Genomic DNA, 72089 nt, shown 5'->3' on the forward strand with positions numbered 1-72089 from the left:
TGCAGCATAGGCCCCAGATTTAGGGTATTGCCAAAAATGGGTGTTTTTTTAAACACAATATTATGGCAGTATTTCAAGCTTGCATTTCACACTGACAGATACAGCAAAGGCCGCAAATTTAGTATTTTGCCCAAAATGGGTGTTTTTTTTAATAACATAATATAACTGCAGTATCTGACGCTTGTATTTCACACTGACAAATGCAGTAAAGGCTGCAAATTTTTGTATTTTGCCCAAAATGGGTGTTTTTTTAATAACAGAAAATTATTGCAGTATTTCAAGCTTGTATTTCACAATGACAGATGCAGCAAAGACCGCCAATTTGGTATTATGCCAAAAATAGCAGTTTTTTTAATAACAGAATATTATTGCAGTATTTCACTGCTTGCATATTTGCAACCCTACTCTTCAACAATCTCTGCTGGATGAAGGTCACACAGGTCCTATAACAATTGAAAGAGCTCTACGCCCCAAGCCCAGACCTGGCGACCCTCCAAGAGATATAATTTGCAAGCTCTTACATTTTGCACAAAAGGAACAAGTAATGAAGAAAGCCATAGAAACTGCCTGTCACGGCGGGCGTGCACTCAGTCTAACAGATAACGAACCAACCAGGCTCTGGGCGAGAGACAGGGGAAGGGTCACCTCCTAACTAATCCCTGGCCTCTTTCCCTGCACTGCTCAGCCCACCTACAGACCTTTAAGGTAGGTATGAGGTGTCCCGTGCCTGGGCTGACAAAAACCCTGAATTTCCTGAGATGGTGAAGTGGGGAAATAGGAGCAGCCTGCTCGCACAGAACCTGGATGGGATAGAAGACACAAAACAACCAAACTTGAAATAACACTTATCTTCCTGAGCTGGAACAGACAGCCAACCTTCCTTCCTAGCTTCCAAGACCACAATGATTAGTATAATCCTCCCAGAGCACTGGGCTGGTGTACTATTTAAACTAATGACCCCACCCAGTGCACTTGATGAGAGGCGGATCCAGCACGACTCCAAAACAAACACTAAACTCGTGCTGCTATCCTGGCCGACCTCCGCACATCGTCAGAGTGGGGCATGACAGTACCCCCCCTTCTACGGGTGACCTCCGGACACCCCGGACCAACCTTATCCGGATGGGACCTATGAAAGGCCCTCACCAGTCGGCTGGCGTTGACATCCGACGCCGGAACCCACATCCTCTCATCATAACCGTATCCCCTCCAGTGCACCAGGTACTGAAGTGAACCCTGAAGAACTCTCGAGTCGAGAATCCTGCAGATATCAAACTCCAAGTTTCCCTCGACTAGAACAGGAGGAGGAGGCAATGGCGATGGTTCCACCGGTCTCACAGATTTTTTTAATAAAGACCTGTGGAACACATCATGGATCCTCCAAGTCTGCGGAAGATCCAGCCGAAACGCCACAGGATTGATCACCGCAGAAATTTTAAAACGGACCAATAAATCTTGGACTAGTTTCCAAGATGGCACTCTCAATTTGATATTCTTAGTGGACAACCACACCAGATCACCCACACACAGGTCCGGACCAGTCATGCGTCTCTTGTCAGCCATTCGTTTATACCTCTCACCCATCCTCTCCAAATTCCCTTGAATCCTCCGCCAGATAGAGGATAAGGTAGAAGAGAATCTCTCCTCCTCTGGCATCCCAGAGGAACCAGACCCAGAAAAGGTACCAAACTGAGGATGGGAACCGTATGCGCCAAAAAATGGCGACTTACCCGTGGACTCCTGCCTACGGTTATTCAACGCAAATTCTTCTAAGGACAAGAATGAGGACCAGTCCTCCTGATTCTCAGCCACAAAGCACCTCAAGTAGGTCTCCAGGTTTTGATTAGTACGCGCCGTCTGACCATTCGACTGTGGATGAAAAGCCGAAGAGAATGAAAGTTGAATGCCAAGATGAGAACAGAACGCCCTCCAAAACCTGGAGACAAAAGGAATACCATGCAATTTCACAATATTATCCACAAAAATCTGCGCAAGAGTCTTAGCGTTAGACTCGTTAGTGGTATAAAGTGAGCCATTTTACTGAAACGGTCAACTACCACCAAAATCACTGTTCTCCTGGAGGAACTCGGGGGATCCGTAATAAATTCCATAGACAAATGCGTCCAAGGACAAGATGGAATAGACAATGGAAGAAGTGAACCAGGCGGTCGAGTATGAGCAACCTTTGACCGAGTGCAGGTTTCACAAGCTGTCACGTAATTCTCAATGCTCTTACGTAACCCTGGCCACCAGAACCTCCGGGATACCAGATCACAGGTGGACTTACCACCAGGATGTCCAGTGAGAACAGTATTGTGATGTTCCTTTAACACCTTGTATCGTAGGCCCTCAGGAACAAACAACCTCCCTGGGGGACAAGAACCAGGAGCCCCCTCCTGGGCTCCAAACACCTCCATCTCCAATTCAGGGTACAGAGCGGAGACCACCACCCCATCCGCCAAAATCGGCGCCGGATCTTCTGAATCACCTCCCCCAGGAAAGCTGCGAGACAAGGCATCTGCCTTGACGTTCTTGACCCCTGGGCGAAAGGTAACCACGAAATTGAACCTGGTAAAAAACAGTGACCATCTGGCCTGCCTAGGGTTCAGACGCTTGGCAGATTGCAGGTAAGCCAAATTCTTATGGTCAGTATACACAGTAACAGGGTGAGACGCCCCCTCTAACCAGTGACGCCATTCCTCAAAGGCCAACTTGATAGCCAACAACTCTCTATCTCCAACATCATAATTCCTCTCGGCGACCGAGAGCTTCTTGGAGAAGAAGGCACACGGGAGCCACTTGCCAGGAGATGAACCCTGTGACAGTACCGCCCCAACCCCCACCTCTGATGCATCAGCCTCCACTACGAGACACATCCGGCTGCACCAGAATGGGAGCAGACGCAAAACGCTCCTTAACAGCCGAAATGGCCTGCAATGCCTCATCCGACCAGACAGAGACATCGGTGCCCTTCTTGGTCATATCAGTAAGAGGTTTTACTAGGGTAGAATAATTCGAAATAAATTTTCTAGAATAATTCGTAAACCCCAAGAACAGCATCAAAGCTTTCTGATTCTCTGGTCGATCCCACTCCAGAACCGCCCGGACCTTTTTCGGGGTCCATACGAAAACCGGAATCAGAAAGCATGTATCCCAAGAATGGAAGCTCTTGCACCGCAAACAAACATTTCTCCAATTTGGCATATAACTTATTCTCCCGAAGGATCGTCAAAACCTGTCTCACATGATCCTGATGGGTCTTCAGATCAGGAGAATAAATTAAAATGTCATCAAGGTAAACTACTACGAACCTCCCCACCAAGTGATGAAAAATGTCATTGACAAATCGCTGAAATACTGCTGGTGCGTTCGTCAACCCAAAAGGCATCACCAGGTTCTCAAAATGACCCTCTTGAGTATTGAAGGCCGTTTTCCACTCATCCCCCTCCTTGATCCGGATCAGATTGTAGGCTCCTCTCAAATCCAACTTGGAGAACACCTTGGCTCCAACAATCTGATCAAAAAGATCAGAGATCAAAGGCAGGGGATATGGATCCCGGACTGTAATACAGTTCAATTCCCGGAAATCCAAACACGTCTCAGTGATCCATCTTTTTTCTTCACAAAGAACAAACCTACTGCCACTGGAGACTTAGATGGTCTAATACGACCCTTTGCCCACCTCTCGGCGACATACTTTCGCATGACCTCTCTTTCGGGTTGAGAGAGGTTGTAAAGCCGAGACTTCGGCAACTTAGCCTCAGGAATGAGATTAACTGGACATCATAGTCTCTATGAGGGGGCAATTCCTGAGCCCCACCCTCCGAAAAGACATCCGCAAAATCCAAGAGATACTGAGGTAAAGTCGTAATGGACACACCAGAGATAGATGTGCCAAGACAATTATCCGAACAAAACTCGCTCCAACCAATGATTTGTTTCGCTTGCCAGTCTATGATTGGGTTATGTCTAGTCAACCATGGCAACCCCAAAACTATAGGAGCTGGCAAATACTTCATGACAAAACAAGAAATAATTTCAGCATGTGAATCACCCACCCTTAAGTGAATGCCATGAACAATGTGCGTATGGCTCCTTTGAGAAAGAGGGGAAGAATCAATTGCAAAAACACGAATCTCCATCTCTAACGTGCAAGTACTTAGTCCCAGGCCTTGAAGAAAAAGAAAGTCAATTAGGTTTACCCCAGCACCACAATCAAGGAATACATCAACAAACACATTTTTTGACTCTAGCGCCACCATAGCTGGAAGGAGAAAACGGGAACTGCAGGGAGCTTGCATACCTGTCTGCTCCACCACTCCATTCATACTACCAAGTGTGAGGGAAGTTTTATTTTCTTTTTTCTTTTTCTCTTCCACCTGTGATTTAACATAAGGACAAGAAAAAACAAAATGACCCCTCTTTCCACAATAGTAACATAGATTGTGCACTTTCTTAAAGTCTCTACTATCAGAAGGGCAAGATACCTGACCTAACTGCAGGGGTTCCTCCCCTACCCCAGAGTTATAAGTAATATCACCCTGGGCAGAAGGAGAAACAATACCACACGCAGGAGGGATCCCCTGCACGGAGGGACCCTTACACCTCTCTCTGATACGTCTATCCAACCGTATAGCCAAAGAAATTGCATTCTCTAAAGTATCCGGGTACTCATGAAAAGCCAGGGCATCCTTCAACCTTTCAGATAACCCCTGACAAAACTGACTACGTAACGCGGGGTCGTTCCACCCCGACTCAGTAGCCCACCTCCTAAACTCTGTGCAGTAATCCTCTGCGGTATGTTTACCCTGTAGTAAGTTACGCAATTTCGATTCTGCCATCGAGACCCGATCTGGGTCATCGTAAATCAATCCCAGGGCTTTGAAAAATTCCTCCACCGACCGGAGAGCCAGAGAACTGGGTGGCAGAGAAAAAGCCCAGGATTGCGCGTCCCCTTTAAGCAAAGACATAATGATACCAACCCTCTGATCTTCATTACCTGACGAAAATGGACGCAGACGAAGGTACAATTTGCATGACTCTTTAAAGCGGAAAAAATCCGTACCCCCTGTAAATTTCTCGGGAAGAGCGACTTTAGGCTCCCCACCAATTTGACTTGTACCTGATGCCAGAACCCTCTGACACTGTGTGACCGAACTACGCAGATCCGCAACCTCTAGGGATAAACCCTGCATGCGGTCAACCAGTGCATCAATTGATGCCATCACAAAAGCGCTGAGTGATGGCAGTCACAGTATGGTGGATTATAATGTCACGGCGGGCGTGCACTCAGTCTAACAGATAACGAACCAACCAGGCTCTGGGCGAGAGACAGGGGAAGGGTCACCTCCTAACTAATCCCTGACCTCTTTCCCTGCACTGCTCAGCCCACCTACAGACCTTTAAGGTAGGTATGAGGTGTCCCCGTGCCTGGGCTGACAAAAACCCTGAATTCCCTGAGATGGTGAATTGGGAAATAGGAGCAGCCTGCTCGCACAGAACCTGGATGGGATAGATGACACAAAACAACCAAACTTGAAATAACACTTATCTTCCTGAGCTGGAACAGACAGCCAACCTTCCTTCCTAGCTTCCAAGACCACAATGATTAGTATAATCCACCCAGAGCACTGGGCTGGTGTACTATTTAAACTAATGGCCCCACCCAGTGCACTTGATGAGAGGCGGATCCAGCACGACTCCAAAACAAACACTAAACTCGTGCTATCCTGGCCGACCTCCGCACATCGTCAGAGTGGGGCATGACACTGCCCACATAGAATACGAAGGTTCCTCTGTACTACTTTTTCAAAATCTGGCCCCTGCCACCCTGAACAAGAGACGCATGCTCAAACCCTTGATGGACTATCTAAAACACAAACAAATCGCCTTCAGATGGCTATACCCTTTTGGAATGATGATCACTTGGAAAGAGAATAAATACATCATCAGATCCCCAAAAGACCTTCCTGATGTATTCGCTGTACTAGAGATTGAAGATATTGACATTCCGGATTGATCAGCTACTAATGATGTCTGCAATCCCTCGTAAATACCTAACTCCAATTAGTGGGAGACCGTTGCCTCCAGTAAAGCACAAAGAGCAAGAAACAGTGAAGAATTACACCAAGACGCATCATTACTGAAGAGGACTGAAGGCCCTGTAGGGTACATGCTTTATACCTATAGAGGTCCAGGTAATAGTGACTTATCACTGTTTCAGAGCCACGTTTGCCAACAGGACCGGAGGGTGAACCCCCATGCTCCTACCAACCAAATGCTAACATAATGGCGGCTTGTTCGATATAGCCGACCGCGTGTGGGGGTTACCTCTCTCACTGAGATTATGAAACCGTCCTAGAAAGCTACTCTCTGATGTTTTATTTGTTAAGTTAACTTCTTTTTGAGTTAGTCTTAATTTGTTAGCAGTTATATAAACCACCTATTTAACTCTCTCTATGTACCGACAGTACCATATCTATACTGCGGTCTACCAACTTCTGGCAAGATAAAAAAAATTACTTAATCAGGTTAAATTTAGAGTTTGGAACCGACCCTACGGTGTTAAATTTTGGAGGAATGTTGTTACTAATGTTTGTTTTCGTTCTTTATCATACCTGGCTTAGCCCTTCCCTCCCCATACCCTCCCGATCTATCTACCATGTCTTGGGTACCAAGCCTCCTCTCACTTCTGAATCTCTTCTACTTTACATTTTTTGGGACTGTAAGTATAATAAAGCATGCCATGCAATCCCAAACATATCATGACCAACCTTAGAATTGCAACATACAATGTACGGGGCTTCTAATCCCCAGCTAAAATGAGCCAAATCCTACATTAATTGCATAAAGAGAGAACCAACCTCATCTTTATACAAGAAACACACTTTAAGCATAATAATATACCGGTCCTCTCACGCTCCAGTTAAAATCTCTGGTTCCATAGTTTCTCCTCCATCTCTAATAGACTAGGTTGCTACATAATGTTAAAGGGGAAGATAGACAATCATCTCTACACTTTGGTTAACATATATGCACCTAATGTATCACATAGACAAGGGTTTGAAGAATTCTTGCAGGAAATGGAACAGTTCAGAGAGAGTACAGTCATCATAACAGGAGACTTTAATATCGCCCTTAATCCTCGTATAGACACTTCAACCAGGAAGTCAGTTATCTCTAAAGGAACTCTGAATATCATTAAAAAGCTAATCTATAAAAGTGCCCTTGCAGATATATGGGGAATACTTAACCCCAACACAAAAGATTATACTCACTACTCCCCACCACACAATACATATCAGAGACTAGATTATATTCTATTCCCAGAGACCCAGTTACATTTATGTACTGAAGTAAAAATTGACCCAATGATCCACTCAGATCATGCCTAGAGATGTCGCGAACATAAAATTTTCCGTTCGCGAACGCGAATTTCCGCGAATGTTCGCGTACCGGGCGAACCGCCATAGACTTCAATAGGCAGGCGAATTTTAAAACCCACAGGGACTCTTTCTGGCCACAAAAGTGATGGAAAAGTTGTTTCAAGGGGACTAACACCTGGACTGTGGCATGCCGGAGGGGGATCCATGGCAAAACTCCCATGGAAAATGATGTAGTTAACGCAGAGTCGGGTTTTAACCCATAAAGGGTATAAATCACCTAACATTCCTAAATTGTTTGGAATAACGTGCTTTACAACATAAGGTATGATGTTGTATCGATCAGGTAGTGTAAGGGTTACGCCCGCTTCACAGTGACAGACCAAACTCCCCGTTTAACGCACCGCAAACAACCGCAAACAGTCCATTTGCACAACCGCAAACTCCCCATTTGCACAAGGTTGAATACCAAGCTAGCCATGTCCCGTTCCTTGCCCTCACTGACATCATTGAAGGTCTCTTCCTCCACCCAGCCACGTACAACACCAAGGGTCCACGAAAGGTGACAACAAGCCCCCTGGGACGCCTGCTGTGGTTGGTCTTTCACCTCCTCAAAGCCACCTTCCTCCTCTGACTCCTCTTCTTCAGACTCCTCTCTCTGTGTTGCCGCAGGTCCAGCAATCGACGACGACAAGGCTGCTTCTGGTGGTGATGGTGACCACAACTCTTCCTCTTCATGCTCATCTATGGCCTGATCGAGCACTCTTCGTAGGGCACGCTCCAGAAAAAACACATATAGGATGAGGTCGATGATGTTGCCTTGGGTTTGACTGACCAGGTTTGTCACCTCCGCAAAAGGACGCATGAGCCTACAGCCATTGTGCATGAGCGTTCAGTAACGCGGCCAAAAAATACCCAGCTGTAGCAGCGGCCGGAAAAATTGATGTTTTCTGGGCAGAAAGTGCACTAAAACATTGCGGGTTGAACCCTAGTTGGTGGTGGAGAAGTCACGCAAGTCATCCAGCATGCAGAGATTAAATACAGCAGCGTGTGGACCATTTTATAGCCCAAGGCATCTCATCAGGCCTTTTTTTAGTCAAATGCATCCCCCACTGTCAGTCCCTTCGGGATCCATGCCTCATTCATCTTAATGAGGCCTCATGCACACGACCGTTGTGTGCATTCGTGGCCGTTGTGCCGTTTTCCGTTTTTTTTTCGCGGACCCATTGACTTTCAATGGGTCAGTGGAAAAATTGGAAAATGCACCGTTTTGCAGCCGAGACCGTGATCCGTGTATCCTGTCTGTCAAAAAAATAGGACCTGTACTATTTTTTTGACGGACAACGGTTCACGGACCCATTCAAGTCAATGGGTCCGTGAAAGATCACGGATGCACACAAGATTGGCATCCGTGTCCGTGATCCGTGGCCGTAGGTTACTTTAATACAGACAGATCCGAAGATCCGTCTGCATAAAAGCTTTTTCAGAGCTGAGTTTTCACTTCGTAAAAACTGAGATCCGACAGTATATTCTAACACAGAGGCGTTCCCATGGTGATGGGGATGCTTCAGGTTAGAATATACTAAAAGAACTGTGTACATGACTGCCCCCTGCTGCCTGGCAGGTGCTGCCAGGCAGCAGGGGGCAGCCCCCCCCCCCCTGTAGTTAACACATTGGTGGCCAGTGCGGCCGCCCCCCCCTTCCCTCCGCTGTAGTTAACTCATTGGTGGCCAGTGGGACCCCCTCCCTCCCCTGTAGTTAACTCTTTGTTGTCCAGTGCGGCCGCACAGACCTGTCACTTACCAGTAGGAGGAGCTCCAGGCCGGACACAGACATCGCAGCTCGCAGGTAAGTATAATGCTTCTACAAATTGCTAAGTAACCATGGCAACCGGGACTGCAGTAGCGTCCTGGTTGCCATGGTTACCGATCGGAGCCCCAGCGATTAAACTGGGACTCCGATCGGTACTCTACGCTGCCACCAATGATAGGGGGGGAGATTTTAATTAGGAGGGGGAGGGAGGGGGGAGGGCCCACTGGCCACCAACGAGTTAACTACAGGGGAGGGAGGGGGGGCCGGCCGCACTGGACAACAAAGAGTTAACTACAGGGGAGGGAGGGGGGCCGGCTGCACTGGACAACAAAGAGTTAACTACAGGGGAGGGAGGGGGGGCCCACTGGCCACCTCTGACTCCTCTTCCTCAGACTCCTCTTCCAGCGTTGCCGCAGGTCCAGCAAGCAATGCTGATAAGGCTGTTTCTGGTGGTGATGGTGACTACAACTCTTCCTTTTCACGCTCATCTACTGCCTGATCCAGCACTCTTCGCAGGGCACGCTCCAGGAAGAAAACAAATGGGATGATGTTGCTGATGGTGCCTTCGGTGCGACTGACTAGGTTTGTCACCTCCTCAAAACGACGCATGATCCTACAGGCATTGCGCATGAGCGTCCAGTAACGTCGCAAAAAAATTCCCAGCTCCGCAGAGGCTGTCCTAGCACCCCGGTCATACAAATACTCGTTGACAGCTTTTTCTTGTTGGAGCAGGCGGTCGAACATTAGGAATGCTGAATTCCAACATGTCGGGCTGTTCCAAATCAAGCGCCTCACTGGCCTGTTTCGCCGCTGAATATCTGAAAAGTGTGCCATGGCCATGTAGGAATGCCTGAAATGGCCACACACCTTCCTAGCCTGCTTGAGGACGTCCTGTATCCCTGGGTACTTATGCACAAAGCGTTGTACGATCAGATTCAACACATGTGCCATGCAACTTGCCCAAATTCAATGCCGCAAACAAATTGCTTCCGTTGTCACACACCACTTTGCGGATCTCCAGTTGGTGCGGACAGGAGTGCGGTTGATCCACTTGTGCGTTCAGGGTGGACAGGAGTGCTGATCCGGTGTGACTCTCTGCTTTCAGGCAAGTAGAGGAGGTGGCAGCAGGACTGCCTGCAAGTCATGGCAGTGTCACCAACTCCTCTGCAGAGCCACGCATTCCATGCTTGGCAGCTGTCAGCAGGTTTACCCAATGCGCAGTGTACGTGATATACCTGCCCTGACCGTGCTTTGCAGACCAGGTATCAGTGGTCAGACCAGGTATCAGTGGTCATATGGACCCTTGCCCCAACACTGTGTGCCAGACATGCGATGACTTCCTTTTCCACAATAGAGTACAGGTTGGGGATTGCCTTTTGTGGAAAAAAAAATTAGGCCGGGTACCTTCCACTGAAGTGTCCCAATAGCTACAAATTTTTTGAAGGCCTCAGACTCCACCAGCTTGTATGGTAAAAGCTGGCGGGCTAAGAGTTCCGACAAGCCAGCTGTCAGACGTCGGGCAAGGGGGTGACTGTGACATTGGCTTCTTACGCTCAAACATTTCCTTGACAGACACCTGACTGTGGGCAGATGAGCAGGAACTGCTGAAGGTGAGAGGCGGAGTGGCAGATGGTTGAGAGGGGGCAAGGAGTACAGCAGTGTTTGACGTGGCTGAAGATGCTGGACCAGGAGGAGGATGGTGGCTTTGAGTTTGTGTGCTGCTTGTACTCATCATGTGTTGATCCCATAGGCGTTCGTGATGTGAGATCATGTGCCTTCGCAAAGCATTTGTACCTAGGTGAGTGTTGGACTTCCCACGACTCAGTTTCTTTTGGCACAGGTTGCAAATGGCATCGCTGTTATCAGAGGCAGACACACACAAAAAAATGCCACACTGCTAAGCTTTGCAATGACGGGATTCTGGTGGTGGCAACAGCATGCGTTGATTGGCGTGCTGTCTTGCTGACCCCGGGTGCCGATACATGCTGTCTGATTGTGCCACTAGCTCCTTGCGACGACCTCCCCCTGCTTCCAACTCGTCTCCTCCTCCTCTCTGTCTCCCCATCTGAACTTTTCCCCTGTTCTTTTTCTCTTCGAGCGGGCACCCACGTGACAACCACGGACACATCGTCATCATCAACCGCTTCACTTGTATCTGACAACTCAGCAAAGGAAGCAGCAGCGGGTACAACATCATCATCATCACACCGTACGTCCATGTATGTAATGCTGCCTGACTGAGACATATCCCTGTTATCTACACCCTCTGGCAATAATGATTGCGCATCACTCATTTCTTCCAACTGATGTGTAAATAACTCCTCTGAAAGATCAAGTGAAGGGGCTGTGGTGCTAGTGTTGGTGGTGGCGGCAGGTGGGCGAGTGGTAACTTGAGAGGTGCCCGAAGCTGAGCTGGAGGAGGATGGTGTGTCAAGGTTCCGAGCGGAAGCTGTAGAAGATTGGGTGTCCTGTGTTAGCCAGTCAAACTATGTCCTCAGAACTTTTCGAGTTCAGGGCACGTGGCCTCTGAACACTGGGCATTATTCTAGGGCCAAAGGAAATCACAGCACCACGACCACGATGGCCCCTGCGGGGTGGCCTGCCTCTGCCTGTCATTTTTTTTTAAATTAGTTGTACTATGCGTGCAAGCTACTGTGACACCAGATATGAGTGGTGGCACTGGGCACTGGCAGTAGTGGGCACAGTACATGCTGTGGGCCTGACACATGCTTGCAGGCAACTTCAATTAGATTACAGTGAAATTTTTTTCTTCTTTTTTTTAAATGCAAGCTACTGTGACACCAGATATGAGTAGTGGCACTGGGCACTGGCAATAGTGGGCACAGTACACGTTGTGGGCCTGACACACACGCTGGCAGGCAACTGCAATTAGATTACAGAGGGAAAAAAAAGCAGACTGATGTACTAGCCCTAAAAAGAGCTTTTTGGGGTGCTGTCAGGACGCTGTCCTTACAGCAGATCAGATGAGTCTTTGATGACTGGAGTGGACACAGAACACTGGCCTAGCTAACGATTTCCCTATTAAATCAGCAGCAGCAGCACTCTCCCTGCTCTCACTAACAATGCAGCTTCAGAATGAATCTAAGATGGATGCTGTCCTTGCTTTTTGATTGGAGGTGGGAGGGTCTGGGAGGGAGAGTATGATGCTGATTGGCTGGAATGTGTCTGCTGACTGTGAGGTACAGGGTCAAAGTTTGCTCAATGATGACGTATAGGGGGCAGACCAAACATCGCATATGTTCGCCCGCCGCGGCTAATGCGAACAAGCGATGTTCGCCGGGAACTGTTTGCCGGCGAATAGTTCGGGACATCTCTAATCATGCCCCAGTATTTCCCTCCTTTGATTTTCAGGATCCCCACACTAGGATGCCTAACTGGAGATTAAATGAGACTCTCATAGATAACCCAACCGTCAAAGAAAGACTAGACAAAAAACTAAAGGTATTTTTCTCTATCAATGCAGCAGAAGATATATCCCCTCATATGGTTTGGGAAGCACATAAGTCCGTTATAAATGGGGAATTCATCTCCATTGCTTCTCACTTAAATAAAGAAAGACGCAAGAACATAAAAGATTTGTATGACAAAATTTCTAAACTACAACGCACACACAAACGCTCCCAAAAATGCAGATGTCTAGATCAGCTATCGGAGGCAAGAGATGAACTTAAATAATTATGAAATGCACAGTCCGCTAAACTATATTTATCCCTAAAGCAGAAGTTTTTTTGCCCATGGGAATAAACCTACGAAGTTCATGCTTGCACTTCTGAGACAGCATAAACGGAAATCAAGAATCCCCGCTATTAAATTAGAAGGGAACATATTAAAAAGAGATGACATCAGCATAGCTAAAGCCTTTCATAGCTTTTATTCAGATCTATATAACATTAAAACTGAAGATTCAGAGGCCTCTAGAAACTCAATAGCGGAACTCACAAAAGATTTTCTGCAAAAGTTACACTTACCATCTATCTCTGAAGATCAAGCATTAAATTTATGTACTTCAAAATCTTCAAGGGAAATAACGGAGACCCTGAAACACATTGCAAAAGGAAAATCCCCAGGCCCTGATGGCCCCCCGGTCGTATATTACACAACCTTTATTGATACTCTCTTACCCATTTTGCGCCAACCTTTTAACACAGTGTTATATGGTACCCCATTTCCACCCCAGACCCTAAATGCTCACATTACTTTAATTCACAAGCCGCAAAAAGATCCAATTCTATGTTCAAGCTATTGGCCTATCTCCCTACGTAACCTAGATCTCAAAATATACACAATAATAATATCAACAAGGATCAAATCCCTACTCAAGGATTTGATTCATCCTGATCAAACAGGGTTTATACCTGGTAGAGAAGGGAAAGACAATACATACAAAATTGTGCATGCTTTGGTGAAGAAAAGGAATAACTATTTAGTTCTATTAGGAACCGACACAGAGAAAGCCTTTGATAGCGCGGCCTGGCCATTTATTAAATGCATACTGACTAAGTTCGTATTCCCTGACTACTTCATCAGGGCAATATTTGTGATGTATGAGTCCCCAAGTGCCCACATTAAAGTAAATTACATCCTATCCCAAGCAGTTAATATCAATAATGGTACCAGACAGGGTTGCCCCCTCTCTCTTATTTATTTTAACAGTGGAACCTTTACTACAACATATTATACAATCCAAAGAGATTAAATGCCTAGTTTGCGGAGATCTGGAACTCAAACAAGCAGCTTATGCTGACGACTTACTCCTGCTAGTCTCTAACCCCACACAGGCCTTCCCAGCAATTATTGAGATCTTCAACTCATTTGGTATAATCTCTCATTTCAAAATCAACATTGCTAAATCCCAAGTTATGGGAGTAAACATACCGACTAGAGATCTCAGAAAACTTTGTACAGATTCACCATTTGGGTGGACTGAGAAATCTTTAAAATTCTTAGGAATTAACATACCACCGGACCTCAAACTATACGACATAAATTACCTCCCCCTACTAAAATTTATACATGAGCTTCTAAGCCCCTGGTCACCAACCTTTATTTCCTGGATAGTGCGAAAAAACAAGTTCAACACTCTAATTTTCCCTAAAATCACATATCTCTTACAAGTTCTTCCTATAGCTGTCCCAAACCATTTCTTTGCTAACTTCCGCAAAGTATGTACAGATGTAGCAGGGTAGGCACTCCAGCTCTTAACTCAAATTTCTTAACTCATCGCGTTATCTTGAGACAAAAGCCATTGAAAAGCAATTGAAGGTGTTTGCTTAGATTAGATACCACAACTCAGAAATCTCAGAAAACAGGAGTGTTAACTCTACTCCATCCGTACTAAATACATATGGGGTAAAGTGAAGCCGAGAACAAGGGAGGGATTGGTCTTCCATCCCTTTTAAGATATTATAGGGCAACCCACCTTAGCCGTGTAGTTGACTAGATAAGAAAGTCGTCTTATAAACACTTGATTTAGATAGAAGAAAAATGAACTAACTATCTACTTAAAGGGCTGATTTTCTCTGACCCACAAAATACTCCCCATAACTCTAAAGACAATTCTGTGCTTAAAGATACCTTATCAGTCTGGAAAATCCCCGAAATTAGAGAATTATGCTTTAAATACCCCGCGAACAGGATGTCTGTGGGAGAATGTCTATTATCAGCCAGTGATGGCTATTTTTCCTTATTGACTCAATTATGAAACTCAACTGTCCACCCCCACAGGAAATACTCGATCAAGATGGTGCTTTCCTAGACATAGAGACTAGAGTTGAGCGGACACCTGGATGTTCAGGTTCGACAGGTCCGGCCGAACTTCAGAAAAATGTTCGTGTTCTGGACCCGAACTTGACCCGAACTTGACCCCAAACCCTATTGAAGTAAATGGGGACCCGAACTTTTGAGCACTAAAATGGCTGTAAAAATTTCATGGAAAGGGCTAGATGGCTGCAAATGGCATCAAAATGTGGTTAAGAGCATGGGAAGTGCTCTGCAAACAAATGTGGATAGGGAAATGACTTTAAATAACATAAAATAGGTAAAAATAAAAAATAATAATCTTGATCTAGGAGGACGAGGTCCATATGGAGTAGGAGGTTGAGGAAGCGGTGGATGTGGCGGTAGAGGTGGAAGTGGCGGTGGAGGAGGTAGCCTACACTGCTTTTTGGTTTAAAATGTATTTTTATTTTTTTAACTCCTTAAGGACACAGCCTTATTTCACCTTAAGGACCAGGCCATTTTTTGCAAATCTGACCAGTGTCACTTTAAGTGGTGATAACTTTAAAATGCTTTGACTTATCCAGGCCATTATGAGATAGTTTTTTCATCACATATTGAACTTCACGACACGGTAAAATGGAGTCAAAAAAATTAATTTGGATTTATAAAAAAATACCAAATTTGCCCAAAATTTGGAAAGATTAGCAAATTTCCAAGTTTCAATTTCTCTACTTCTATAATACATATTAATACCTACAAAAATAGTTATTTCTTTACATTTCCCATATATCTAATTCATGTTAGGATCATTTTGGAAATAACATTTTATTTTTGGGGGACGTTACAATGCTTAGAAGTTGAGTACACTGCCGTAAATAATGCAGGTTATCAAGTAGGTTCATTCCTCATGCAGCAATAGCGGTGTTCACTGTAATCAAGTTTCACCTTTTCATAGAAGGATATTGTACCTCCTATATGTCTCCCCCAGACATATAGGAGGTACAATATCCCTCTATGAAAAGGTGAAACTTGATTACAGTGAACACCGCTATTGCTGCATGAGGAATGAACCTACTTGATAACCTGCATTATTTACGGCAGTGTACTCGTGCACAACAGCATACAGCGATTGAGCTGTTACCCCTCCACTAAGGATTAACTTTGTCGGCAACTACAAACAGTAGAGTACCTGTTTGCAACAGTGTAAAGTTACTGCGGACATAGACACATTGTTTTATTGAAAGCACTGACTATTTAGCTACCTTTGAACTTCGTGGATATGGGACATTTCTCGTGTATAGAAGATCTATGGGGCTCAATTAGTTGCTGCTGGAGTAGCACATGGAAATTGATGTCTAAGAGGAATATCATTTAGGGTTGCAGAAACCGACGGCACCATTGTTTTTTTAACTAATATCTAGGACCATATAGGTCCATCTAAATCAAGTACCATCGGCTCCTGCACCATTTGATATTTTTTGATATTAGAATTTTATTATATTGATATTGTCTATGATTGATTATTGTATTTTATTGAAATTGCAGATGTGACAGGTGATTTTTATTTTTATTTTTATTCCAATAAACCATGTTCCTATTCCATATATGAGTGCCAGTCCAATATATAATACAATTTTGTTTATTTTTATTTTACTTGAAACTTTTAATTTTTTGGTGGGAAAACTTTATTTTTTCAACTTTTTTTTTTTTACTTTATTTTTTGTCCCACTTTGGGACTTCAACTTTTGGGGGTCTGATCCCTTTAACAATGCATTCCAATACTTCTGTATTGGAATGCATTGGCTATATGAGTAATACTGTGTGTATTACTCATACAGCTTCCTGCTTGTGAGATCCAGGGATCTGTATCTCACAGGCACGTCACAGGAAGGCAGCGGCGATGCCTAAAGAAGGCATCACGCTGCCTTCCATGCCATCGGGTCCCCCCTACAGCCTCATGGGGACCCGATGGCACCTGCGCACGCCATCGCAGCACCATTGAAAAGCCGCAAACCGCAGGTCTGAATTGACCTGCGGTTTGCGACGATCGCCAACACGGCAATCATCGCAAACCGCAAAGCCAATGTGCCTGCTCAATGATTTTAGCAGGCACTGGGTTCCGATCACAGCCGCGTGGCGTTCAGGTACGCCCCGTGTCCTTAAGTACCAGGACATCAGGGCGTACCTGTACGCCCTGTGTCCGTAACAGGTTAAATTAGGGTATACACCAAATCATTGGGAAATATAACCCTCCAGTCGTGCTAAACACATGTTCAGAAAATACAAAGGCTGCAGGGCAGGCCAGCACCTCCAAGGGGTCAAGGGCAAGCTCAGGCCATGTGCCCAATTTGGAGACCCAGAAGTTGCAGGGGCTGACCCCTGTCAGTCAGTTTGTGTAGGCGCGTGCATACTTACTGCCCCACCATGTCGCACGTCCCCATGATGTTCATGATCCAATATGATATCTGCCCTATCAACTTTCGATGTTCTTTTATCCGCCTACCATGGTGATCACGGGTGGTGGGGAATCAGGGTTCCAGGCCGGAGAGGGAGCGTGAGAAAAAGAGACCAAATTTAACCACCTCCCATCACACTAACGCCAATAGGCGTCAGGACGGTGGTGCTCTCAGGTCTCCAATAGACCCGAGATTTCCTGTGAACGCGCGTTCACAGGATCGCGAAGTAAACAAGTTGATCTACAGCCTGCCAGCAGCGATCATTCGCTGGCAGGTTGTAGATGCGATTTTTTTAACATCAGAAAGGTATATTAGACGCTGTTTTGTTAACAGCGTCTGATATACCTGCTACCTGGTCCTCTGGTGGTCCCTTTTGCTTGGATCGAGCACCAGAGGACACAGGCAGCTCTGTAAGTAGCACCAAGCACCACACCTACACTACACCCCCCTGTCACTTATTAACCCCTGATCACCTCATATAGACTCCCTGATCACCCCCCTGTCATTGATCACCCCCCTGTAAGGCTCCATTCAAACGTCCGTATGTGTTTTTCGGATCCGCAAAACACGGACACCGGCAATGTGCTTTCCGAATTTTGCGGATCCGCACATTGCCAGAACTATATAGAAAATGCCTTTTCTTGTCCGCAATTGCAATTCCGGATCCGAGCGGGACAAAGTCTGTCCCCATAGAAATGAATGGGTCCGCAATTCCGTTCCGCAAAATGCGGAACAGAATTGCGGACATGTGAATGGGGCCTAAGGGTCCCTTATCACCGCCAGTTAGTTAGCTACTTGTTAGGTAGTTAGCGCCCAGCCCACCACAACACAGTCACTGATTAGTCGCTGATTAGCGTCATCACTGTCGCTAATTAGCACTAGTACTATATAGTATCTTTAAGTGATCAAGACTGATCGCATTCAGATCTATATCATTACATTAGTGTCACCTTAGGCTCTACAAAAAACGCAGTGTTCGCCCGATCAGGCCTGATCTTGTGCGCACACTTGCGTTCAGTCCGCCCCACCGCAGTGACAGAAATGTTTTTTTCTGATCACTGCAAAAACACCGTAAAATCGCTGCGGCGCTATAAAGATCACTTTTGAGCTATTTGGATCTTTATTAGCGATCGCAGCTTTTTTTTTTGCACATTTTTTGGCAGAGATTTTTTCATCCACATCGATCGATGCGAATGAAGAAATCTGTGGCGTTAGTTTTTTCTTTCAGACCAGAGGCTGAACAAAAAAAAAAAAAATCTCATTACCCGTATGCTCAATATAAGGCCTCATGCACACAACCGTGCCGTTTTTTGCGGTCCGCAAACCGCGGATCCGCAAAAAACAGAAGGCGCCCGTGTTGACTTCCGCAATTTGCGGAATAGAACGGGCACCGGCAATATAAATGCCTATTCTTGTCCGCAAAGCGCGGACAAAAATAGGACATGTTATATTTTTTTTGCGGGGCCGCGGAACGGAGCCACGGATGCGGACAGCACACGGAGTGCTGTCCGCATCTTTTGCAGCCCCATTGAAATGAATGGGTCCGCATCTGAGCCGCCAAAACGGCGGCTCGGATGCGGACCCAAACAACGGTCGTGTGCATGAGGCCTAAGGAGAATAGCAGAAAATCCTAATGCTGGCCATACATGTAATGATTGCAGAGACCCTCAAATGCCAGGGCAGTACAAACACCCCACAAATGACCCCATTTTGGAAAGAAAACACCCCAAGGTATTCGCTGAGGGGCATATTGAGTCCATGAAAGATTGAATTTTTTGTCACAAGTTAGCGGAAAGGGAGAATTTAAGAGAAAAAAATAAAAAATATCTATTTCTGCTAACTTGTGCGAAAAAAAAAACTTCTATGAACTCGCCATGCCCCTCACGGAATACCTTGGGGTGTCTCCTTTCCAAAATGGGGTCACATGTGGGGTATTTATACTGCCCTGGCATTTTAGGGGCCCTAAAGCGTGAGAAGAAGTCTGGAATCCAAATGCCTAAAAATGCCCTCCTAAAAGGTAGTCGTTGGACTTTCGGCCCCTTTGCGCATCTTGGCTGAAAAAAAGTGTCACACATGTGGTATCGCCGTACTCAGAAGAAGTAGGGCAATGTGTTTTGCGGTGTATTTTTACATATACCAATACTTTGGGGTGTCTTCTTTCTAAAATGGGGTCATTTGGGGGGTATTTATACTATCCTGGCATTCTAGCACCTCAAGAAACATGACATGGTGCTTAGAAAGTCAGAGCTGCTTCAAAATGCGGAAATTCACATTTTTGTACAATAGTTTGTAAATGCTATAACTTTTGTGCAAACCAATAAATATACACTTATTGGATTTTTTTTTTATCAAAGACATGTAGCACAATAAATTCTGACACAAACTTGTATAGAAATGTAATTATATTTGAACAATTTTACCAGAAAAAGTTAAAAATACACTTTTTGTGAGGAAATTGAGGTCTATTTTGATTAATATCAGAAAAACTAAAAATCTCAGCAGCAATAAAATACCACCAAAAGAAAGCTGTATTTGTGAGAAGAAAAGGAGGTACAATTTATTTGGGTGCCAAGTTGCATGACCGAGCAATAAACCGCTAAAGTTGTGAAGTGCCGATTTGTAAAAAAGGGCCTGGTTACTAGGGGGGGTATAAACCTGTGGTCCTAAAGTGGTTAAGGGAGATAAATGTATTTTAAAAAATTGGGATCAAGCAGAAATGTGGGAAAAGCTATTGAGGCACAAATGTGGGACAAATTACAGAAGTCCAAATGTGGACCAAAAGAGTCAAGCGGAAATGTGGGAAAAGCTATTGAGGCGCAAATGTTGTCCAAATTACAGAAGCCCAAATGTGGGACAAAAGAGTCAAGCGGAAATGTGGGAAAAACTATTGATGCGCAAATGTTGGCCAAAAGAGTATAGCGGAAATGTGGGACAAATTATTGAAGTGCAAATGTGGTACAACTTGTTTAAGTTTAAGCATTGAATCAAAGGAGGTGGCGCACATAAATTAAAGAAGCATTTCAGAAATTTTATTCCCTGTCACCTATGCAGAGCAGGGGTTTATTCACGTCTATAATTGTATAATGTCAACCCAATAATGTAACAGAAAAATTACAGAAATTTATTAACCTGGCTACTTGGTAGAGCAGGGGTCTATGACAGACAATTGTTTATTGTCACTCGAAAATGTAAAATAAAAATTATTGAAATTTATTAAGCTGTCAACTAGGTAGAGGAGGGGTATATTACACCCAAAAATTGGTGAATTTGACCCTAAAATGTAACTAACAAATGTTTGTTTTTTTACCGGTCTAATAGGTATAGCAGTGGTACATCACACCAAAAAATAGCTGAATTTCACCCGAAAATGTAAATGCCAAATTCGTTTTTTTTTTTTTTTTTTTAACTTGTATACTAGGTATGGCAGTGGTACTATACACCCAAAAATTGGTGAATTTCACAAGAAAATGTAACTGACAAAGTAGTGAAATGACATAAAATAAAATACGTACAAATTTAAAAAAAAAATTGATTTATGAGGTGGAGTTCCATATGGAGTAGGAGTTTGAGGAGGCGGTGGACGTAGCGGTGTAGGTGGAAGCGGCGGTGGAGGAGGAAGAGGTAGCCAACACAGGTTTTTGGTTTTAATTTTATTTTTTAAAATTAGGGTACACTCTAAAAGAGTGTGAAATATCCAAAATACAAGAATGAGCAATTGTGCTGCAGTATAACAATGGCTGGTTAGTGCCGGTATACATGTCTATTCTGCACAAGGTACGGACAAGTCCTGAGGGATCCATGCCTGGTTTAGTGATGTCGCAAACATAAAATTTTCCGTTCGTGAACGCAAATTTTTGCAAATGTTTGCGAACGGGCGAACCGCCATTGACTTCTATAGGCAGGCGAATTTTAAAACCCACAGGGACTCTTTCTGGCCACAATAGTGATGGAAAAGTTGTTTCAAGGGGACTAACACCTGGACTGTGGCATGCCGGAGGGGGATCCATGGCAAAACTCCCATGGAAAATTACGTAGTTGACGCAGAGTCGGGTTTTAATCCATAAAGGGCATAAATCACCTAACATTCCTAAATTGTTTGGAATAACGTGCTTTAAAACATCAGGTATGATGTTGTATCGATCAGGTAGTGTAAGGGTTACGCCCGCTTCACAGTGACAGACCAAACTCCCCGTTTAACGCACCGCAAATAGTCCATTTGCACAACCGCAAACTCCCCATTTGCACAAGGTTGGTTACCAAGCTAGCCATGTCCCGTTCCTTGTCCTCACTGATGTCATTGAAGGTCTCTTCCTCCACCCAGCCACGTACAACACCAAGGGTCTCTGAAAGGTGACAACAAGCCCCCTGGGACGCCTGCTGTGGTTGGTCTTCCACCTCCTCAAAGCCACCTTTCTCCTCTAACTCCTCTTCTTCAGACTCCTATCTCTGCGTTATTATAAGGTGTGTTAAGTAGTACTATTCCTATCAGTTTAATCCCTCTTACGTCCCCTATCAGGGGATGTGTATATGGCATCGATTTTAGGAAAGGGGAGATGGAAAAAGATGCTTGGTCGGTCCTCCTACTTCAAATTTGGGGGACTGCGCGTGCAATTTAATGTGCCGCCAGATAGTTGTGGTGTGTTATGTTGTTCTATTCTTATCAGTTTAATCCCGGTTACGTCCCCTATCAGGGGACGTGTATATGGCATCGATTTTAGGAACGGGGAGATGGAAAAAGATGCTTGGTCGGTCCTCCTACTTCAAATTTGGGGCACTGCACGTGCAATCTAATGTGCCACCAGATATGAGTGGTGTGTTATGTTGTTCTATTCTTATCAGTTTAATCCCTGTTACGCCCCCTATCAGGGGACGTGTATGGAATAGATTTTAGACAACCGCAAAGAGTTCTGAATAGTTGACACACTCATGACATAAATTTTATTCCTCTATGCGTCAATCTTGGTGTAGTGATGACTGTGCTTGTTCGCACGTTTGGGAGATTGCAGGCGATGGGGGTTTTTCAAAGCCTATGGTCGTGCTGAGGTAGTTCAGTGACAGTTAAGTGACCCAGAAAACAATGATTCTGCAGTGTGGGCCCATTGTTGGCCTAGTAGGCTTTAATGATCACCTTAGATGATCACAAAGAAAATGCATGTTTTTTCTATGCAAAATTATCCAGCCAATCGCTTTTGGTCTGTTCACAATGAAGCAACGACCTTATCATCTGGGGTGTGCCAACAATGCCATTTCCAACACACTCATAGAGGTGGTCGCTTCATTGTGATATGTAAGCCCCTTCAAAACAACAAGGTAACAATCACGAAGGGGAATTGACACATGTATGTGCCTTTTTTTTTGTTTGGTTTTTGAAGCCACAGTGCAGCACCAGAGGCCAGAAAAATTTGGCATGTACACATGCCTGAAAAATTAGGTATTGTTGCAGCCGCTGCTGTAGCAGCTGCCAGAAAAATTTATGTTTGTTTCCCAGGCAGAAAGTGCCCTAAAACATTGCGGCTTGAACCCTAGTTGGTGGCGGATAAGTCACGCAAGTTATCCGGCATTCAGAGATAAAATACAGCAGCGTGTGGACCATTTTTAGCCCAAGGCAGCTCGTCTCATCAGGCCTTTTTTAGTCGAATGTATCGCCCACTGTCAGTCCCTTCGGGATCCATCCCTCATTCATCCTAATAAAGATGAGGTAATCTAGACTTTTTTGACCTAGGCGACTTCTCTTCTCAGTGACAATACCTCCTGCTGCACTAAAGGTCCTTTCTGACAGAACACTTGAAGCGGGGCAGGCCAGAAGTTCTATCGCAAATTGGGATAGCTCAGGCCACAGGTCAAGCCTGCACACCCAGTAGTCAAGGGGTTCATCGCTCCTCGGAGTGTCGTTATCTGCAGTTAAGGCGAGGTAGTCTGCTACCTGTCGGTCGAGTCGTTCTCTGAGGGTGGACCCCTCAGAGGGCTGTGGTGATGCGTAGGACTTAAAAAGCTCTGCATGTCCTCCATCAACAACACGTCTGTAAAGCATCCTGTCCTTGCCAGCGTGGTCATGGGAGGAGGAGGATTACTTTCACCTCTTCCCCTGTTAGATTCCCGTTGTGCTGTGACATCACCCTTATACACGTGTGTAAAGCATACTTTTTAATTTATTTTGGAACTGCTACATCCTTTCCGACTTGCGGTAGTTCGGTAACATTTCAGGCACTTTCTGCTTATACCGGGGGTCTAGTAGCGTGGACACACAGTACAGGTCGTTCTCCTTCAGCCTTTTTATACGAGGGTCCCTCAACAGGCACGACAGCATGAAAGACCCCATTTGCAAAAGGTTGGATGCCGAGCTACTTATGTCCCGTTCCTCGTCCTCAGTGATCTCACTGAAGGTATGTTCTTCCCCCCAGCCACGTACAACACCACGGGTACCAGATAGGTGACAATGAGCACCCTGGGATGCCTGTTGTGGTTGGTCTTCCTCCTACTCCTCAAAGCCACATTCCTCCTCTGACTCCTCTTCCTCACAATCCTCTTCCAGCGTTGCCGCAGGTCCAGCAATCGATGCTGATAAGGCTGTTTCTGGTGGTGATGGTGACCACAACTCTTCCTCTTCCTCTTCACGCTCATCTACGGCCTTATCCAGCACTCTTCACAGGGCACGCTCCAGGAAGAAAACAAATGGGATGATGTCGCTGAAGGTGCCTTCGGTGTGACTGACTAGGTTTGTCACCTCCTCAAAAGGACGCATGAGCCTACAGGCATTGCGCATGAGCGTCCAGTAACGTGGCAAAAAAAATTCCCAGCTCCGCAGAGGCTGTCCTAGCACCCCGGTCATACAAATACTCGTTGACAGCTTTTCCTTGTTGGAGCAGGCAGTCGAACATTAGGAGTGTTGAATTCCAACGTGTCGGGCTGTCGCAAATCAAGCACCTCACTGGCATGTTGTTTCGCTGCTGGATATCTGAAAAGTGTGCCATGGCCGTGTAGGAACGCCTGAAATGGCCACACACCTTCCTGGCCTGCTTCAGGACGTCCTGTAAGCCTGGGTACTTATGCACAAAGCGTTGTACGATCAGATTACACACATGTGCCATGCACGGCACATGTGTCAACTTGCCCAAATTCAATGCCGCCAAAAAATTGCTTCTGTTGTCACACACCATTTTGCCGATCTCCAGTTGGTGCGGAGTCAGCCACTGATCCACCTGTGCGTTCAGGGCGGACAGGAGTGCTGGTCCAGTGTGACTCTCTGCTTTCAGGCAAGTCAACCCCAAGACGGCGTGACACTGCCATATCCGGGATGTGGAATAGCCCATGCGGACCTGGGGGGTTGCAGTTGATGTGGAGTAAGACGCAGCAGCAGAATAGGACTCAGCCGAGGAGGTTATGGTAGAGGATGGAGTAGGAGGAGTAGAGGAGGTGGCAGCAGGCCTGCCTTCAAAATTGTTTTTTTTCTTTAAATGGAATCAAATGTGACACCAGATATGAATGGCACTGAAGTGACACTATGCACTTGCAGGGCTCTGAGCCTGACACACACGCTGGCAGGCAGGCAACTGCAATTTGATTACACAGGAAAAAATTAAAAAAAGCAGACTGATGTTCTAGCACTAAAAAGGGCTTTTTGGGGTGCTGTCCTTACAGCAGAGATCAGATGAGTCCTTCAGGACTGCAGTGGACACTGAATACACTTGCCTAGCTATCGATTTCCCTATTAAATCAGCAGCAGCTACACTGTCCCTCCTCTCACTAAGAATGCAGCTTCCGAATGAATCTAAAATTGCTGCTGTCCAGTAGGTGGGAGGGTCTGGGAGGGAGGGTCTGCTGCTGATTGGCTGGAATGTGTCTGCTGACTGTGAGGTAGAGGGTCAAAGTTTACTCAATGATGATGTATAGGGGGCGGACCGAACATCGCATATGTTCGACCGCCGCGGCGAACGCGAACAAGCTATGTTCGCCGGGAACTATTCGCCGGCAAACTATTCAGGACATCTCTAGCCTGGTTCATTTTTTTTTTTTTTTATATTGACAATTTTTATTAATTTTCTTTTAATACAGTTACAATTACAATTATACATTTAAGACGAAAGTCTGACACGTTGCTATGATACCTTTCAAGCAATATAATACCATAGCTTAAGTATTAAGCTTATCTTTCAAGCGTGATATGGTGACAGTAAAATATTAATAGTACCAGTATTAATAATAAAACGAACGAAAAGTAGGAAATAGAAGAAGAGAAAGGAGAAAAGGAAGAAAATAAAATAAAAATAAAGGGGACCATTCAGGTCCGGAGAAGACAGGAATTTCTGAAATACATACTATCTAAGTTATTTCAGTAGGCACTTCGCGATTACTTTGAGAAAATGTGTTTGTAAAAATAGTATTGCTGAAAAACACCAAACCAGCAACCAGATCTTTTGGTCTCTCTTAAGTGAGAGGCTAGATGGGTCGGAATAAATCCTCTCTAATTAGGGCAATCTGATTTTAAGAGAATTTCCTATAATCCTTCCAGGGGGTCCAGATCTGCAGGAAAACATGTCTCGATCGTAACTCCCAATGTGAAATTTCTTCTAGTCTGTAAATTTGGTCAAGTCTATTTGTCCAATGCTCTAAACTAGGGGGATCAGGGGAGAGCCAATGTTTAGGTATCACTAATCTAGCAGCTGCCATCATAAATGAAAAAAGTGTTGACTTGTGAGAGTTTGATCTCCCAATTCCCAATGAGAGTAGTGAAACCTCAGGGTTACAAGGGTAGGATGACTGACAGATCTGGTTACTGATTTTGAAAATATTCGACCACCATGGCTTAATCAGTTCACAAGACCACCATATATGAATAAATGATCCTCTCTCCTTGAGGCATCTCCAACAAACATCTGAGGAGCTGGCACTGTAGAGACAGGTCTTATCTGGGGTTTTATACCAGCGCATCAAGATTTTATAGCTGTTTTCCTGTATTAGTATACATCTGGAAATCTTATGTGGGGCAATCAGCACTTTCAGAATTTCAGAGGATGTCAGTTTACGTTGCAGATCTTTTTCCCAGATGTCGATGATAGCAGGGTTAGTTAAAGATGGAGGGGACTTAAGCTGGCTGTAAATTGTCGATATGGATTTAGGGGGATATGATGAGCTGCCAATCATCTTGTCAAACCAGGAAAGTTCCTGTGTGAGAGGGGATTGTTTAGCTATAAGGAGCGATTCCTTTCTAATAAAACTTAAAAGAAAGGGGTTCTGAATCTTAATCTTAAGTATTTCACAAATGTCATGATCAGAAAGGATACCTCCATCTTGATTGAACAAGCTTGAAATTGTTAATCCCGAGTTTTTGAGCGAAGAAGGGCAGCAGTCTTTCAGCTCTTTAGGGGCTAGGGCAATGACATCTTTTAAAAGGATGAAGGGAGAGGGAAGTGTTAGGGCCCCCATGCTGGTCGAGAACCATCTCCAAACCTTCAAGGTGTTACGTATCATAGAGTTTGGTATGGAGTTAGGAGCTGGAGAAGGTCTATCAACCAGAATCGGGGCTCGAGTAGAAGAGGGCAAAAGGGCATTTTCTAGGACCAACCAAGATTTATGCGGAGGATTTCTAACCCAGTCTACAACTCTTGAAAGCTGAATAGCCTTCATATACATTTCCGGGTCAGGTAGTCCAATGCCTCCTCTAGGTCTAGGTTTAGTAAGAGTTTCAAAAGAGATACAGGATTTTTTTCCTTGCCAGATATATTTGCGTATGTGTTTGTTAATAGAGGAGAAATAAGATTTAGGGATCTCAATAGGGAGTACTTGCATCAAATACGTAAGTCTGAGTAATACTAGTGACATAACAATATTCTTTCTCCCAAACCAAGATAAGTAAGGAAAGTCTAAAGTTTCTAGCTGTATGATTAAGGAAGCTAAGAGGGGCTTATAATTGAGTTTAAATAAGTCTGTAAGATGTGGGGACAATTTTACACCTAAATATGTCAGTTGTTGGGTATTCCAATTAAATGGGGAATTAATTTGAAGAGTTGTGAGAGTAGTTGGGGAGAGGCCCATATGAATTATTTGGGATTTAGAGGCATTTACTTTAAAATTAGATAGGGAGCCAAATAGACTAAGTTTGGACAGTATTACTGGTATGGAAACAAGCGGGTTGGTCGTGAGGATCAGTAAATCATCCGCAAAAGCTGACAACTTTAATTCACATCCGCCCACTTTCAAACCCATGATACTTGGATCTTGTCTTAGGGATTGCAGTAAGGTCTCCATTACAAGGACAAATATAAGTGGGGAAAGTGGGCAGCCCTGTCTTGTCCCGTTTTTTATAGGGAAGCTGGGTGATAAGGTATCATTGACCGACACGGATGCCGAGGAGTGGGTATACATAGAAAAGACAGCATTTATAAATGTTTCAGGTAACTGAAATTTCATCAGAGCAGAGGAAATAAAGGTCCAATCCACTCTGTCGAAAGCCTTCTCGGTATCCGTGCCAATCAATACCAGGGGGGATGTTCTATGGGAAACATAATATAGGGCATCTAGTACTTTTGTGGTATTATCCTTTCCCTCCCGGCCTTTGACAAAACCCACTTGGACAGGGTGGATCAGACATGGCAAGAGATTTTTTAATCTAGTGGCTAGCATTTTAGATAACAGTTTGAGGTCCACGTTTAATAAAGAGATAGGGCGATAATTAGAACATGAAGTGGGGTCTTTGCCCTGTTTAGGGATGACTGTAATAATCGCTCTAGTCATATCTGAAGTGAGTGGGTGTTTTTCCAAGGCGAGATTATATATTGGGAGCAAAAACGGGACAAGAGTATCTTTAAATGAAGAATAGTATGTTATATGTAACCCATCTGGGCCTGGGCATTTACCTTTAGGGGTTGACTTAATGGCAGTTGCAACCTCATCAAAGGTAAATGGTCTGGAGATGGACAAACTTTGAGTAGTGGAGAGGGATGGGAGTTTTAAGGAGGACAAAAAAGAGTCAATGTTAGATTTCCTATCTTGTGTGGGATCTGGAAGCGAAGTAGAAGGGAGATTGTATAAGGTCTCGTAAAATTTTTTAAATTGCTCAGCTATTTCATGTGCTTTAAACAATTGGGTGTTTTGTGGGGATTTAATGCTCTGAATAAAGCGGGAGGAACGTCTCTGCTTGATTCTCTGCATAGCAAATTTAGAAGCTTTATTGCCATGAGCAAAAAATTTATGTTGGGCTGATAGATAATACTTTGCTGATCTCTCGTTTAGGAAATTTTTCAATTCCGTTCTGACGAAGGAAAGTTCCGCAAGCTGTGAGGAAAGTAAGGATTGTTTGTGGGCTTTTTCCAATGTATGAATTTTAGATAATAAGGTGGATAATTTTTTCTCCGACTCTTTTTTAAGAAATGAGCAGAGACTGATTAATTTGCCTCTGATGTAGGCTTTGTGGGCATCCCAAAGTATCTGGGAGGAAATGTCTGGGGTATTGTTGGTTTTGAAGTATTCCTCAAGGAAGGATTTTATTTGAGCTTTGTATTTCTCATTTCCCAGCAAAGATTCATTAAGTCTCCAGTTCACTTGTTTATTGGATCTGTTAAGTGGGCGAATATCACAAAAAATAGGGGAGTGGTCTGATAGGGTTATATCACCCATCCGAGATAATGAACATAAATGTAGATTTTCTTTAGAGATTAGGATATAATCTATCCTGCTATAGGATTTATTTGCTGGGGAATAAAAAGAATAGTCTAGTTCATGAGGATTATGACATCTCCATACATCAATGACACCTAGATTTTGGAGTTTAGAGTGTATAAAGTTGAGAGCTTTTAAGGAAACTGACGACTTCTTAGATGTGGTGTCTATCAGGGGGTTAAAGGCAAAATTAAAATTGCCTGCCATAATTAGTATGCCTTCTCTATGTATCTCTACCAAGGATATTAACGTGGAAAGCCAACTGATCTGATCTTCATTAGGTGCATATATGTTTACAAAGGTATATAGTGATCTACCTACTAAACCTTTAAGAATGAGAAACCTACCATCCGGGTCTTGGATATGGGATTTGTATGTGAAGGGAAAACTTCTGTGGAAACCAATACTGACACCCCTCGAGGCGGCACCCCCAGCTCCACAGTGATGCCAGGTAGGGAATCTGGAGAAGGAGAGGTTAGGATATCTGTCATGTTTAAAATGAGTTTCCTGCAAGAAAATTACAGAACATCTCTCTTTATTCAGAAGAGATAGAATCTGGCATCTCTTTGAAGGAGACCTAAGTCCTTTGACATTATAAGAAACAAGCTTAATGTCGGTCATGTTTGAGTAAGTGTTAGAGAGAAGATAAAGCTATTATAAATGTGTGACAGACATACATCACCCACCAACTGATGTAGAGGGAGGGTGCCGCCTCGAGGTACGTGCTGTCTCCAGAGATTTGCAGGGAAGGAAAATAACTCGTTGCTTATGGTCTCCAAAATCCTAGCATTAAACAGAATACAAGTTAATATGGCATGATAATGGTGTTTTTCATGTAATCGGAAGTGCAAGGCATATACAAATCTGCTTGATTTAATGTGCCTCTGAATCCTGTCTAGGGACAAAAGAAAGAAAAGGATAAGAAAAATGATAATAAAACCAACACTATAACAGTGCCTAATTGGCACTAACACATAAGAGCTTTGTAGCTCTGTAAACATAGAGAGGTAAAGTGGTCCTCTTATCCAAGAGCAACCTCGAGATTCCCTCAGTAAAAAGAACAAAAAGAATTTTTGGGATTGGAACCCCATCCTATATAAAATCTTAAAGTAAAGTAAAGTGGGTGAGGCAATATTTATAGCTAATACATATGTACGGCAGATAAACACAGTAAAAGCTATGTTAATATTGCTCACATAAAACATTATAAACCAATGTGCTCTAAGATATTTTTGTATACATTTCTAGAATATAAATCTCCATGTTTGACGAGCATATATCACCCTCTTCTCTCTTCAGGGGTCCTACGTGTAAAGAGTCCTCATCCAAAAAGAGGAGGAAAAGGACCTCTATTTGACTGGTCAGTCATCAATAAGTGACAAACGCTTGGAGGAAGAAGCTTGACGGTTTCTTCTGGCTTTCTGAGACTTTTGAGTGCGAGGGGTCTCCCACGGTTCTTCTGTAGGAAGGTTAGGTATATTGCTGTAATCCTGGACTGTTTCCCAATTTTCAACCGGGAGAGGTGGGACTTGCAGGGTATCATAGGCTTTCTCCAAATCTCCATAAGATTGAATGGAAATCCTGCGGCCGTTATGAAAGAAAGAAAGTCCAAATGGGAAAAGCCACTTATACATGACCTTTCTATTCCTCAGCAGGTCAGTAAGCGGTTTAAGAGATCTGCGTTTCCTCAAAGTAGATTGGGCTAGATCTTGGTATATGGATATAGGGTTTTCATCCCATGACAGTTGAGGAGTGTTTCTTGCGCTGTTTAATATTGCCTCCTTGGTTGAAAAGTGCAAAAATTTGCAGGTTATGTCTCTAGGAGGTTCTGCAGGCTGAGGTTTAGGGCGCAATGCTCTATGGGCTCGCTCTATAGTAATTTCATGTGTGGAATCTGGGCCTAGGAGTTTCAGGCAAATTTGCAGCACAGTTTCTGGAATCTCATCAGAGCCTATCGATTCAGGGACACCCCTAAAGCGCAAATTGTTACGCCGGGCCCTATTTTCCTGATCTTCCAATTGTGTGTATAATGAATTCAGGTGCTTTTGGTGTATATTCAGATTTGAAGAAATCGCATTCTGATGCGCAGTGAAGACAGTATGTGCTTCTTCTAACTGTTCCACCCTTCTTCCTATGTGCCTCATATCCTCCTTTATGGAGTTGAGATCCGTCTTGATAGGTTCTAAGGCTTCCATCAGGGCTTCCCTCAGAAATGATCTGGAAAGCGGTAATGCTTCAGCCCCTGGGGATTCCTCTCTCACCTTATCAGCAGCGCTCCCAGATTGCTGCTTGCTTTTCGGCGTGCGAGGAGGTTCCGGCGCCATCTTAGAATCTCTAGCCGCATATGTCTGTGCGGCTTTCTTTATAAATTTGTCCATGTCACCAGTTTGAGGTGCTGATCGGGTCTGCTCCTGGGTGTCAGCGACCCTTGGGCCTCCGATTTTGACCATTTTGGGCAGTTTAGCTAAAGATCTGTGCTTCTGAGGGAATCTTCTGGCTCAGAGCTTCACATCACACAGCCGTCCGGCTCTGGCGCTCAGCCTGGTTCATTTTAATGAACGTGAGCTTGTCCACATTGGCTGTGGACAGGCGGCTGCGCTTGTCTGTGATGACGGCCCCTGCCGTGCTAAACACACGTTCAGATAATACACTGGCTGCAGGGAAGGCCAGCACCTCCAAGGCGTAAAGGGCAAGCTCAGGCCATGTGCCCAATTTGGAGACACAGAAGTTGAAGGGGGCAGACCCGTCATTCAGTATGTGTAGGCGTGTGCACCATGTTCGTGAAATGCTGCCTCCTGCTAAGACGTTCCATATCAGCTGGTGGTGCTGGTTGTTGTGGCATGCTGACAAAGCTTTTCCACATTTCGGCCATGCTAACCCTGCCTTCTGAGGTGCTGGCGGTGCCCCAGCTCCGTTGGTGACCTCTTCCTTATCCTCTGCCTTCGACTTGTGCTTCCACTGTGCCCCCGCTGTCAGGTGGGAATGCCACCAGCAGTGCGTCTACCAGTGTGCGCTTGTACTCGCGCATCTTACGATCACGCTCCATTGAGGGAATTAAGGACGGTACGTTGTTCTTGTAACGGGGATCCAGCAGCGTGGCCACCCAGTAATCAGCACAAAGAGAATTTCTGTGTGATATCAGGAAGAGGTAAAGCAGCAGTCCTAGAAATTGGAGTAAGTCCCTTCTCCAGAAAAACAGCCAAAGGCAGGCGTTTCACTCACAGGAAGATTCTATGGAGATTCCATGATGTTACAGGCACATCTCCAATAACAATCCCGATACCGACAGCAAAGTATTTTTTTCTCTCCTTCAGGAGAAACAGAACATAGTGCAATACCCAGGGTGTTTAATATTCAGTAGGATTTATTGTACTTACAAACATCGATAGGTAAAAAGCGTGTGTAGATGCCCGACCCGGGCTTCGCCTTTGCTTTATCTGGGGCGTTACAAGCTAATCAGCCAAAGCTGTGATCTTATACCTCCCAACTCTTATGTCAGATCCGGTTTCCCGAATCCCGATTCACATATACAGGGAGTGCAGAATTATTAGGCAAGTTGTATTTTTGAGGATTAATTTTATTATTGAACAACAACCATGTTCTCAATGAACCCAAAAAACTCATTAATATCAAAGCTGGATATTTTTGGAAGTAGTTTTTAGTTTGTTTTTAGTTTTAGCTATTTTAGGGGGATATCTGTGTGTGCAGGTGACTATTACTGTGCATAATTATTAGGCAACTTAACAAAAAACAAATATATACCCATTTCAATTATTTATTTTTACCAGTGAAACCAATATAACATCTCAACATTCACAAATATACATTTCTGACATTCAAAAACAAAACAAAAACAAATCAGTGACCAATATAGCCACTTTCTTTGCAAGGACACTCAAAAGCCTGCCATCCATGGATTCTGTCAGTGTTTTGATCTGTTCACCATCAACATTGCGTGCAGCAGCAACCACAGCCTCCCAGACACTGTTCAGAGAGGTGTACTGTTTTCCCTCCTTGTAAATCTCACTTTTGATGATGGACCACAGGTTCTCAATGGGGTTCAGATCAGGTGAACAAGGAGGCCATGTCATTAGATTTTCTTCTTTTATACCCTTTCTTGCCAGCCACGCTGTGGAGTACTTGGACGAGTGTGATGGAGCATTGTCCTGCATGAAAATCATGTTTTTCTTGAAGGATGCAGACTTCTTCCTGTACCACTGCTTGAAGAAGGTGTCTTCCAGAAACTGGCAGTAGGACTGGGAGTTGAGCTTGACTCCATCCTCAACCCGAAAAGTCCCCACAAGCTCATCTTTGATGATACCAGCCCAAACCAGTACTCCACCTCCACCTTGCTGGCGTCTGAGTCGGACTGGAGCTCTCTGCCCTTTACCACTCCAGCCACGGGCCCATCCATCTGGCCCATCAAGACTCACTCTCATTTCATCAGTCCATAAAACCTTAGAAAAATCAGTCTTGAGATATTTCTTGGCCCAGTCTTGACGTTTCAGCTTGTGTGTCTTGTTCAGTGGTGGTCGTCTTTCAGCCTTTCTTACCTTGGCCATGTCTCTGAGTATTGCACACCTTGTGCTTTTGGGCACTCCAGTGATGTTGCAGCTCTGAAATATGGCCAAACTGGTGGCAAGTGGCATCTTGGCAGCTGCACGCTTGACTTTTCTCAGTTCATGGGCAGTTATTTTGCGCCTTGGTTTTTCCACACGCTTCTTGCGACCCTGTTGACTATTTTGAATGAAACGCTTGATTGTTCGATGATCACGCTTCAGAAGCTTTGCAATTTTAAGAGTGCTGCATCCCTCTGCAAGATATCTCACTATTTTTGACTTTTCTGAGCCTGTCAAGTCCTTCTTTTGACCCATTTTGCCAAAGGAAAGGAAAGTTGCCTAATAATTATGCACACCTAATATAGGGTGTTGATGTCATTAGACCACACCCCTTCTCATTACAGAGATGCACATCACCTAATATGTTTAATTGGTAGTAGGCTTTCGAGCCTATACAGCTTGGAGTAAGACAACGTGCATAAAGAGGATGATGTGGTCAAAATACTCATTTGCCTAATAATTCTGCACGCAGTGTAATCGTATACATTCGATAAACATTCGATTATTTAAATCGTATACATTCGATAAACATTAGATTATTTAAAATCGCATTATAAAATCATCAACTTTTAAAACATACAATAAAATTGTATGAAAAATTTTCACACATAAAATCGCCAACACATTGCTACATTATTGAAAAGGTGACTTCAACGAACACATTAGAGCCAGTGCCAGTGTGCGCTCTCTGAGTTTCATACAATAAAAGGGATTATGATAACCCCAATGCCTACTTATATATAAAAAACACACCTATGGCATGGAAACTATTGATATGATAGGGACTACCTAATAAATACCCCACGCTAAATCCTCTATTAACCCACCCTGTACCTGAACCACCTATTTTCCTACATATACTAGATAAGGAGCAGCTGATGGACACTTAAAGATATCTAAACTGGTGATCACGTTCAATACATGCTAACTGCCTTCATGTCCCATTCTATGTTAAGACCTTTGAGTTGCAGGGTATTCAGTTCGTATATCCATTTGCCTCGATTTTATTAATCTGTTGTACCGCATCCCCACCTCTCCAATTTTTCAGCACATGTTCGACTCCAACAAATCTTAATCCGGCAGGATTCGTTTGGTGGACTCTTTTAAAGTGTGCAGATACACTGTGTGACTCAAGACCTCGTTTTATATTGCCTATATGTTCGCCAATCCTAGTTTTTAATTTTCTTAAGGTTCTGCCCACATATTGTAGCCTGCAGGGGCACTCTAATACATAGATTACCCCTGCGGACTCACAAGATAATTGTCCTCTCATGCGCAATTCATTTTGATTGGAGCAGGAGGATATAGTGTTTTAAGTACTACATTTTTTATCCATCATGGATCTATTTTTACAACCCAAACAGAAACCACACAACACAAAGTTATTTTTGGTGGACTTATTAGTTTTTGCTTTTAGACATCCTCGTACTATTTTTTGTTCCGTACAGTGGGTGCCCTCTTAAAAATAAAGGGTGGTTTGTTTGGGATCAGAGGACCAATGACCTCGTCATTCTTCAATATTCTCCAGTTCTTCCTGATTGCCTGCTTGATCTCAGGACATGAGGCTGAATACACAGTTTTAAATGCCCACTTGAATCTATCAGTGTTTTTCTCTCTGGCTGTTTTTGTTCCACCTTGGTTTTCACCAATTTCCCTTCTTTGATCTTGTAGTACCTCCTCATTGTAACCCTTTTCTTTAAACCTATTTAAAATTATATCACTCTGTGTCTCATAGTCTGCCTTGTGGGAGCAATTTCTTTTTATGCGTTGGAACTGACTCTTGGGGACCCCCTGTAGCCATGAGCTATAATGACAACTATTGGCATCGATATAGCCATTCCTATCTGTAGGCTTGAAGAAGGTTTTAGTTGTAAGTCGTTGATTGATGATAGATATTTCCAAATCAGGGAAATTAACCCTAACTTTACTACTCTCCTCCGTAAATTTAACGTTCCATTGATTGTTGTTGATGTACTGAATAAATGCCGTTAGAGAGGACTCATCACCCTTCCAGATACACAGGCAATCATCGATGTATCTTCTCCAAAGAATCAACATCCCTCATGCTCCTATTTTCTGTATGATTGGGGTAATGAAAATTTTTTCCCAGTAGGACATGAAAAGATTGGCGAAACTGGGTGTGAATTTCGCACCCATCGCCACTCCAGACGTCTAAGTAAAATGAGTCACTGTACCAGAAGTAATTATGGGTTAAACAATATTCGATGCAGTTTAAAATAAATTATTTTTGTTCGATTGTCATGCATTGATCATTGTCAATAAAATATCATACTGCCTCCAAACTCTTATCATTGGAAATGATGGTGTAGAGTGATGAAACATCTGCTGTCATCAGATGTACATCCTCTGTCACCGTGTCAACCTCATTCAAGATCTGCAGAACATGACCTGTGTCTTTGAGGTAGGATGGTGTAGTGGGCACATACTTCTGAAGAAATATGTCCACATATTCTGAGATCCTGCTGATGATAGATCCGATCCCAGAGACAATTGGTCTCCCTGGTGGATTGACTGGATCCTTGTGGACTTTCGGCAAATAATAAATAAAGGGTGTGATTGGATGAATATTATGGAGATAATCAAATTCTTTTTTATTCAAGACTCCCTTTTTTAGACCTCTCTCGAGTAATATTTTTAGTTCTTTTTTATATTTGTTGATTGGGTCCTTTTTAAAAAATTTGTAAGTTACCTTGTCACCTAGAATTTGTGCCATTTCTTTTTCATAACACTCCTTGTTAAGAACAAAAACAGCCAAAGAGAAAAACACTGATAGATTCAAGTGGGCATTTAAAACTGTGTATTCAGCCTCATGTCCTGAGATCAAGCAGGCAATCAGGAAGAACTGGAGAATATTGAAGAATGACGAGGTCATTGGTCCTCTGATCCCAAACAAACCACCCTTTATTTTTAAGAGGGCACCCACTGTACGGAACAAAAAATAGTACGAGGATGTCTAAAAGCAAAAACTAATAAGTCCACCAAAAATAACTTTGTATGGTGTGGTTTCTGTTTGGGTTGTTAAAATAGATCCATGATGGATAAAAAATGTGGTACTCAAAACACTATATCCTCCTGCTCCAATCAAAATGAATTGCGCATGAGAGGACAATTATCTTGTGAGTCCGCAGGGGTAATCTATGTATTAGAGTGCCCCTGCAGGCTACAATATTGGGCAGAACCTTAAGAAAATTAAAAAATAGGATTGGCAAACATATAGGCAATATAAAACGAGGTCTTGAGTCACACAGTGTATCTGCACACTTTAAAAGAGTCCACCAAAAGAATCCTGCCGGATTAAGATTTGTTGGAGTCGAAAATGTGCAGAAAAATTGGAGAGGTGGGGATGCGGTACAACAGATTAATAAAATCGAGGCAAAATGGATATACGAACTGAATACCCTGCAACCCAAAGGTCTTAACAGAATGGGACATGAAGGCAGCTAGCATGTATTGAACGTGATCACCAGTTTAGATATCTTTAAGTGTCCATCAGCTGCTCCTTATCTAGTATATGTAGGAAAATAGGTGGTTCAGGTACAGGGTGGGTTAATAGAGGATTTAGCGTGGGGTATTTATTAGGTAGTCCCTAGCATATCAATAGTTTCCATGCCATAGCTGTGTTTTTTATATATAAGTAGGCATTGGGGTTATCATAATCCCTTTTATTGTATGAAATGTGTAGAAAAGATAATGAAGTATGATACCCAAATCATATGTGTGGCTCATGTTCAACTCAGAGCGCGCACACTGGCACTGGCTCTGGCTCTAATGTGTTCGTTGAAGTCATGCACCTTTTCAATAATGTAGCAATGTGTTGGCGATTTTATGTGTGAAAATTTTTCATACAATTTTATTGTATGTTTTAAAAGTCGATGATTGTATAATGCGATTTTAAATAATCAAATGTTTATCGAAATGTATACAATTTAAATAATCCAATGTTTATCGAATGTATACGATTATATGTGAATCGGGATTCGGGAAACCGGATCTGACATAAGAGTTGGGAGGTATAAGATCACAGCTTTGGCTGATTAGCTTGTAACGCCCCAGACGAAGCAAAGGCGAAACCCGGGTAGGGCATCTACACACGCTTTTTACCTATCGATGTTTGTAAGTACAATAAATCTTACTGAATATTAAACACCCTGGGTATTGCACTATGTTCTGTTTCTCCTGAATTAGAGAAAATAACTTTGCTGGTCGGTATCGGGATTGTTATTGGAGATGTGCCTGTAACATTGTGGAATCTCCATAGAATCTTCCTGCGAGTGAAACGCCTGCCTGTGGAAATCTAGCGCGGACCCATACATATGTACTTTGGCCGTAATCAGCACAAGTTAGAATGTGGGCAACTCGGCGGTCATTGCGGAGACACTGCAGCATGTAATCGCTCATGTGTGCCAGGCTGCCCAGAGGCAACGAAAAGCTGTCCTCTGTGGGAGGTGTATCGTCTGTGTCCTCTGTATCCCCCCAGCCACGCACCAGTGATGGCCATGGTTTGGGTGCCACCTTGCTGTGAACATGGTTCCTCCTCCTCCATCTCCTCCTACTCATCCTCCACCTCGTCATCCTCCAGAACTGTGCCCTGGCTGGACAATTGTGTACCTGGCGTTTGTGGGTGCAGGAACCCACCCTCGGAGCCACTTGTGAATGACTGGCCAGAAACCCTACGAAATGATCCCTCTTCCTCCTCCTCCTTCTGTGCCACATCCTCTTCCATCATCGCCAGGAGTGTTTTTTCAAGGAGGCATAGAAGTGGGATAGTAACGCTGAGAACGGTGTTATTGGCCCTGGCCATATTGGTGGAGTACTTGAAACAGCGCAACAAGGAACACAGGTCTCGCATGTAGGCCCTGTCATTGGTGGTGAAGTGGTGCTGTTCCGCCGAGCGACTGACCCGTGCGTGCTGCAGCTGAAACTCCACTATCGCCTGCTGCTGCTCGCACAGTCTGGCCAGCATGTGCAAGGTGGAGTTCCACCTTGTGGGCACGTCGCATATGAGGCGGTGGGCAGGAAGGCTGAAGTTACGTTGCAGCGGTGACAGGCGAGCAGCAGCAGGGTGAGAATGCCTAAAGCGCGTACAGACGGCCCGCACTTTATGCAGCAGCTCTGACATGTCGGGGTAATTTTTAAGGAATCTCTGCACCACCAAACTCAGCACATGCACCAGGCAAGGGATGTGCGTCAAACCGGCTAGTCCCAGAGTTGCTACGAGATTTCGCCCATTATCGCACACCACCAGGCCGGGCTTGAGGCTGACTGGCACAAACCACTCATCGATCTGTTGTTCAAGGCCCGTCCACAGCTCCTGCGCGGTGTGTGGTTTGTCCCCCAAACAGATAAGTTGTAAAACTGCCTGCTGTCGTTTACCCCTGGCTGTGATGAAGTTGGTGGTGAAGGTGTTACGCTGACCGGATGAGGAGCTGGTAGAGGATGAGGAAGCAGAGTAGGAGGAGGAAGCAACAGGAGGCAAACTGAAGCGCCCTGCAATCCTTGGTGGAAGAACATGCGCCAAACTGCTATCCGCCTCAGCCCCAGCCGCCACTGCATTTACCCAGTGTGCTGTTATGGAGATATAACGGCCCTGACCGTGCTTACTGGTCCACGTATCCGTAGTCAGGTGCACCTTGCCACAGATGGCGTTGCGCAGTGCACACCTGATTTTGTCCCCTACTTGGTTGTGCAGGGAAGGGATGGCTCGCCTTGAAAAGTAGTGGCGGCTGGGTACGACGTACTGTGTGACAGCCACCGCCATAAGGCCTTTAAAACTATCCGTCTCCATCAGACGGAATGACAGCATTTCAAATGCCAGTAATTTAGAAATGCTGGCATTCAGGGCTAGGGTGGGTAGGGGGGTACTTCCTCTTCCTCTCCAGCGGTGGGATATGGAGAGCTGAACACTTGCGTGGGACATTGTGGAGATGCTTTGTGACACAGGTGTTTGTGTTGCTGGCAGATCCTCTGTTTGCGGGGTGCCAGGTGGCACTGTCACTCCAGAGGTGGATGAAGAGGCCGCGACTGCAGCAGAAGAGGTAGCAGGAGGAGCCAGAGATATTTCTTGGTTTTTGAGGTGTCTACTCCACTGCAGCTCGTGCTTTGCACTTAAATGCCTGGTCATGCAGATTGTGCTCAGGTTGAGAACGTTTATGCCTCGCTTCAGACTCTGATTGCACAGCGTGCAAACCACTCGTGTCTTGTCGTCAGCACATTGTCTGAAGAACTGCCACGCCATGGAACTCCTTGGAGCTGGCTTTGGTGTGCTCGGTTCCTTGCTGCGGTGGGCAGTAGCAGGCATACTGTCTAGAGGACGGCCGCTCCGCTTTTGCACCCTGCTCCCTCTTCTGCTGTGCTGGTGGCTCTGTGCGACCACCGCCTCTTCCTCCGAACTACATAGGTCACTCGCATAACCTTGATTCCATGTGGGGTCGAGGACCTCATCTTCCACCCAGTCTTCACCCTTGCCTTCCTTGTCGGTCTGCACACTTTCGAAAGCCCCAGCAGTTGGCACCTGTGTTTCGTCATCATCCGAGACGTGCTGCGATGGTCCTCTCATGTACTCATCTTGAAAGATAAGTGGTAGGGCATCTCTTACACTTCTGGGGCAAGGCCAGGTGGATGTCCCTGGGAAACCCTGCTAACAGAGTCATCAAAAAGCAAAAGAGACTGCTGCATGACTTGGGGCTCAGACTGCTTGGCTGATTTGCAAGGGGGTGAGGTAAAAGACTGATGGACATCGGTTGCAGGTGCCAACTGTGGTCTTTTAGCAGGAGACTGGGTGTGAGACAATGTGAAGGAACTGGATCCACTGTCAGCAACCCAATCTACTATCGCCTGTTCTTGTTCAGGCCTCACCATTCGTAGAGCAGCATTAGGCCCGACCAAATACCGCTGTAGGTTTTTTTCGCCTACTCGCACCTGAGGAAGGGGTTTCACTTGTGTGTGTAGCTGGCACAGATCGACCACGTCCTCTCCCTGCAACAGGAGCTCCACCAGCAGCACCACGACCTGGGCCACGTGTTTAATTAATAGTAGAATAGAACTACAGTATATAAAGGGTGTATCTCACACGGCCTGAACCAAACTAGGCCTCAATAAAAGATTTTTTTGCCCAAAATAGCTGTATTTCAAATGGCTGTATTTCAAATGCCTAATTCAAACCCCTATAGGTAGAGGTAGTATCTCAGAGGGCCTGAACCTCTGTAGGCCTGAAGTAAATATATCTTTGCACAAAATGGCTGTATTTCAAATGGCTGTATTTCAAATGCCTAATTCAAACCCCTGTATGTAGAGGTAGTATCTCACAGGACCTGAACCAGTGTAGGCCTGCAGTAAATATATCTTTGCACAAAAAGGCTGTATTTCAAATGGCTGCATTTCAAATGCCTAATTCAAACCCCTGTAGGTAGTATCTCAGAGGGCCTGAACCTCTGTAGGCCTGAAGTAAATATATCTTTGCACAAAATGGCTGTATTTCAAATGGCTGTATTTTAAATGCCTAATTCAAACCCCTGTATGTAGAGGTAGTATCTCAGAGGGCCTGAACCTCTGTAGGCCTGAAGTAAATATAGCTTTGCACAAAATGGCTGTATTTCAAATGCCTAATTCAAACCCCTGTATGTAGACGTGGTATCTCACAGGGCCTGAACCTCTGTATTCCTGAAGTAAATATATCTTTGCACAAAAAGGCTGTATTTCAAATGTCTGTATTTCAAATGCCTAATTCAAACCCCTGTATGTAGAGGTTATTCAGAAAAAGACCGGCACTCACTATTGGCAATTCATCAGTTGGCTTTATTCAAAGCATTAAAGGAAGCAAGGAAGCAACACGTGTTTCGGCTCAACACTGAGCCTTTGTCAAGCATAATGAATTGAACTACAAGGAGATTTAAATAGAGCGCCATATCCGGCGTACAAACGCAATGACGTCATGCTGTCATGGTTACAATGTATACACAAAATGAATGAATGGTTACAACTGAAGACAGATCATCCTGTGATCATAATAAATAAATGGATACTTGTAAGTATCAATATACGCCAAGAAATAAAGGAAAAAAAAGGAAAAAAAGGAAAGAAAAAGAGTAGAGATGGCAGACATGTAGAGCAGCCAAATATATCATTAATGAATTTTTTATAATCAATAAACAATATCTTGAGATATCATCATCTCTTACAACCTAAATCTCAATAAATTTTTATATTCATGCATAAATAACAATATATTACGCATTATTATCACACATTTTTTTCAGTATTTTCAGTTTTCATTTTTTCTGTGACTAAAAGAAAAACAAATTAATCAAACCAGTACTGTACAACCCAAAAAAATTTGAAATATAATATTTGATACTTTATAGAAAAGAACTCACTTCATAGTCTCGATTGAGACCTTTGGGTTCCAGAGTCTGCAGAGTGTGGATCCAATAACTTTCCCGTTTTTTTAAAATTGATAACCTGTTGCCCCCTCTACGTGGTTGTTGTATCTGTTCAATAATTTGAAACCTTAATTGTGATACATTGTGGGAGCATCTGTCAAAATGAAAGGGGACAGGCAATAGCAGATTTTTCTTCCGTATACTGGATTTATGATTACTGAACCTATCTTTCATTCTGACAGATGTCTCACCCACATATATCAAACCACAGGGGCATTTCAACAGGTAAACCACATAATTGCTATCACAGGTAAAAAATCCCGAAATCGGGAATTTCCTACCTGTGTGCGGATGGGAAAAGGTTTCACCCTTAATTACTGCTGAGCAATGGACACACTGCAGACACGGGAAAGTGCCCTTCTTTGGAGTGGACAGAAAAAGTTGACGTGACATCTTACTGCCCCCTATATCAGCCTTAACTATTGTATCCCTAATGTTCCTGGTTCGTTTGTAACAAATCATGGGTACATCTCTGAATTCCACAATCCCAGGGTAGGCTGCACGCACAATCCCCCAGTGTTTATTAATAATGTGTCTAAATTTATTAATCCATGGATGATACTTCACTATGAATGGTAACCGTTTTTTATCCATATCAGGTCTTTTTCTATATACCTCACCACTACATTTCTTTAATTCATCCTCCAGTAAAGGTTTCGGATAACCCCTAGACGAAAATTTATCTGCCATCTCTTGCAATCTCGTTTTTTTTAAAACTTCATCTGACACAATTCTTTCTACACGTCTAAATTGTGAGAGAGGCAGAGATTTTTTTACCGATGGTGAATGATTACTAGAAAAATGGAGTAGACTATTCTTATCTGTTTTTTTTATATATAAATCAGTCTGTATGGAATTGTCAGGGCCTTTTATTATCCAAGTGTCCAGAAAATTCATTTTATTTAAATCACTGTGAACTGTAAAAGATAGTTCAGGCCATACATTATTCAAATGCATAGTGAACGAATCCAATGATTCGATGCCGCCCCGCCATACGCAAAAAATATCGTCTATAAATCGACGCCAAAAAATGCAAAATTGCGTATATAATACATTGCTGTATACAAAATATTGTTCAAACCAAGCCATGTAGCTATTTGCGTATGGCGGTGCGGCATGCGAACCCATCGCGGTCCCCCGTTTTTGTTTAAAGAATGTGTCCTGGAATAGAAAATAGTTCTCCTCTAGAACCAACTGTAATAATTGGAGAAAAAACATTTTCTCTTGTGTACTATAATCCGAAAATTCCAGAACCCATTCAACTGCAGTAAGGCCTTTTACATGTTCAATAGATGTATATAAACTCTTTACATCGTACGTGACTAGAAGATCTCCTGATTCTAAATGTATCTTCCTAATCTCGGATAAGAAATGGGTGGTATCCAATAAAAAAGATGGAGTTTTTTTTATCAATGGAGTCAGAACTTTTTCTAGAAACATTGCCGGAGCAGACAATATTGAATCATTAGAGGCTACAATCGGCCGACCAGGTGGTGCTGTCAAACATTTATGAATTTTTGGCAACGTATATAATACAGGGGTTACCGGATGTTGATTAATTAAAAATTGACTTAGTTTATCATCTATTAATCCTTTCTCATTTTGTCTATGTACAATTTCAGACAATTTACGTTTAATATCAAACACCGGATCCCTGTCTAATGGGTGATATGTATCACGGTCAGATAGTTGTGATAAGATTTCAGACACGTAATATTCCTTATCTAACATTACCAAGGAGCCTCCTTTGTCTGCAGGTTTAAAAATAACAGTTTTATCATCTAGTATAGTATGTAATGCATTTCTTTCTTCCTTTGATAAATTTTGTGCGATGGCCAAACCCTCATGACGAAAATCAGAAATAATTGCATCAAAATCTCTTTGCACCAAAGATATGTAGGTCTCAGCGGGATGATGTATTTTTGGAGGCTGAAAACTACTTTTTAGTCTTAAGCCAAATTGATTCAAGTTTAAACCTGTTTGTGTAGGAATACTTGATGTGGAGACCGACATATCTTTGCCTGCAAAATGAGCCTTTAAGCGTATGCTCCTAAAAAAACGGCGACAGTCCATGTCAAATTGAAAACTATCAAACGGTTCAGTAGGACTAAATGAAAGACCTTTCTGTAACAATTTTAACTGTATAGGAGTTAAACTTTTGGATGATATATTATAAATCAAAGTCTCATTTATACCTGGGACCTCGTTGCCATCGGTGCTTGCGGCTCCCCTGTAATGGCGTCCTGCTCTCCTGGTGTTCTTCCTCTTCGACGTCTTTGCCCTAAAAAAGACGCCGATGGACGTTGATTGATATTGTAATCGCTGCCAGATCCTGATGATTGGGACCCTCCGCGGCGTGTGAAACGACGAACCAACGGAGTAGCTGTGCCTAATGGGTCTTGCCATCTATAAATTCTATGATTTTGATAGTCCTCCAAGTCTCTGGTATATTTCTTCCGTTTAGTGGCCTCAATGTCCTTTTGTAAATCGTTACAATTTTTCTCAATTTTTTGTTTTAAAGATGTAAGTTCCTCCAATGATAGAGCATCTTTTAGTTGTTGCTCAATAGCATTTATCTGAGTTTTGATCTCCACTATAGAGGTATTCAAATATTCAATGGTTAAGACCATCAGGTCATACGAACATTTGTTCAATATATTGGCAAATTGTGTGCAATACTCTATATTATCACAGAAAAAGGTGGGTCTCAGATTTACCCTTAATCCTCTTGGGATCCTGTGGTGTCTGCAATATTCAGCTAGTGTGGCTGCATGCAACTCCCACGCTACCAGCCTCCTGGATTCCCTCTCCCACTCCTTACTGCGTGATTCAGTAGGCGGCGTCTTCAGGAACTCCGTGTTAGTAGTGACTTCAGACACAATCTCCCGTGCTCTCTCCTCGCTGTATGCAAAAGACATTGGTACGAAGGTGCTCGCGCTGTGATTCAAGCGAATACAAACATAAGGTAACAGCCGGCACTCCTCACTGGCGTCGTGGTGCTCGCGTCAAAGGTATGAAAAAACCCACTTCAATATTCAGAAAAAGACCGGCACTCACTATTGGCAATTCATCAGTTGGCTTTATTCAAAGCATTAAAGGAAGCAAGGAAGCAACACGTGTTTCGGCTCAACACTGAGCCTTTGTCAAGCATAATGAATTGAACTACAAGGAGATTTAAATAGAGCGCCATATCCGGCGTACAAACGCAATGACGTCATGCTGTCATGGTTACAATGTATACACAAAATGAATGAATGGTTACAACTGAAGACAGATCATCCTGTGATCATAATAAATAAATGGATACTTGTAAGTATCAATATACGCCAAGAAATAAAGGAAAAAAAAGGAAAAAAAGGAAAGAAAAAGAGTAGAGATGGCAGACATGTAGAGCAGCCAAATATATCATTAATGAATTTTTTATAATCAATAAACAATATCTTGAGATATCATCATCTCTTACAACCTAAATCTCAATAAATTTTTATATTCATGCATAAATAACAATATATTACGCATTATTATCACACATTTTTTTCAGTATTTTCAGTTTTCATTTTTTCTGTGACTAAAAGAAAAACAAATTAATCAAACCAGTACTGTACAACCAAAAAAAATTTGAAATATAATATTTGATACTTTATAGAAAAGAACTCACTTCATAGTCTCGATTGAGACCTTTGGGTTCCAGAGTCTGCAGAGTGTGGATCCAATAACTTTCCCGTTTTTTTAAAATTGATAACCTGTTGCCCCCTCTACGTGGTTGTTGTATCTGTTCAATAATTTGAAACCTTAATTGTGATACATTGTGGGAGCATCTGTCAAAATGAAAGGGGACAGGCAATAGCAGATTTTTCTTCCGTATACTGGATTTATGATTACTGAACCTATCTTTCATTCTGACAGATGTCTCACCCACATATATCAAACCACAGGGGCATTTCAACAGGTAAACCACATAATTGCTATCACAGGTAAAAAATCCCGAAATCGGGAATTTCCTACCTGTGTGCGGATGGGAAAAGGTTTCACCCTTAATTACTGCTGAGCAATGGACACACTGCAGACACGGGAAAGTGCCCTTCTTTGGAGTGGACAGAAAAAGTTGACGTGACATCTTACTGCCTCTCTCACAATTTAGACGTGTAGAAAGAATTGTGTCAGATGAAGTTTTTAAAAAAAACGAGATTGCAAGAGATGGCAGATAAATTTTCGTCTAGGGGTTATCCGAAACCTTTACTGGAGGATGAATTAAAGAAATGTAGTGGTGAGGTATATAGAAAAAGACCTGATATGGATAAAAAACGGTTACCATTCATAGTGAAGTATCATCCATGGATTAATAAATTTAGACACATTATTAATAAACACTGGGGGATTGTGCGTGCAGCCTACCCTGGGATTGTGGAATTCAGAGATGTACCCATGATTTGTTACAAACGAACCAGGAACATTAGGGATACAATAGTTAAGGCTGATATAGGGGGCAGTAAGATGTCACGTCAACTTTTTCTGTCCACTCCAAAGAAGGGCACTTTCCCGTGTCTGCAGTGTGTCCATTGCTCAGCAGTAATTAAGGGTGAAACCTTTTCCCATCCGCACACAGGTAGGAAATTCCCGATTTCGGGATTTTTTACCTGTGATAGCAATTATGTGGTTTACCTGTTGAAATGCCCCTGTGGTTTGATATATGTGGGTGAGACATCTGTCAGAATGAAAGATAGGTTCAGTAATCATAAATCCAGTATACGGAAGAAAAATCTGCTATTGCCTGTCCCCTTTCATTTTGACAGATGCTCCCACAATGTATCACAATTAAGGTTTCAAATTATTGAACAGATACAACAACCACGTAGAGGGGGCAACAGGTTATCAATTTTAAAAAAACGGGAAAGTTATTGGATCCACACTCTGCAGACTCTGGAACCCAAAGGTCTCAATCGAGACTATGAAGTGAGTTCTTTTCTATAAAGTATCAAATATTATATTTCAAATTTTTTTTGGTTGTACAGTACTGGTTTGATTAATTTGTTTTTCTTTTAGTCACAGAAAAAATGAAAACTGAAAATACTGAAAAAAATGTGTGATAATAATGCGTAATATATTGTTATTTATGCATGAATATAAAAATTTATTGAGATTTAGGTTGTAAGAGATGATGATATCTCAAGATATTGTTTATTGATTATAAAAAATTCATTAATGATATATTTGGCTGCTCTACATGTCTGCCATCTCTACTCTTTTTCTTTCCTTTTTTTCCTTTTTTTTCCTTTATTTCTTGGCGTATATTGATACTTACAAGTATCCATTTATTTATTATGATCACAGGATGATCTGTCTTCAGTTGTAACCATTCATTCATTTTGTGTATACATTGTAACCATGACAGCATGACGTCATTGCGTTTGTACGCCGGATATGGCGCTCTATTTAAATCTCCTTGTAGTTCAATTCATTATGCTTGACAAAGGCTCAGTGTTGAGCCGAAACACGTGTTGCTTCCTTGCTTCCTTTAATGCTTTGAATAAAGCCAACTGATGAATTGCCAATAGTGAGTGCCGGTCTTTTTCTGAATATTGAAGTGGGTTTTTTCATACCTTTGACGCGAGCACCACGACGCCAGTGAGGAGTGCCGGCTGTTACCTTATGTTTGTATTCGCTTGAATCACAGCGCGAGCACCTTCGTACCAATGTCTTTTGCATACAGCGAGGAGAGAGCACGGGAGATTGTGTCTGAAGTCACTACTAACACGGAGTTCCTGAAGACGCCGCCTACTGAATCACGCAGTAAGGAGTGGGAGAGGGAATCCAGGAGGCTGGTAGCGTGGGAGTTGCATGCAGCCACACTAGCTGAATATTGCAGACACCACAGGATCCCAAGAGGATTAAGGGTAAATCTGAGACCCACCTTTTTCTGTGATAATATAGAGTATTGCACACAATTTGCCAATATATTGAACAAATGTTCGTATGACCTGATGGTCTTAACCATTGAATATTTGAATACCTCTATAGTGGAGATCAAAACTCAGATAAATGCTATTGAGCAACAACTAAAAGATGCTCTATCATTGGAGGAACTTACATCTTTAAAACAAAAAATTGAGAAAAATTGTAACGATTTACAAAAGGACATTGAGGCCACTAAACGGAAGAAATATACCAGAGACTTGGAGGACTATCAAAATCATAGAATTTATAGATGGCAAGACCCATTAGGCACAGCTACTCCGTTGGTTCGTCGTTTCACACGCCGCGGAGGGTCCCAATCATCAGGATCTGGCAGCGATTACAATATCAATCAACGTCCATCGGCGTCTTTTTTAGGGCAAAGACGTCGAAGAGGAAGAACACCAGGAGAGCAGGACGCCATTACAGGGGAGCCGCAAGCACCGATGGCAACGAGGTCCCAGGTATAAATGAGACTTTGATTTATAATATATCATCCAAAAGTTTAACTCCTATACAGTTAAAATTGTTACAGAAAGGTCTTTCATTTAGTCCTACTGAACCGTTTGATAGTTTTCAATTTGACATGGACTGTCGCCGTTTTTTTAGGAGCATACGCTTAAAGGCTCATTTTGCAGGCAAAGATATGTCGGTCTCCACATCAAGTATTCCTACACAAACAGGTTTAAACTTGAATCAATTTGGCTTAAGACTAAAAAGTAGTTTTCAGCCTCCAAAAATACATCATCCCGCTGAGACCTACATATCTTTGGTGCAAAGAGATTTTGATGCAATTATTTCTGATTTTCGTCATGAGGGTTTGGCCATCGCACAAAATTTATCAAAGGAAGAAAGAAATGCATTACATACTATACTAGATGATAAAACTGTTATTTTTAAACCTGCAGACAAAGGAGGCTCCTTGGTAATGTTAGATAAGGAATATTACGTGTCTGAAATCTTATCACAACTATCTGACCGTGATACATATCACCCATTAGACAGGGATCCGGTGTTTGATATTAAACGTAAATTGTCTGAAATTGTACATAGACAAAATGAGAAAGGATTAATAGATGATAAACTAAGTCAATTTTTAATTAATCAACATCCGGTAACCCCTGTATTATATACGTTGCCAAAAATTCATAAATGTTTGACAGCACCACCTGGTCGGCCGATTGTAGCCTCTAATGATTCAATATTGTCTGCTCCGGCAATGTTTCTAGAAAAAGTTCTGACTCCATTGATAAAAAAAACTCCATCTTTTTTATTGGATACCACCCATTTCTTATCCGAGATTAGGAAGATACATTTAGAATCAGGAGATCTTCTAGTCACGTACGATGTAAAGAGTTTATATACATCTATTGAACATGTAAAAGGCCTTACTGCAGTTGAATGGGTTCTGGAATTTTCGGATTATAGTACACAAGAGAAAATGTTTTTTCTCCAATTATTACAGTTGGTTCTAGAGGAGAACTATTTTCTATTCCAGGACACATTCTTTAAACAAAAACGGGGGACCGCGATGGGTTCGCATGCCGCACCGCCATACGCAAATAGCTACATGGCTTGGTTTGAACAATATTTTGTATACAGCAATGTATTATATACGCAATTTTGCATTTTTTGGCGTCGATTTATAGACGATATTTTTTGCGTATGGCGGGGCGGCATCGAATCATTGGATTCGTTCACTATGCATTTGAATAATGTATGGCCTGAACTATCTTTTACAGTTCACAGTGATTTAAATAAAATGAATTTTCTGGACACTTGGATAATAAAAGGCCCTGACAATTCCATACAGACTGATTTATATATAAAAAAAAACAGATAAGAATAGTCTACTCCATTTTTCTAGTAATCATTCACCATCGGTAAAAAAATCTCTGCCTCTCTCACAATTTAGACGTGTAGAAAGAATTGTGTCAGATGAAGTTTTAAAAAAAACGAGATTGCAAGAGATGGCAGATAAATTTTCGTCTAGGGGTTATCCGAAACCTTTACTGGAGGATGAATTAAAGAAATGTAGTGGTGAGGTATATAGAAAAAGACCTGATATGGATAAAAAACGGTTACCATTCATAGTGAAGTATCATCCATGGATTAATAAATTTAGACACATTATTAATAAACACTGGGGGATTGTGCGTGCAGCCTACCCTGGGATTGTGGAATTCAGAGATGTACCCATGATTTGTTACAAACGAACCAGGAACATTAGGGATACAATAGTTAAGGCTGATATAGGGGGCAGTAAGATGTCACGTCAACTTTTTCTGTCCACTCCAAAGAAGGGCACTTTCCCGTGTCTGCAGTGTGTCCATTGCTCAGCAGTAATTAAGGGTGAAACCTTTTCCCATCCGCACACAGGTAGGAAATTCCCGATTTCGGGATTTTTTACCTGTGATAGCAATTATGTGGTTTACCTGTTGAAATGCCCCTGTGGTTTGATATATGTGGGTGAGACATCTGTCAGAATGAAAGATAGGTTCAGTAATCATAAATCCAGTATACGGAAGAAAAATCTGCTATTGCCTGTCCCCTTTCATTTTGACAGATGCTCCCACAATGTATCACAATTAAGGTTTCAAATTATTGAACAGATACAACAACCACGTAGAGGGGGCAACAGGTTATCAATTTTAAAAAAACGGGAAAGTTATTGGATCCACACTCTGCAGACTCTGGAACCCAAAGGTCTCAATCGAGACTATGAAGTGAGTTCTTTTCTATAAAGTATCAAATATTATATTTCAAATTTTTTTTGGTTGTACAGTACTGGTTTGATTAATTTGTTTTTCTTTTAGTCACAGAAAAAATGAAAACTGAAAATACTGAAAAAAATGTGTGATAATAATGCGTAATATATTGTTATTTATGCATGAATATAAAAATTTATTGAGATTTAGGTTGTAAGAGATGATGATATCTCAAGATATTGTTTATTGATTATAAAAAATTCATTAATGATATATTTGGCTGCTCTACATGTCTGCCATCTCTACTCTTTTTCTTTCCTTTTTTTCCTTTTTTTTCCTTTATTTCTTGGCGTATATTGATACTTACAAGTATCCATTTATTTATTATGATCACAGGATGATCTGTCTTCAGTTGTAACCATTCATTCATTTTGTGTATACATTGTAACCATGACAGCATGACGTCATTGCGTTTGTACGCCGGATATGGCGCTCTATTTAAATCTCCTTGTAGTTCAATTCATTATGCTTGACAAAGGCTCAGTGTTGAGCCGAAACACGTGTTGCTTCCTTGCTTCCTTTAATGCTTTGAATAAAGCCAACTGATGAATTGCCAATAGTGAGTGCCGGTCTTTTTCTGAATATTGAAGTGGGTTTTTTCATACCTTTGACGCGAGCACCACGACGCCAGTGAGGAGTGCCGGCTGTTACCTTATGTTTGTATGTAGAGGTAGTATCTCAGAGGGCCTGAACCTCTGTAGGCCTGAAGTAAATATATCTTTGCACAAAATGGCTGTATTTAAAATGGCTGTATTATAAATGCCTAATTCAAACCCCTGTATGTAGAGGGGGTATCTCACGGTGCCTGAACCAGTGTAGGCCTGAATTCAATATTGGTGCACCAAATGGCGGTATTTAAAATCTCTGAATGTAACCCAAATGTATTAAGGGTGTATCTCACAATGACATCTGCATCAAAGGCTGCCAACTAAATTTTTTGTGCCCAAATGAGTGTTTGTTTAAAAACTGAATTTGACAGCAGTATATAAGCCTGTAATTTCACACGTGCTGATGCTGCAAGGCCTGAAAATAGTGTTTTTTTGTCAAAAGAGTGTGTTTTTCAAAACCCCAGAAAATGATGGGGGTATTACTACCTTAAATTGCACACTGACTAATACAGATGTTGTAGATTGCCGAAAAAGTCTTTTTTTGCTAACAGAATATGAAAGCTGTATATATTAAACTTGAATTTAACACTTGCAGATCTGGAAAATGCTGTTTTTTGAAGAAAAAGTGTGTTTTTCAAACCCCAGAAAATGATGGGTGTATTTCTACCTTAAATTGAACACTGACTAATACAGATGTTGTAGATTGCCAAAAAAGTCTTTTTTTGCTAACAGAATATGAAAGTTGTATATATTAAACTTGAATTTAACACTTGCAGATCTGGAAAATACAGTTTTTTTGGGGGAAAAAATGTGTTTTTCAAACCCCAGAAAATGATGGGTGTATTTCTACCTTAAATTGCACACTGACTAATCCAGATGTTGTAGTTTGCCCCAAAAAAATTGTGATTTGCAATGTCCCAAAAGCTCAGATGCAGTGCTGGTGCACTGAGCATGCATAAAATGTCCGCCGCCGCCACCCACCTAATTAACAGAATTCTAAAAGTTTGTATTTTTTGGTCAATGAGCTCAGGGCAGGGTAAAACGATAGTGCCCTGCACCCACACAACTATTTGTCTGTAGATCGCTGAGTTAGATTCTCTCCTATTCTCTCCCTGAAATCACAAGTCCAGCAGCATCCTCTCCCTACACTTGTAACAGCAGAGTGACATGCAGTGATATGTGACTCAAGCTTATATAGAGGCTGGGTCACATGCTGCTCTGGCCAATCATAGCCATGCCATTAGAAGGCATAGCTGTGATGGACTCTTGGGGCAAGTAGTATGACGCTTATTGATTGGCCGCTGTGCAGCCTTTCAAAAAGCGCCAAGAAAGCGCCGAACACCGAACCCGAACTTTTACGGAAATGTTCGGGTTCGGGGTCCAAAAATCCTAAAGTTCGGTACGAACCCGAACTTTACATAGCTTGTTCGCATTCGCCGCGGCGGGTGAACATATGCAATGTTCGGTCCGCCCCCTATTCGTCATCATTGAGCAAACTTTGACCCTGTACCTCACAGTCAGCAGACACATTCCAGCCAATCAGCAGCATACCCTCCCTCCCAGACCCTCCCACCTCCTGGACAGCATCCATTTTAGATTCATTCGGAAGCTGCAGTCTTAGTGAGAGGAGGGACAGTGTAGCTGTGTCACGGCCATGGTTTTGGCCGTGACTCCTTGGGAGCCGCATACAGTTGCCCTCTGTTTGGGTTGTTGTTTTAACTGCAGCTTGAGGCTTGATGTTGTATGCCTCAAGTGCGGTTGCCGCGGACAACAGGTATGTGTGCGGTCCCTTTGGAGTTTGTGTGCGTGTATGTATGCACTGTTGTTAGTCTGTGTGCACTCTGTGTATTGTGTGGTGTGCACGGACACCTTTCCTGCACTGTGGTTGCCAGTGGCAACGTTTCTCATTGTGTACATGTGGTGGCAGTGTCCCGGCCTTGTGGCTGACTCCCAGGACACGGTTGCCACCCATGTCACAGTGTGTTTGTTGTGTTGGACACTTTCCCTTTTAGTTGGTGTTTTCCCTTTCCTGTGGTGCTGGAAGGGTTAACCCCATTCCCAGTGTGTGTGATGTCACTGGGTGTGTCTGACCGTTGGGTGTGGCCTCTTTGGCCTATATAGCCTCTCACTTTGGCATGGCTCAGTAGGTTGCTTCAGTCATGCTTTGCTGTTGCAGCCTCCTGTGATTTCCATCTTCTTGTAAGGGCCACCCTTCCGGTCATAAGTTCTAATACCGTGATGTGTTGTTGATGTCTTGTGTCTCTGTGTTTTGTGCAGCTATGGATGTCCTGGTCCCTGTGTGTCTTCATGTGTGTGCTGTTTACCTTTGTCTGTGTGGACAGCCTTTCCTTAGCACGGGTTCCAGTCAGCAAGGCTGAGACAGGTTTGTGTGGAACTGTTTGGTTCACCTGTCTTATCCATAGTCCTGTTTATGTACCCCCTTCTTCATGCTGCTTGGCCAGTGAGACTCCTGCTCCTCCGTGCCTAGGAGGAGTGGGTTGTCTTACCCTGCTCCTTAGCCCAGGGACCGGTCGGAGGGTAAGTCAGGGATCCGAGTTTCCTGCGCATGGGTCCTCCTACCATCAAGGTCGGCCCATGCAGGTAGGAGACAGGGTCAGCGTTAGGGACGCAACAGGAGGTGACCTGCTCCCTGATTCTGTGTTCCTGGCGAGTAGCGACTGGACATCTACCAGCATCGCACGGCTGAGGATTTCCCCCATCCTCAGCCGTGACAAGCTGCTGCTGATTTAATAGGGAAATCGATAGCTAGGCCAGTGTATTCAGTGTCCACTCCAGTCCTGAAAGACTTTTCTGATCTCTGCTGTAAGGACAGCGTCCTGACAGCACCCCAAAAAGCAATTTTTAGGGCTAGTACATCAGTCTGCTTTTTTTTTTCCCCCCTCTGTAATCTAATTGCAGTTGCCTGCCAGCGTGTGTGTCAGGCCCTGCAAGTGCACAGTGTCACCAGTGCAACTCATATCTGGTGTCACAGTAGATTACATTAAAAAAAAAAAACATTTTGCCTGTAATATAATAGCAGTCAGTTGCCTGCCAGCGTGTGTTTCAGGCCCTGCAAGTGCACAGTGTCACCAGTGCCACTCATATCTGGTGTCACAGTAGATTACATTTAAAAAAATATATATTTTTTTGTGACTATAATATAATAGCAGTCAGTTGCCTGCAAGCGTGTGTGTTTCAGGCCCCGCAAGTGCACAGTGTCAACCGTGCCACTCATATCTGGTGTCACAGTAGATTACATTTAAAAAAACAACTATTTTGACTGTAATATAATAGCAGTCAGTTGCCGACAAGCGTGTGTGTTTCAGGCCCTGCAAGTGCACAGTGTCACCAGTGCCACTCAAATCTGGTGTCACAGTAGATCACATAAAATAAAAAAAAACTATTTTGACTGTAATATAATAGCAGCTAGTTGCCTGCAAGCGTGTGTGTCAGGCCTACAGCGTGTACTGTGTCAACCACTGCCAGTGCACAGTGGCACTCATATCTGGTGTCACAGTAGCTTGCACGCATAGTACAACTAATCTAAAAAAAATGACAGGCAGGCCGCCCCGCAGGGGCCGTCGTGGTCGTGGTGCTGTGATTCCCTTTGGCCCTAGAATAATGCCCAGTGTTCAGAGGCCAAGTACCCTGAACTCGAAAAAGTTCTGAGGACATACTGTAGTTGACTGGCTAACACAGGACACCCAATCTTCTACAGCTTCCGCTCGGAACCTTGACGCACCATCCTCCTCCAGCTCAGTTTTGGGCACCTCTCAAGTTACCACTCGCCCGCCCGCCGCCACCACCAACACTAGCACCACAGCTGCTTCACTTGATCTGTCAGAGGAGTTATTTACACATCAGTTGGAAGAAATGAGTGATGCGCAACCATTATTGCCAGAGGATGTAGATAACAGGGATATGTCTCAGTCAGGCAGCATTACACACATGGACGTACAGTGTGATGATGTTGTACCCGCTGCTGCTTCCTTTGCTGAGTTGTCAGATACAAGTGAAGCGGTTGATGATGACGATGTGTCTGTGGATGTAACGTGGGTGCCCGCGCGAAGAGAAGAAGAACAGGGGGAAAGCAGATGGGAAGACAGAGGAGGAGGAGACGAGTTGGAAGCAGGGGGAGGTCGTCACAAGGAGCTAGTGGCACAATCAGACAGCATGTATCGGCACCTGGGTTCAGCCAGACAGCACGCCAATCAACGCATTCTGTTGCCACCACCAGAATGCCGTCATTGCAAAGCTCAGCAGTTTTTTGTGTGTCTGCCTCTGACAACAGCGATGCCATTTGCAACCTGGGCCAAAAGAAACTGAGTCTTGGGAAATCCAACACCCACCTAGGTACAACTGCTTTGCAACATGATCTCACATCACAAATGCCTATTGGATCAACACATTATGATGAGTACAAGCAGCACACAAGCTCAAAGCCACCATCCTCCTCCTGGTCCAACATCTTCAGCCATATCAACCACTGCTGTCCTCCTTGCCCGCTCTCAACCATCCGCCACTCCGTCTCTCGCCTTGAGCAATTCCTGCTCATCTGCCCACAGTCAGGTGTCTGTCAAGGAAATGTTTGAGCGTAAGAAGCCAATGTCACAGAGTCACCCCCTTGCCCGGCGTCTGACAGCTGGCTTGTCGCAACTCTTAGCTCGCCAGCTTTTACCATACAAGCTGGTGGACTCTGAGGCCTTCAAAAAATTTGTAGCTATTGGGACACCGCAGTGGAAGGTACCCGGCCGAAATTTATTTTCACAAAAGGCAATCCCCAACCTGTACTCTATTGTGCAAAAGGAAGTCATGGCATGTCTGGCACACAGTGTTGGGGCAAGGGTCCATCTGACCACTGATACCTGGTCTGCAAAGCACGGTCAGGGCAGGTATATCACCTACACTGCGCATTGGGTAAACCTGATGACTGCTGCCAAGCATGGAATGTGTGGCTCTGCAGAGGAGTTGGTGACACCGCCACGACTTGGAGGCAGGCCTGCTGCCACCTCCTCTACTCCTCCTACTCCATCCTCTTCGATAACCTCCTCGGCTGAGTCCTCTTCTGCTGCTGCGTCTTGCTCCACATCAACTGCTTCCCCCCAGCACCGCAGGGGCTATTCCACATCCCGGATACGACAGTGTCACGCCATCTTGGGGTTGACTTGACGGAAAGCAGAGAGTCACACCGGACCAGCACTCCTGTCTGCCCTGAACGCACAGGTGGACCAGTGGCTGACTCCGCCTCAACTGGAGATCCGCAAAGTGGTGTGTGACAACGGAAGCAATTTGTTGGCGGCATTGAATTTTGGCAAGTTGACACATGTGCCGTGCATGGCACATGTGTTAAATCTGATTGTACAATGCTTTGTGCATAAGTACCCAGGCTTACAGGACGTCCTGAAGCAGGCCAGGAAGGTGTGTGGCCATTTCAGGCGTTCCTACACGGCCATGGCGCACTTTTCAGATATTCAGCGGCGAAACAACATGCCAGTGAGGCGCTTGATTTGCGACAGCCCGACACGTTTGAATTCAACACTCCTAATGTTCGACCGCCTACTCCAACAAGAAATAGCCGTCAACGAGTATTTGTATGACCGGGGTGCTAGGACAGCCTCTGCGGAGCTGGGAATTTTTTTTGCCACATTACTGGACGCTCATGCGCAATGCCTGTAGGCTCTTGCGTCCTTTTGAGGAGGTGACAAACCTAGTCAGTCGCACTGAAGGCACCATCAGCGACATCATCCCATTTGTTTTCTTCCTGGAGCGTGCCCTGCGAAGAGTGCCGGATCAGGCCGTAGATGAGCAGTAAGAGGAAGAGTTGTGGTCACCATCACCACCAGAAACAGCCTTATCAGCATCGCTTGCTGGACCTGTGGCAACGCTGGAAGAGGAGTCTGAGGAAGAGGAGTCAGAGGAGGAATGTGGCTTTGAGGAGAAGGAGGAAGACCAACCACAGCAGGCATCCCAGGGTGCTCGTTGTCACCTATCTGGTACCCGTGGTGCTGTACGTGGCTGGGGGGAAGAACAGACCTTCAGTGAGATCAGTGAGGAAGAGGAACGGGACATGAGTAGCTCGGCATCCAACCTTGTGCAAATGGGGTCTTTCATGCTGTCGTGCCTGTTGAGGGACCCTCGTATAAAAAGTCTGAAGGAGAACGACCTGTACTGGGTGGCCACGCTACTAGACCCCCGGTATAAGCAGAAAGTGCCTGAAATGTTACCGAATTACCGGAAGTCGGAAAGGATGCAGCAGTTCCAAAATAAATTAAAAAGTATGCTTTACACAGCGTATAAGGGTGATGTCACAGCACAACGGGAATCTAACAGGGGAAGAGGTGACAGTAATCCTCCTCCTACCACGACCACGCCGGCAAGGACAGGACGCTTTACAGACGTGTTGTTGATGGAGGACATGCAGAGCTTTTTAAGTCCTACACATCGCCACAGCCCTTCGGGGTCCACCCTCAGAGAACGACTCAACCGACCGGTAGCAGACTACCTCGCCTTAACTGCAGATATCGACACTCTGAGGAGCGATGAACCCCTTGACTACTGGGTGTGCAGGCTTGACCTGTGGCCTGAGCTATCCCAATTTGCGATAGAACTTCTGACCTGCCCCGCTTCAAGTGTCCTGTCAGAAAGGACCTTTAGTGCAGCAGGAGGTATTGTCACTGAGAAGAGAAGTCGCCTAGGTCAAAAAGTCTAGATTACCTCACCTTTATTAAGATGAATGAGGCATGGATCCCGAAGGGACTGACAGTGGGCGATACATTTGACTAAAAAAGGCCTGATGAGATGAGCTGTCTTGGGCTAAAAATGGTCCACACACTGCTGTATTTTATCTCTGCATGCCGGATGACTTGCGTGACTTATCCGCCACCAACTAGCGTTCAAGCCGCAATGTTTTAGTGCAATTTCTGCCTGGAAAACATAAATTTTTCTGGCCGCTGGTGCTGCACTGTGGCTGCAAAAACAAAACAAAAAAAAAGGCACATACATGTGTCAATTCCCCATCGTGATCGTTACCTTGTTGTTGTGAAGGGGCTTGCGTATCACAATGAAGCGACAACCTCTATGAGTGTGTTGGCAATGGCAATGTTGGCACACCCCAGATGATAAGGTCGTTGCTTCATTGTGAACAGACCAAAAGTGATCGGCTGGATAATTTTGCATAGAAAAAAAAATAATTTTCTTTGTGATCATCTAAGGTGATCATTAAAGCCTACTAGGCCAACAATCGGCCCACACTGCAGAATCATTGTTTTCTGGGTCACTTAACTGTCACTGAACTACCTCAGCACGACCATAGGCTTTGAAAAACCCCCCATCGCATGCAATCTTCCAAACGTGCGCACGAGCACAGTCATCACTACACCAAGATTGACGCATAGTGGAATACAATTTATGTCATGAGTGTGTCAACTATTGACAACTCTTTGCGGTTGTCTAAAATCTATTCCATACACGTCCCCTGATAGGGGATGTAACAGGGATTAAACTGATAGGAATAGTACTACTTAACACACCACTCATATCTAGTGGCACAGTACATTGCACGGCGCACGTGCAGTCCCCCAAATTGGAAGTAGGAGGACCAACCAAGCATCTTTTTCCATCTCCCGGTTCCTAAAATCTTTTTCATAGACCGGCCCCTGATAGGGGACGTAACAGGGATTAACCCTCCTCTTATGTTAGCTTTCTGTTACTATCCATGATGTTAACGGGTCGGTTTTGACCAGTGTCTTAAATCAGCCATAAAATACCCTCTGAGCAATTATTTATCATCCAATTTGTTTCTTACCTCTTGGTTACCTTGTTAGGCTTCTTTATCCTTGAAAAGATTGGTTTTAATATTTTTGGTGTGACCCCTTAGACCTTTCTTTTGATAGCATACCTCTCATTTTCAAATTTAAAAAATGGTAAAATAAACCTCAATAGAATATTTACTTTATTTAGAGAAGCAGACAAGCAGGCAAACAGATAGGCCCCTCCCTAACTACAGCTCACAGGGCTGAGAGGTGATTGGCTGTCAGTGTTACTAATCAGAGAGAGTGTTTATGATTTCAGTTTTGTCACTTATTAGTGTCCTATAATCCTATATTATAACTGGGTCAGAATTGACCCTAACACCATAAACGTCTTAATTTTCACCACAGTATTTTATAATTTAGTGAAAAGGATTCTTTTTCTATTACATTGTTTAAATAGAGGTTCCTGACAAAGTAAAAAAATCTTGATGCAATAAAAAAATTTATGTGATACTTATAGACATTCAAAACCTGAAAACGGGTCGGTTCTGACGCTAACACAAGAGGAGGGTTAAACTGATAGGAATAGTACTACTTAACACACCACTCATATCTAGTGGCACAGTACATTGCAAGGCGTACGCGCAGTGCCCCAAATTGGAAGTAAGAGGACCGACCAAGCATCTTTTTCCATCTCCCGGTTCCTAAAATCTATTCCATACACCGGCCCCTGATAGGGGACAAAACAGAGATTAAACTGTTAAGAACTGATTTTTTTTTTTTTTTAAAAAAAGAGGACAGCCAATGCGGAACTGGGTATTTTTTGGGCGCGTTACTGAACGCTCATGCACAATGGCTGTAGGCTCATGCGTCCTTTTGTGGAGGTGACAAACCTGGTCAGTCAAACCCAAGGCAACATCATCGACCTCATCCCATATGTGTTTTTTCTGGAGCGTGCCCTGCGAAGAGTGCTGGATCAGGCCGTAGATGAGAATGAAGAGGAAGAGTTGTGGTCACCATCACCACCAGAAGCAGCCTTGTCATCATCAATTGCTGGACCTGCGGCAATGCAGAGAGAGGAGTCTGAAGAAGAGGAGTCAGAGGAGGAAGGTGGCTTTGAAGAGGTGGAAGACCAACCACAGCAGGCGTCCCAGGGGGCTTGTTGTCACCTTTCAGGGAACCTTGGTGTTGTACGTGGCTGGGTGGAGGAAGAGACCTTCAATGACGTCAGTGAGGACAAGGAACGGGACATGGCTAGCTTGGTATACAACCTTGTGCAAATGGGGAGTTTGCAGTTGTGCAAATGGACTGTTTGCGGTTGTTTGCGTTGCGTTAAACGGGGAGTTTGGTCTGTCAAAGTTTGGTCTGTCACTGTGAAGCGGGCGTAACCCTTGCACTACCTGATCGATACAACATCATACCTGATCGTATACACACACTGGATGATTTAAAGCACGTTATTCCAAACAATTTAGGAATGTTAGGTGATTTATGCCCTTTATGGATTAAAACCCGACTCTGCGTCAACTACGTAATTTTCCATGGGAGTTTTGCCATGGATCCCCCTCCGGCATGCCACAGTCCAGGTGTTAGTCCCCTTGAAACAACTTTTCCATCACTATTGTGGCCAGAAAGAGTCCCTGTGGGTTTTAAAATTCGCCTGCCTATTGAAGTCTATGGCGGTTTGCCCGGTTCGCCCGTTCACGAACATTTGCGAAAATTTGCGTTCGCGAACTGAAAATTTTATGTTCGCGACATCTCTATTTCCAATAGATTGGACATTTATGTTTTTCAGGAGACTTCTCCTTTTTACTTTGACTGAGGCGTTTGTTTCATTCTATTATCTCCATGGCCTTATGGTCTGGTTCATATGCTTAACCATGTATTCTGTTATATGATTATACCTGAATGTGCTATACTGTAAGTATGCAGGCCTGCAAGCCTGATTTTTACCATATGTCATGCTGAATGGTCTGTTTGTTTGTACCTGTTATAATCAATAAAATATAAATAATAAAAATAAGAGCCTTTAACCCCTTCCAGAGATATGACGAAATAGTAACAGAGTGACTTCCCGCAATTTGACATACTACTACTTCATGCTGATCGCACAGGTACCGGAGTGGTGCGTGCCTGATCAGTGCAGGGGCCTGGCAGTCACTGATAGCTGGGCCCCTGCTATATCCATCGAGATTGCTGTAAAAGCTGATGTCGGTGGATTAACCCTTTCTATGCCGTGGTCAGTGCTGACAGCGGCATAGAAGGTGTTTGCGGCGGGTGAGGGTTCCCATTGGGTCCCCGCTCTGTGGTGATGGCGACCCGATGGGTGAGAAGGCAGCCAGATGCCTTGCAGAGGCATTGGGTCCTGTCTTCTACGGAAGCATAGGAGATCCAGCCCTTGGGTTGACAAAGTTTAAAAAATCAGTTTTGAATAACTTGAGGGGTATAGTTTCTAAAATAAAATGGCATTTTCAAAATGATGCCAACATAAAGTAGACATATGGGGAATGTTAAGTAATAAGTATTTTAAGATGTATCACTTTGAATTTTAAAAGCAGAGACATTGGATTTTTGAAAATTGTGAATTCTTCAATTATTTTTGTAAATTTGGGATTTTTTCCTAAATAAGGGTAAACTATATTGATTCAAATTTATAACCATCATGAAGTACAATGTGTCATGAGAAAACTATCTCAGAATGGCTTGGATAAGTAAAAGCATTCCAAAGTCATTACCATATAAACTGACTCATGTCAGATTTGCAAAAAAAAAAAAATTGCCTGGGCAGCAATGTGAACACTGGCCTGGGGTCAGAGGTGAAAAACAAAACTGTGATATTACTTACATTCAGGAAACCCACCTAAACCAATTGGATGCTAAGAGAGTTAGACATCACGTCCCCTCCCCAATTTCTTATCAATTTGATAAGAATTTAGCTTAAATGAGTGTTTATAAGCATCTAGAAGTTCAGAGATTAGGGCTACAGATCAATCTATCAGAGCTATTAAAGTGGAATCTATATTCTACATAATTTAGTTTTGTATAGGACGGCTCACCCCCCACTAGAGAAGGAGGTGCACCTTCAATAGTAAGTATATAAAGTATTAGAATGTACGGTATCTAGATGGGCACTCATACAGTCGGAATCACATGGAAGTTGCAAAATTACTCATTTATTAAATCTTGATAAAAACAATAACTAGATAAGCAAATAAATATATGGTATCATCTAAAAATTATAAAAAAATATATAAGAATAAAATCAATATAAAGATAAACCTATGATGAGTCAATGTGTTGCACAAGATTCTCAGTCAATCCAGCAAGATCCTAGACAATTTTAGCATATATAGGCATAAAAACTAACAATAATAACACCATAAGATATGTCTATGGCTAGGGATACCGTTGTCTCTAATATTCCTGGTTCACTTGTAAATCCTTCTCTTTGTATCCAAATTGTAGCCGTAATTGTACCTATGGTTTATGTCCATATAGATATGTCCTTGTTTTCAGTAATACACGTATGTTTATTGATTTTACTGGTGGTTAATTCATTCCCATGCAGTATTTCTAGAGGTTAGTTCATTCCCATGGGGTATTGCTTTTTGTGTTCACTATATCGTTTGAGGCGTCCCACGTGATAGAACTGGTGAACGCTCCTGTACCGATAGTATAAAGTGTAAAATAATGTATAATATTAACTTATCTTGGTAGATCGTGCGCTGCAGAATGTGAGCTGCAGAATGTAAGCTGTGCGTGTTCAGCTGCCCATGTGTCTCGAGCTTCCGCTGAGCATTACAAGGTATAGGCCACGTGCATTCGGCGTCTCACGTGTCTCAGATACTTTCAGGTGCAGCGATATTCATGAGATAGTTGTCGCCTCTTTATGGATCCTGTGGCTATGCTTTCAGAAGCTTGTGCCTTATTTAGTTTTTTAGTGAAGCGCAACACATTTCTTAAAGGATATAGTTAGAGATTATATTCATAGTTGACTTCCATATTATTCATAGTGTTTATAATTCCAATGTATGCAAGTGTATAGAAAATACTAGACGCGTTTCGGAGTATGGCTTTACTGCATCAGTGGCTCTGGGGTACTAAAAAAGTTCTGCAGAAGCACGAGGAAAATCGGATTAGTTGCAAATTGAACTTTTCCTAAACTTCAGACCAAATTCCGCTTTTAATGCTTTGCTTTACTCAACACTAATAAATAATAGCCTAGAGTGCAGCAATGTAAAACTATTTTATCATCTAAAATATTTATTTTACAAATATGTATTCTACAAAATCATTCTGATATTAATAGTCCCCTTGCAATGTTATATTTTATTATATCTTCACGTGGCGAGGAGATGCAGCAGAAGCCACGTTGGCATCAGAAGGGACGCAGGTAGTGGGGAGCAAGGTAAGTACAATGTCCGTGAGGGGCCTGTGCATATGGGAAAGGGGGGGGGGGGGCATTATAGGTCTTGGATAACCCCTTTAAGTTTGTGAGTGTAATGGGAAAAATGTGGAAAAGTTCAAGGGGTATGAATACTTTTTGAAGGTACTGTGATATCCCATTATATTGTCTGTGAAGGTTCTCATTTATCCAGGTCATGGTATATCTGTAAAGAATAAATTAAGGCAACTGGACGTACTGTAGATTTCTTGAAACGTTTTCAAGAAATCTACAGTACGTCCAGTTGCCTTGATTTATTCTTTACAGATATCACATTATATTGTAGAAGATAACAATAAAATATCAAGAATAACTTAGATATCGGTTACTGATAGTCTTGGTCTTTTGGGTTCAGTACTAAGACTGTTGATATTTCTATGTATTTTTAATTTTGTTGAGCTTGCAAGGCAGAATAACCTCTCCTCATTTATTTCTGACAGCTGTATCTGAGTTTCACTTCTTTGATTCTGTTCGTTTCAAGCTGATGTAAACCCTCTGACTTTTTCTCTCCTTTTGCTACTGAATGAAAATCAATTCCATACACGTCCCCTGATAGGGGACGTAACAGGGATTAAACTGATAGGAATAGTACTACTTAACACACCACTCATATCTGGTGGCACAGTACATTGCACGACGCACGTGCAGTGCCCCAAATTGGAAGTAGGAGGACCAACCAAGCATCTTTTTCCATCTCCCGGTTCCTAAAATCTATTACATAGACCTGCCCCTGATAGGGGACGTAACAGGGATTAAACTGATAGGAATAGTACTACTTAAACACAACACTCATATCTCGTGGCACAGTACATTGCATGCTGTACGCGCAGTGCCCCAAATTGGAAGTAAGAGGACCGACCAAGCATCTTTTTCCATCTCCCGGTTCCTAAAATCTATTCCATACACCGGCCCCTGATAGGGGACAAAACAGAGATTAAACAGTTAAGAACAGATTTTTTTTTATTTAAAAAAAGAGGACAGCCTCTGCGGAGCTGGGTATTTTTTGGCCACGTTACTGAACGCTCATGCACAATGGCTGTAGGCTCATGCGTCCTTTTGCGGAGGTGACAAACCTGGTCAGTCAAACCCAAGGCAACATCATCGACCTCATCCCATATGTGCTTTTTCTGGAGCATGCCCTGTGAAGAGTGCTGGATCAGGCCATAGATGAGAATGAAGAGGAAGAGTTGTGGTCACCATCACCACCAGAAGCAGCCTTGTCGTCGTCGATTGCTGGACCCGCGGCAACACAGAGAGAGGAGTCTGAAGAAGAGGAGTCAGAGGAGGAAGGTGGCTTTGAGGAGGTGGAAGACCAACCACAGCAGGCGTCCCAGGGGGCTTGTTGTCACCTTTCAGGGACCCCTGGTGTTGTACGTGGCTGGGTGGAGGAGGAGACCTTCAATGACGTCAATGAGGACAAGGCTGGCTTGGTATCCAACTTTGTGCAAATGGGGAGTTTGCAGTTGTGCAAATGGACTGTTTGCGGTTGTTTGCGGTGCGCTAAACGGGGAGTTTGGTCTGTCACTGTGAAGCGGGCGTAACCCTTGCACTACCTGATCGATACAACATCATACCTGATCGTATACACACACTGGATGTTTTAAAGCACGTTATTCCAAACAGTTTAGGAATGTTAGGTGATTTATGCTCTTTATGGATTAAAACCCGACTCTGCGTCAACTACGTAATTTTCCATGGGAGTTTTGCCATGGATCCCCCTCCGGAATGCCACAGTCCAGGTGTTAGTCCCCTTGAAACAACTTTTCCATCACTATTGTGGCCAGAAAGAGTCCCTGTGGGTTTTAAAATTCGCCTGCCTATTGAAGTCTATGGCGGTTCGCCCGGCTGAATGGTCTGTTTGTTTGTACCTGTTATAATCAATAAAATATAAATAATAAAAATAAGAGCCTTTAACCCCTTCCAGAGATATGATGAAATAGTGACAGAGTGACTTCCCGCAATTTGACATACTACTACGTCATGCTGATCGCACAGGTACCGGAGTGGTGCGAGCCTGATCAGTGCAGGGGCCTGGCAGTCACTGATAGCTGGGCCCCTGCTATATCCATTGAGATTGCTGTAAAAGCTGATGTCGGTGGATTAACCCTTTCTATGCCGTGGTCAGTGCTGACAGCGGCATAGAAGGTGTTTGCGGCGGGTGAGGGTTCCCATTGGGTCCCCGCTCTGTGGTGATGGCGACCCGATGGGTGAGAAGGCAGCCAGATGCCTTGCAGAGGCATTGGGTCCTGTCTTCTACGGAAGCATAGGAGATCCAGCCCTTGGGTTGACAAAGTTAAAAAAATCAGTTTTGAATAACTTGGCCAAAAGTTTTGAGAATGACACAAATATTAGTTTTCACAAAGTTTGCTGCTAAACTGCTTTTAGATCTTTGTTTCAGTTGTTTCTGTGATGTAGTGAAATATAATTACACGCACTTCATACGTTTCAAAGGCTTTTATCGACAATTACATGACATTTATGCAAAGAGTCAGTATTTGCAGTGTTGGCCCTTCTTTTTCAGGACCTCTGCAATTCGACTGGGCATGCTCTCAATCAACTTCTGGGCCAATTCCTGACTGATAGCAACCCATTCTTTCATAATCACTTCTTGGAGTTTGTCAGAATTAGTGGGTTTTTGTTTGTCCACCCGCCTCTTGAGGATTGACCACAAGTTCTCAATGGGATTAAGATCTGGGGAGTTTCCAGGCCATGGACCCAAAATGTCAACGTTTTGGTCCCCGAGCCACTTAGTTATCACTTTTGCCTTATGGCACAATGCTCCATCATGCTGGAAAATGCATTGTTCTTCACCAAACTGTTGTTGGATTGTTGGAAGAAGTTGCTGTTGGAGGGTGTTTTGGTACCATTCTTTATTCATGGCTGTGTTTTTGGGCAAAATTGTGAGTGAGCCCACTCCCTTGGATGAGAAGCAACCCCACACATGAATGGTCTCAGGATGCTTTACTGTTGGCATGACACAGGACTGATGGTACTGTAGCGCTCACCTTTTCTTCTGCGGACAAGCCTTTTTCCAGATGCCCCAAACAATCGGAAAGAGGCTTCATCAGAGAATATGACTTTGCCCCAGTCCTCAGCAGTCCATTCACCATACTTTCTACTGAAGATCAATCTGTCCATGATGTTTTTTTTGGAGAGAAGTGGCTTCTTTGCTGCCCTTCTATCATATAGTACACTAGAATTATGTAATGTTACAAATATTTAGATTTTTTCACTAAGCTCTTGAACACAATGACAGCAATAGCAAACAATGTCAGAGCGACACTGACATACATATATTTGGGTAAACGCGTGTTTGGCAGCGTTAACAAACAGCGTGTTTAAAAACCCACTACACCATTGTATATGCTATGCTTTTTTTATATTTCAAAGCTTCAAAAAATTGTCCCTTATTGGGGGGCAGATGGTGTTTAAACACACACTGTATTATGGGAAATAAACAGTGGCTTTTTGGAACCAAGCATTCAAATACGACACGCACAAGTGCTACTTGTCAGAAGAAAAACTGGCTTGTTCTGAATGTTACTAGACAAATTCTCCCTTTTAGTTGAGTGCACCAGGAGTACAGTGTGGAAAGGGTAAAGTAATAGCAGCATGCTGCCACAACAGTAATGAAATCAGTAGTAGCATAGCATGGAACATAAAAGGCAGTAGATCAGCTGTTTATTAGTAGCAGTTGTGGGGCTGAATGCATAGCGTTAATAGTGGTGGCAGTAGGGGATTAGCAACGAGGAGTTGCAACTGTGTTAGTGGCGAGAACAGCAGCCATATAGTACATGTTGGCAGGCTGCATCAGGGGTATGATAGTGACAGTGTCCTGATGGAAGTAGCAGCAGCCATACTGAACATGATGGTAGGCAGGCAGAAAGCAATAGTGGCAAGATGGGGCACCGTCAGTTGGGTTTTAATCCATAAAAGGCAAAAATCACCTAACAATCCTAATTTTTTTTGAACAACGTGGTTTAAAACATCCAGTGTGTGTATACGATCAGGTATGATGTTGTATCGATCAGGTAGTGCAAGGGTTACGCCCGCTTCACGGACATTGACAGACCAAACTCCCCTTTTAATGCACCGCAAACAACCGCAAACAGTCCATTTGCCCAACTGCAAACTCCCCATTTGCACAAGGTTGGATACCAAGCTAGCCATGTCCCGTTGATGTCATTGAAGGTTTCTTCCTCCACCCAGCCACGTACAACACCAAGGGTCCCCGAAAGGGGAATTGAATTGATTTTTCGAACGGGGAGATGGTTAAAAAAAATGCTGGCTCCCTCCCCTTTGTTTTAATCCACGGTCACTGCGTCTGCGCCGTGCAATTTACTGTCACACCCGATATGAGTGGTATTTTCTGTAGTTCTCTTCTCATCAGTTTAATTCCTGTTACGTCCCCTATCAGGATGTGTATTAAATGGATTTTAGGGCTCTTTCACACTTGCGTTCTTGTCTTCCGGCATAGAGTTCCGTCGTCGGGGCTCTATGCCGGAAGAATCCTGATCAGGATTATCCTAATGCATTCTGAATGGAGAGAAATCCGTTCAGGATGCATCAGGATGTCTTCAGTTCCGGAACGAAACGTTTTTTGGCCGGAGAAAATACCGCAGCATGCTGCACTTTTTGCTCCGGCCAAAAATCCGGAACAGTTGCCGCAAGGCTGGATCCGGAATTAATGCCCATTGAAAGGCATTGATCTGGATCCGGCCTTAAGCTAAACGTCGTTTCGGCGCATTGCCGGAGCTGACATTTAGCTTTTTCAGAGTGGTTACCATGGCTGCCAGGACACTAAAGTCCTGGCAGCCATGGTAAAGTGTAGCGGGGAGCGGGGGAGCAGCATACTTACCGTCCGTGCGGCTCCCGGGGCGCTCGAGAATGACGTCAGGGCGCCCCAAGCGCATGGATCATGTGATCGCATGGATCACGTCATCCATGCGCATGGGGCGCTCTGACGTCATTCTGGAGCGCCCCGGGAGCCGCACGGACTGTAAGTATACCGCTCCCCCGCTCCCCACTACTACTATGGCAACCAGGAATTTAATAGCGTCCTGGGTGCCATAGTAACACTGAACGCATTTGGAAGACGGTTCCGTCTTCAAATGCTTTCAGTACACTTGCGTTTTTCCGGATCCGGAGTGTAATTCCGGCAAGTGGAGTACACGCCGGATCCGGACAACGCAAGTGTGAAAGAGGCCTTAGACAACCGCAAATAGTTATCAAAAGTTGACAAACTCCTTGCAGAAATGTGATTTATCTGTGTGCGTCCTTGTTACTTCCAATTTGGGGCACAGCGCGTGCGCCGTGCAATGTACTCTGCCACACGGTATGAGTGGTGTGTTAACTAGTACTTTTCTTATCAGTTTAATCCCCGTTACGTCCCCTATCCGGGGACTTGTGTTGAATTGATTTTATGAACCGGGAGATAGGAAAAGCAGCTTGGTCGGTCCTCTTACTCCCAAGTTGGGGCACTGCGCGTGCACAGAGCAATGTGCTGTGACACCCTATATGAGTGCTGTCTTAACTAGTACTATTCCTATCAGTTTAATCCCTGTTACGCCCCATATCAGGGATTGCCTTTTGTGAAAAATAATTTAGGCCGGGTACCTTCGACTGCCTTCACAGACCAAACTCTGATACACCAAACTGAATTGATTTTAGGAACCGGGAGATGGAAAAAGCAGCTTGGTCGGTCCTCTTACTCCCAAGTTAGGGCACTGCACGTGCACGGAGCAATGTGCTGTGACACCCTATATGAGTGGTGGGCAGTGGGCACAGTACAGTCTGTGTGGGCCTGACACACACTGGCTTGCAACTGCGATTATATCACAGAGAAAAAATAAATTGACTTTAGTTTTATCTGCAAGGTATTGTGGCACCCTGTATGAATGGTGTGCACACAGTACAGTCTGTAAGCCTGCAGCCTCTCACTGTCTGGCAACTGCGATTGTATTAAAAAAATAATAATAAATTGACTTTTTTTTATCTGCAAGGTACTGTGACACCCTGTAATGGTATGAGTGGTGGCCTGGCCAGTGGCCACAGTACAGTCTGGGTGGGCCAGACACTCACTGGCTTGCAACTGCGATTATATTTATTACAGAGAAAAAAATAAATTGACTTTAGTTTTATCTGCAAAGTATTGTGACACCCTGTAACGGTATGAGTGGTGGCCTGGCCAGTGGCCATAGTACAGTCTGCGGGCCAGACACTTACTGGCTTGCAACTGTGATTATATTTATTACAGAGAAAAAATAAATTGACTTTAGTTTTATCTGCAAGGTAGTGTGGCACCCTGTATGAATGGTGTGCACACAGTACAGTCTGTGGGCCTGCAGTCTCTCACACACAGGCAGGCAAATGCAATATATATATATATATATATATATATATATATATATACAGTACAGACCAAAAGTTTGGACACACCTTCTCATTCAAAGAGTTTTCTTTATTTTCATGACTATGAAGGCATCAAAACTATGAATTAACACATGTGGAATTATATACATAACAAACAAGTGTGAAACAACTGAAAATATATAATATTCTAGGTTCTTCAAAGTAGCCACCTTTTGCTTTGATTACTGCTTTGCACACTCTTGGCATTCTCTTGATGAAAACCACTGAGAAAAATGCACCAAAATGATATGCCACTGACTATACTAGCTGGTCATACAAGCAGATATTAAAAGCTGAGACTTTCGCCAATATATTTCTGTCAGGAAAATATCGGAGCCCATCATGCACCACGTCACGGTCACTCAGCATGGCACGGGGTCCTACCACTATGCTAACTGTGGTGTGAACACGGTCTGAAGGTTATGTAATCCAGCTCACAGCCCAGCTTGCACACAACCGCCTAGCAGGACAGCCAGTGCAATGTGAACAAAGCAAGACTGTAAGCCACACCCATATCAGACCATGTGATGGAGGATTCCAGGTGCAAAGGAATGTTCAATTGCCAGATGAAGGCACATTCAATACATATAAAACAAAATCACTGTAGAATTGCAGTGGCCAATATGGGGGAACTGCTCAAACCCCAAACACTGTAGCGTGTTTCTCATTGGGCGAGCAGTCCCACCGCATGTGAACCACAGAAATATTGTGGCAGATATAGGGGAGCTGCTCAAACCCCAAACACTGTAGCGTGTTTCTCATTGGGGGAGCAGTCCCACCGCATGTGGACTGCAGCAAACGACCATCCAGAGCAAGCTGGGCTGTGAGCTGGATTACATCACCTTCAGACCGTGTTCACAGCACAGTTAGCGTAGTGGTAGGACCCCGTGCCATGCTGAGTGACCGTGACGTGGTGCATGATGGGCTCCGATATTTTCCTGACAGGAATATATTGGCAAAAGTCTCAGCTTTTAATATCTGCTTTTATGACCAGCTAGTATAGTCAGTGGCATATCCTTTTGGTGAATTTTTCTCAGTGATTTATATTATTGTATTTTCATCGCACAATGCTCTGGCCTGTGTAGGATGCTTTTGTGGTGCATGTGGACCTTTGTACGCATTAATTGCTCGGGATGGTCGTTTGCTGCGGTCCACATGTGGTGGGACTGCTCCCCCAATGAGAAACACGCTACAGTGTTTGGGGTTTGAGCAGTTCCCCCATATTGGCCACTGCAATTCTACAGTGATTTCATTCTCTTGATGAGCTTCAAGAGGTAGTCCCCTGAAATGGTCTTCCAACAGTCTTGAAGGAGTTTCCAGAGATGCTTAGCACTTGTTGGCCCTTTTGCCTTCATTCTGCAGTCCAGCTCACCCCAAACCATCTCCATTGGGTTCAGGTCCGGTGACTGTGGAGGCCAGGTCATCTGGCGCAGCACCCCATCACTCTCCTTCATGGTCAAATAGCCCTTACTTTCAAAGTTTTCCCAATTTTTCGGCTGACTGACTGACCTTCATTTCTTAAAGTAATGATGGCTACTCGTTTTTCTTTACTTAGCTGCTTTTTTCTTGCCATAATACAAATTCTAACAGTCTATTCAGTAGGACTATCAGCTGTGTATCCACCTGACCTCTCCTCAACGCAACTGATGGTCCCAACCCCATTTATAAGGCAAGAAATCCCACTTATTAAACCTGACAGGGCACACCTGTGAAGTGAAAACTATTTCAGGGGACTACCTCTTGAAGCTCATCAAGAGAATGCCAAGAGTGTGCAAATCAGTAATCAAAGCAAAAGGTGGCTACTTTGAAGAACCTAGAATATGACATATTTCAAGTTGTTTCACACTTGTTTGTTATGTATATAATTCCACATGTGTCAATTCATAGTTTTGATGCCTTCAGTGTGAATCTACAATTTTCATAGTCATGAAAATAAAGAAAACTCTTTGAATGAGAAGGTGTGTCCAAACTTTTGGTCTGTACTGTATATATATATATATATATATATATATATATAAAAGCAGACTGATGTG

This window comes from Bufo bufo, chromosome 5 (genome assembly GCF_905171765.1).
Source record: "Bufo bufo chromosome 5, aBufBuf1.1, whole genome shotgun sequence".
NCBI classification, from domain to species: domain Eukaryota; kingdom Metazoa; phylum Chordata; class Amphibia; order Anura; family Bufonidae; genus Bufo; species Bufo bufo.